Source organism: Astatotilapia calliptera, chromosome 19 (assembly GCF_900246225.1).
Source record: "Astatotilapia calliptera chromosome 19, fAstCal1.2, whole genome shotgun sequence".
Taxonomy (NCBI): Eukaryota; Metazoa; Chordata; class Actinopteri; order Cichliformes; family Cichlidae; genus Astatotilapia; species Astatotilapia calliptera.
This window is the reverse complement of record NC_039320.1, coordinates 22,240,682-22,294,224: the sequence shown is the minus strand read 5'-3', so window position 1 is coordinate 22,294,224 and position 53,543 is coordinate 22,240,682. Positions and strand designations below refer to the sequence as shown.

The 53,543-nt window shown below is 41.0% G+C and overlaps 5 protein-coding genes and 2 non-coding genes across 9 annotated transcripts; 6 read left to right on the top strand and 1 right to left on the bottom strand.

Annotated features, from left to right (window-relative positions):
• Positions 1-2,157: 2,157 nt before the first annotated feature.
• Positions 2,158-4,717, bottom strand: znf593 (zinc finger protein 593). 3 transcript variants are annotated; one of them, XM_026152887.1, is made up of 5 exons: positions 4,654-4,716; positions 3,929-4,028; positions 3,485-3,699; positions 2,988-3,050; positions 2,158-2,892 (listed from the first exon to the last, which is right to left on the bottom strand). In XM_026152887.1, the coding sequence occupies exons 3-5, from the start codon at positions 3,682-3,684 to the stop codon at positions 2,766-2,768; spliced, it is 390 nt and encodes a 129-aa protein (XP_026008672.1). In that variant the 5' UTR covers positions 3,685-3,699; positions 3,929-4,028; positions 4,654-4,716; the 3' UTR covers positions 2,158-2,765. The 3 variants fall into 3 exon arrangements, with proteins under 3 accessions (XP_026008672.1, XP_026008674.1, XP_026008673.1); XM_026152889.1 differs by lacking the exon at positions 3,929-4,028 and having other exon boundaries at positions 4,654-4,717; XM_026152888.1 differs by lacking the exons at positions 3,929-4,028; positions 4,654-4,716 and adding an exon at positions 3,833-3,920.
• On the top strand, positions 4,702-26,839 carry rlf (RLF zinc finger). The gene is made up of 8 exons (XM_026152880.1): positions 4,702-4,940; positions 6,809-6,963; positions 11,248-11,329; positions 12,401-12,536; positions 12,647-12,849; positions 19,327-19,463; positions 19,625-19,766; positions 21,697-26,839. The coding sequence occupies exons 1-8, from the start codon at positions 4,713-4,715 to the stop codon at positions 26,311-26,313; spliced, it is 5,700 nt and encodes a 1,899-aa protein (XP_026008665.1). The 5' UTR covers positions 4,702-4,712; the 3' UTR covers positions 26,314-26,839.
• Positions 26,840-27,802: 963 nt separating this feature from the next.
• zmpste24 (zinc metallopeptidase, STE24 homolog) lies at positions 27,803-32,001 on the top strand. The gene is made up of 9 exons (XM_026152892.1): positions 27,803-28,202; positions 29,272-29,418; positions 29,513-29,716; positions 30,040-30,192; positions 30,350-30,491; positions 30,721-30,896; positions 31,165-31,269; positions 31,383-31,526; positions 31,613-32,001. Exons 1-9 carry the CDS (start codon positions 28,095-28,097, stop codon positions 31,835-31,837), a joined length of 1,404 nt encoding a protein of 467 aa, XP_026008677.1. The 5' UTR covers positions 27,803-28,094; the 3' UTR covers positions 31,838-32,001.
• A 2,484-nt stretch (positions 32,002-34,485) lies between these two features.
• On the top strand, positions 34,486-35,856 carry atp5if1b (ATP synthase inhibitory factor subunit 1b). The gene is made up of 3 exons (XM_026152427.1): positions 34,486-34,644; positions 35,300-35,412; positions 35,511-35,856. The coding sequence occupies exons 1-3, from the start codon at positions 34,501-34,503 to the stop codon at positions 35,650-35,652; spliced, it is 399 nt and encodes a 132-aa protein (XP_026008212.1). The 5' UTR covers positions 34,486-34,500; the 3' UTR covers positions 35,653-35,856.
• Positions 35,857-36,672: 816 nt separating this feature from the next.
• On the top strand, positions 36,673-39,890 carry rpl13a (ribosomal protein L13a). Its single transcript, XM_026152426.1, has 7 exons — positions 36,673-36,751; positions 37,460-37,532; positions 38,520-38,585; positions 38,804-38,905; positions 39,111-39,196; positions 39,394-39,453; positions 39,637-39,890. Exons 1-7 carry the CDS (start codon positions 36,731-36,733, stop codon positions 39,844-39,846), a joined length of 618 nt encoding a protein of 205 aa, XP_026008211.1. The 5' UTR covers positions 36,673-36,730; the 3' UTR covers positions 39,847-39,890.
• On the top strand, positions 38,363-38,445 carry LOC113012782 (small nucleolar RNA Z195/SNORD33/SNORD32 family). The gene has a single exon (XR_003270747.1). It is a non-coding gene; the product is annotated as a small nucleolar RNA Z195/SNORD33/SNORD32 family (small nucleolar RNA).
• Positions 38,628-38,703, top strand: LOC113012783 (small nucleolar RNA Z195/SNORD33/SNORD32 family). Its single transcript, XR_003270748.1, has one exon. It is a non-coding gene; the product is annotated as a small nucleolar RNA Z195/SNORD33/SNORD32 family (small nucleolar RNA).
• Positions 39,891-53,543: the final 13,653 nt, after the last annotated feature.

The following is a 53,543-nucleotide window of genomic DNA, read 5'->3' as shown; positions in this document are numbered from 1 at the left end:
CACTTGGTGTGAGCAGAATCATCTCCAGCTCATCATCTATGTGTACACCATACCTTGGTGTACTCATAGAAAACACCAAACACCACTGCACTCTACAGTAAGGTCCAGAGTTGTCTCCATTTTCTGAAGCAGCTGAGGTCTTTCAATATCTGTCGCGCAATGCTCAGGAGTTTTACAAGTCTGTTGTGGCCAATGCCCTCCGCTACGCTGTTGCATGCTGGGGCAGCAGGTTGAAGGTTGCAGATGGCAACAGGCTCAGTAAACTGATCCACAAGGCCAGTGTTGTGGAGACGGAGCTGGACTCCCTTAGGGTGGTGTTGGAGAAGCGGATGTTGTCCAAGATAAGGACAATGCTGGACAATACCTTTGCACGCACTCCATGACCTGCTGGCCAGTCACAGGAGCACGTTCAGTGAGAGACTGAGATTACCCAAATGCACCACTGAATGACACAGGAAATCATTCCTGCCTGTACCTGTCTCTTTGTACAACTCCTCCATCTAATGCTGATGATAAACTCTGACTTTCGCATCTGGAGCCCAAAGGAGGACTAAAGAGCTACTTGTCTCTCTATGTGTGTCCATTACTCCTGAATGGCCAAGAACCTTACAGCAGTATATTCCAGTATTCTTTCTCTGGAACTTTATTTTGTGGTTTTTCTGTTGTTTTAAAAAGGTACAGATTAAATGTCTTCAGTCTGTGTATCACAGTGTCCCTGAGAAAAATACTGAACCACAAACTGCCCTCAATACACGCACAGGTGTGTGTGACAAGATAAAACCACTGAAGTGCAAATATAAATGTGAACAGGTGAATGTGGGTTTTCATATACAGTCAGGTCAATAAGTATTGGACAGGTCAATATGTTGTTATGGTAGTTTTTCCTCTGTACACCGCCACAATGGATTTTACATCAAGTTAAGCTGTGATTAAAATGCAAACTTCCAGCTTTCATGTGAGGGATTGAACAAAAGTATTGCAGTAAATGCTTAGGAATTATAGCCAACTTTATACAATAATTGGACACCTGATATACCTGATTATTCTATTAAAAATGAATAAAAGACCTGCAGTTTATTCCAATTTTTCAACTTGCATTTGGTAGCTGGTCACTGGATTTCTCGATATGAGGCCCAGAGAAATTATCAGGGAGGCTATGATTAGCTGAAAAGCCAGAACAAACCTATCAGAGTGGGAGCTAAAACTTTAGGGTTGACCAACCTGGTACAGTTCTGCAGGGGGGAAAAAATGCAGTGACCAGCTCAGAAACGCAAAATGCCTGAAAAACCACACAAGACAAATACAGCGGAAGATCGCAGTTACTGCCTTGCTTCAGAATCCCCTTCACGACAGCTATTTAAGTCAAGAGCACTGTTGAGGAGGAAGGAATATCATTATGAAAGTCTACAATCAAAAGATGACTTCATGAATACAGGATTTACAATTAAGTGAAACCCACTGGTTACACTCAAGAACAGGAAGACCAGATTAGGCTGCAAAGGAAAAAAAATTGTCGGAAAGATGAAACCAGTGAGATAAAAGTATGGAGAAAGATCTACACTAAACCACATTATTTTTCAAACATGGTAGAGACAATGTTTCGGCATGGGCATGTATGGCTGACTGTGGAAGTGTCTGCTGATAGAAGTAGCAGAATGAATTGTGAAGTGTACAAGGCTATACTATCCGCTCAGATTCAGCCAAATACTGCAAAACTGATCAAAGCTTCACAGATTCACAGTAAACAGATTCTTGCTCAACGCATACTTCAAAAGCAACCCAAGCGTTTCTCAAGACAAACATATGGGATATTTTTCAATCCGTCACCTGATTTCAACCTAACAGATTAGCTTTTCGGTAATTAAATTCAAAACTGAATGAAGAGACTCACAAACAAACAGCTGAAGGTGGCTACAGCACTGGTAACGCTCATGGACTGTAGATTTCACACAGCCATCGAGTGCCAAGAATTTCCACTGAAGCATTAAAAATACTCCTGATATTTAAAATTATGATAGTTTGCTCAGTTACTACGCCACTGAAAATAGGGGACTACGTGTGAAACCCAGTGCCTCCAACTAAAGCACAAGCACTCCAACTGTGTCATTCCCAATCCTTGTGACCTGTAAAATGAGACATGATGATATGATCTCTGTGCAGTGTTGTCTCAAGATTGTTTAATTAAGAACATTTAGAAGTTTAACGAGGTATAAGTTAGCCTGGTCGCAGACATCTGAATCACTATGCACATCTCCAATTCCCTCCATTTGAAGCAGTAACAAAATAAGGTCTACAGTACACAGCAGAATTACATTTTCTATCAATAGTCAAACTTAGTTAACTGTCCAGTATTTTAAATGAACAACTAGAGTGAAAAATAAATATTACTTTGTGTACAGAAATGCATGTTTTCCTCTATTTCTTTGTCTGGTAAGTTCAGGTACAGCTCTAACTGCACTGCTGTACTCCACATGTGTAATGTGACTTAATCAACTCCACAAAATTTATTATTGTAGAAAACATTCCACCATCCTTTGTATTTACATAGGCAGACAATGCATCTGATTGTAAGGAGAAGTCTTCTGAACTTGGTGATGGAAGTTTAACAACCACGTTTCTCACAGCTGGCTGAAAAACAAACATTATCTGTCACAAAAGGCATTTTCAGATTTGCTACTAAAGTATGTGACAACAATAACTGCAAGCATTAACTGCTAATGCCTCTTTTATGAGTTAATCAGTCTGTGGATTAATGTCAGAGGCTTTCATTCCATGTCCTCCTCTAATGGTTGGGTCTTCACTTCAACAACTTTTGGAGGGATGTATGAGCCCATGCCTGCTGCTCTCTCTGCCTCTTCCTGGGTGTAGGGCTCTTCTCTGAGCTGTTTCAGTCTGGATGGGGAAAAAAGGAGGTAAGCCATGAAACTTACATGGATAGGATTACGAGCTGTAAGTCCAAATATGTGACTGTAGAGTGGTCCGCTTACCGTTTTTTATGCACTTTAGTTTTGAAGTGCTCTTTCAAGGATCTCATATCCACAAAATATCTCCTGCAAAACAAGAAGAGCCATCACATTAAAATAAAATCTATATTTCTTAAAAATTTAACAGATGAACAGCTCACAGCATAAGAGAGTATAAGAAGAGGGCATTTCATTTTAAGGAAGCCATGAGGATCTGGAACCCTGGATTAGGACTGAAATTTGCTCGAATCATTCATCATTGGGTACGCCACCCTTTTCCAGCTGAGACCTGTGGCCTCAGACTTGGACAATACAGAATATTTCTCCATTCCAGCTTTTCATATGGGAAGATTTACTTCTTTTCCTACCCCAATGGGAAAAGTTCGGCAGAACTTAAGGTGAAATATTAAATATCTTACTAAAGGAAATACTGATGAAGACTAAGAGTTTAGTAAGCAGCATATATATCAAGCAAAGTCAGTTAACAGATGGACTGTTACAGTAAACAGAGAAATACCTACGCGCAGTGTAAGCAGTAGTGTTGTGCACATCCGGTTACATCGTAGTCAACCTCCTGATGCAGCAGTTTAGCAGCTGTGTCAGGCTTCATGTCTGAGTGGATCTGATCCAGGTCTTTGGTCCTGCGCTTTGTCTTCCAGGTCTTTGCAATGTTCTTCTTCTTGCCATTGTTGTGGTTTCGGGTTTGTTTGGACTTCCCCATGATAACCAGTTGGTACTGTGTGAAACAAAAGGGTTTTAAACACCCAAAATGAACGCAGACACGTCACAGACTTGTGTCAACATTAAAATCTTTCGATTGTTTCACTGATACTTCCCAGTTAATATTCTTAGAATCTATTTACAAATACCGATCAAAAATATGCGTTCAACGTCTAATCAATCGTTACTGCAGCCGATCTACATCTAATAAGCCGTCGCAGATGTTATTTTCAGACTTTGCTTACCTTTCACACGTGTGACCGAGAGAAATGAAATCTATTTCCGGGTCAATGGAGTAGAACGATACTACGCAGTCACCTCCAGAGGGCGCGAAACTCCCGGTCTCTAACAGTGGGGCGATAATAAAAACACCTTAACTATTTTAATTTAAACGCTAACAAAATTATATTTAATCGTAATTCACTTCAGATTAACATTTATTTTCCTAGAATATCGGATTTTTACTAATAGCGCTAGCTGAGCACTTATTTGGCATGCAGTTTTAGCGAAAAATTGCCACCGAAGTTGAATAAAGTTGAATAATATTTGATCAACCAATTATTACGAATTTTTTTTTTTTTTTTTGGGGGGGGGGGGGGGGTACAGTGCAGTTGATTTTTTTCTGGTCTGATAAACTGTCAGGTGTGCTATGCTCTATGTCACGCTACCTTTTGGTGCTTTGCGTAACTATCAGTGTCAGTGTACCACCCGAGAAAAACTGTAATAAAGGTTATTATTTTCAGACTGAAAAAAATAGAACAGAAAGAGATGGATGTAAGAAAAAGCACACAGAGCTAAAATCAAGCAGAATAACTGAATTACTGTTCGCATAAATTTAGAGAGCAAAGTTTATATTGGATAGAAAATAAAGTATATCGATATTGCGGTTAAAAAGGAATAGCAACAACGGCCTGAATATAATAGTACAAGCCCACTTTGTATTTCTGCTCTTACCACCCCCTCTACTTACTTTTCAGGTGATCTTGGTGTCAGTTCAGCTGATGTATTTAAATATTCCGACAGCATTGAATGGGGTCGTCAGACTGCACTGCATACGCGCTGTGGTGGAGAGTGAAGATGGCGGAGAATAATGTCGAACCAGAGCACGAATGGAGCGACTGGGCCCTGGACACGGCCGAAGATACCCTAGTTGCAATGGAAAACCTGCTGGCCACACTGAGAGCTTTCGAGGACGTCCTCAGGCAACAAGAAATCTCCGTAGCGTCTTCCACGGAGTACTGCGATAACTTCTGTCAGGTAATGTGTACATGCAGCATCGAAGCTACAATTAGCCTATCGTTAGCTCACCGAGGACTGTTTTTTTCCCTCTCGCATCCCGCAAGCAGAATTACCAGCAACGATTGCTGGCCTGTTAGCTAACTGGCCAAGTTTAGGTTAGGATTACACCCAATTGCAGTACGTTTATTTTTGCGCATATTTGCATATGCTTTTGTGTTTTTTGTCATTATTATTATTATTATTATTTTTACACCCAAACAACTCACGGCCGTTGGACTTATTTGCAGCTCAGTGATTTGTTGCTCAATTTGCAGGTTAGAGTCGCCTTACATTCAAAGATCAAAGGTCTTTTAGCTTTGCTTTATTTGGGAAGTGATTATGGTGGCAACGAAGAAAATGTAATACAGATGTTTGTATGAATTTATTGACACAGTTTGCAGATCATGTATTACTGCATGCCTGTGGGGCGGGGCAGCGTCGAGATATGTTTATCATAATATTTTTGTTGTTGGGGGGCGTTTAGCTACTAAGGAGTGTTGCATTTTGACCACTTTCAAGAAAATACGCTTTTCCTGTGCTCTTGAAATGTGACAGTTTCTAAACCTGCGCATCTGTCAGTTACGACAATGGAGATTTTTAGTCTCCCTTAAAGAAATCTTAGATTGGAGTCCAGTTAAAACACAAATCTAGTCATCATGGTAGGGAAATTACTGTGGCTTCCGCTTTCTAAAGGATCTGATTTAACTAAAAACTAGGTATCACTTTCATTTTTGCTGCTTAAGGGACTCTGCAAGTTTTTCAACCATTAGAGAGCTTCCCTTGAAACCTGTTCAGCAGCCTTTGAGAATGGTATAGCAGGAGTAATTCATTAGCTAGTTCACCCTGACAGGTCTGCTTTTGAATATTTCTCAATGATTTCAACAGCTCTAACTTCCCCCTTATAAGTAAGTTGAAAGATTGTATGCGTTCCCATGTTTGGTGTTGGTAACTGTGTAAAATGACACTTGATTTAACACTAAAACTCAATTTCAGTACAGTTTTAACTTCAATCTTCCAGGTTTTCGTAAAACAAAGGCAAAAAGATCTGTGTGACTCCCAATTCCAGTCGGAAATCTCAGGGATGTAATTAGTACACTGATGTAGGTCTTTAGGGCCTAGACTTTATTCCTACCTTCCTTTGAGAGGGTACTGTATATTTAGACAGAGGGGAATTAATGTAGTGCCTCTGTGGGCACGAGAACCACCTAGAAAAGTTCCTTCTATCTGGCAAATGAGACTCCTGGGATGCTGATAGCGCTATGATGATTTAATGTGTATACCCACCAACTACAAGCAGGTGACAGATGGGTGTAGATGTTGACTTCTCTGTTCCTGAAGGACAGCTGATCGCTGAGTATTTGCGCGAAACGAGACCTTCCTCCCTGTTAACAGTAAATGTTGAGTTATATAAAACACCTGTTTCTTGTAGGTAATATTAATTTAATTAATTGAATTTGATTCTGTTTTAAATTGTGTGAAATTATACCAGGTTGAATCATCCCAAGAACTCAAATTTAATGGTCATATACAGTATGAGATCATTATGTATGTGTGATGATCATGTACTGTATGAAGTCTTCCTTCCTTTTTTTGTTTTAAAGCAACAGTTAAGTCCCCTCAGGCCCAATCTGGAGCACAGCAGGCACACACCAGACAGTGTGTCAGCTGGGATCAATCAGGTATAGACAGGCATCTCCCTAAGGTGAAAACCTTTGATCATCCATGGCAAATGCTTCCTCTTCTGGTTGTAGTTTTTGAACATTGCTACTACATATTTCTACTCTACTTTCAAATCTGCTTCATCAACAATTTTTTTCAGTTTCTGATGCCTTTGTGTCTTTTTGCAGGCACTGATGCACTATGCTGGAAGCAGGAATTCCATGGAACATGGGCTGCCTCTTCTGGAGGTCTACTGTCTGTCCATAAACTGCTTTGCTTCAGCTCGATCCCACCTCACGGCAGAGTCTGACAGAGTGGCCCTCGTTTTGAAGCGGCTAGCTTTGTGAGTACTGTAAAATATACTGAATTATGAGAGATAAGCAATTGATTATCTCATGAGAATGTGTACGAGGTGTCATAGGTGTCAAAGTAGTTTGAATGTCTGGTTTATGCATGGGAGCAATTTGAAATCATTTCAATATAACTTGTATAGACAAAGGCTATACGTATTGTGTGCATGTGTAATAGTCATATCACAACAAATGTCATGTCAGGTATATCAAACTCAGTTATTATGCTTTGAAACAAAAGGAATACCAACATGTTTTTTTACTAGTGTAACTTAATGTTTTTGGATACACAGCCTTTTTTTTAATTTTTTTATTTTATTTTAACATTACAAAAATCAACATTCTTGGTAGTGTGTCATACAGGCTCTGAGTGTGCACTGCAAAAGGAAGTGAAAGCACCAAACAGAAAAGAAATGCAGTAGACTAGAGAAGTGACTGAGTCTGATACAAACACCTCCTGCAGGATCAGATTGGGTTATTTTGCATGCGTTCTGTGGGGGTGGGCCACCTGAGACCTGTTCACAGTAACATCCCCCCCTTGTACCTCATTCCCCACAGCGAGAGGGATGGGGCAGGTGGGCCTGTCCTCTCTCTGTCTACTAGTTTCCAGTGAATAGCTCTTCTGAGAGTTTGTGTCTTCAGCCTTCATCTTCTCTGGTTAGACAGGAAGCCTGTTTACTACAGTTCTATTGCAGGGCTCCATCTTTTACCACTTGCAAACGGCTTTACCTGCAGCACCACCGAGAGAGCAGTTTTACACGAACAATATCCTCACTCCTGATCAGAGAAGCAATAATACCAATTCCTCAATCAGCAGGCAAATCATTTGGTCAAAACATATTTTATATTAATAAAATTCAAGAAAGGATTGTTTTACACAGATTATAAAAACACATTTTCCTTTATTTTTTAATTTTTTATATTGTTTTCTCTACAGCTGCACTCCCCTCAGCTTCTTCAATTATTTACAAAGTCCTTAATAGCCTGCTCACTCAACTTTGTCTAATGTAGCTCAAATTCAAGCATTTTCTGTAAACTCAAGTCATTACACCTATACAGCAGGCTTGTGCTGTCTGAAAATGAGATCAAGCGTTGACAATTAAAGACACCAACGCTGATTGTTTCTTTCCTAAGTGGTAATAACTATTAACCAGTGGGAGTGAGTCTAGTCTCCCTCTTTTCCATCTGCCAATCCTCACAAGTACACTTTGCAATCTGACTAAATGCTTTATTCGTGTTCTCCATATGCCTGCCGCTATTCCGAGGCACTGATGATCCTGGCGCATTTTTCCGTTCAGCCTTCTTAACATGTCTTTTTCTGTTGGGTTCAGTTTTATTATTTGTTTCAGTTTCGCTTCCTTTTTTTTCTTTCTTTGCTTTGCTTAATAAATTCAAAGCAGAACATGGAGTTGGGGAGAATGTACAAATGAATTATTCCAGATACGTCATTGGTCTAAGAACATTAAACAAATGTTTTTGCAGTATGTATATCAATGACTGTGTGCGTGTGTTTTTTTTGTTTTTTTTTTCCCCCCATATTTGAATGGGTAACGAAACACCAATAAAGCACTCGTCCTGTAGAGTGAGCAAAGCTTTTATATGCATACAGGAGTCCAGAAAGAGACATAGTACAATAGGTGGCTTTCCTAATATGAAAGACTTTTAGCTTTCTCACAACAGTCCGAGTACAAACAAGAAACTAAATATTATGGAAATCCTCCAACCGATTTGGTGCAATTGCAGCCTGCCTCTGCCCAGGGCATAAAAGTACATTTATACGTTGAAAATGGGAAAACATTGCTGAAATATAGAGGGTAAATTGCCAACACAGGAAATAAGTGGTTTTGTAAATTGATGTAAATGTCACAGCTATGGTTTAAATCTGAGGTATGCAGTGATACTAAGTGTAAAATGTAAGCAGTGGTAACTGTAATAATAACCTCAGCTAATTTTGTTCTTCATTTTGTGCACAGTTATATGCATGCTGTGCTTCCTGGTACTAACTGATGATGATTATTATTATTATTATTATTTATTTTTTTAAAAGGCTATAGCATTATTGGTTTTGTCATTTAAAAATATTAGTTTAAGTAACTGTCATTTGCAAACCAAAACAAAAAGAAATCAAAGCTCACACTGACTGGGATTGAGTGGCTGTTGTTTGGGATTAGATGTGCTTCAAGACGTCCTTGAAGGGGCATTAAAGGTCTCGTACTACAAATGAGTTATCTAAGATATTTTGTGACTTTCTCAACATGAGCTGAACTAGGTCAGAGATTTGTGCCTTTGTGTTCATTGCTAGGACCAGTCATACGTCTTCAGCCAGGAAAGGTTTAGAGGCATGATGCGATCAAAGGTGTAGGGAGTTGTCTCATTACATGTGCACTGAAAATCCACTGTTATCCTGAATAAACTGTATTAGTCATGTGAACGGTATGTTAAACTTCTTCAGCATGCTGATTTGTTTTTAGGTTTAAAAACACTGTTTGAATGCACATTTTGTTTACCTGTTTTTGCTGCAGTTTGCAACATGTGGCCGCTTGCTTGTACACAAACTACACAACAATTTGCAATGCTAGGTTAGTGATGAAGAAAAGCATACATTTCTGGTTAGGAGGGATGCACATACTTGTAAACATAGAATGCTGTTGTTGTTTTGTTTTTTGGGAGTTTTTTTTTTTCTTTTCTTGAGGTAGCTAAAAGAATCTGTGGGCAGTCACAGACTGCCAGTCTACATGTAGAGGGTGTGCTTTGTCAGATGGAGTGGGCTACTCTTGCTTATGTTGTTGTTGGTCTGTTAGCCAGCCATGGAGAAGAGCCAAGTTATAACATACAAAGACCTTAAGTGAAATCAGCCCACTTATTAACTGACACGTAAAGCGCAGTTATGGTGGTTAAAACCAATATGCTATCTGAACAGAAACTCGTATGTGAATGGACACATTTGTATAACCATTATTTGGTAATTAGACAATTTGTGTGCAAATATCTTTACACAAGCCTACAGAATGGTGCTTGAAGAATTAAAAAAAGCTGTGGACGTACGGTCAAACGAGTTGGCCACTGCTGAAAATGTTTTGATGCAACGAAACAAAATAATTGAAGCACCTTCACTTTTCAATATTTGTGTACTATGCAGTTATTGTCACTGACGTCATAGCGAGAAGATTTTGTATCTGGTCAGCTGCAGTGTTTCAGTGTGTTTGCATGTTCTCCATAGGTCCGTGTGGGTTCTCTCTGGATGCTCCAGCTTCCCACCACAATTGTAGTTGTCTGTGGATGTGGGTATAAATGGTTGCCTCTCTCTTTTTGCCAGCAACCGGCTGTCTGTTGAAGGCGCACCCCACTCTAATGTCAGCGGTAATAGGCTTCAGGGGATCCTTGTCCAACAAGGATCCCCTGAAGCCTAAGTTCAAAGCTTGAACTTGAGATGATTATTCATGCTTTTATTTCCTCTCGTTTAGACTACTCTAACGGCCTTTTTACTTGTTTTAACAAATCAGCCTTAAATTGTCTTCAGACTGTGCAGAATGCTGCAGCACGTCTCTTAACAGGCACCAAGAGAAGATCGCATATCACTCCAGTCTTGGCCTCCCTTCACTGGTTGCCTGTAAATTTTAGGTTTCATTTTAAAATTTTAGTTCTAACCTTTAGGGCCCTACATGGTCAGGCTCCTCAATATTTATCTGACCTGCTGAAACCACATGCATCTTCTCGGGCTTTAAGGTCATTAGATCAGAGACTGCTGGTGGTACCGCGCACTCGTTTTAAAACTCGTGGTGATCGGGCCTTTCAGACTGTGGTACCACGGTTGTGGAATTCTCTCCCACTGTCTCTTCGCTGCACGGACTCCATTGATTCTTTTAAGAAACAGCTGAAGACATTTTTATTTAGAAAAGCATTTGATTAATTTCTTATGCTGTTTTTATAGTTTTATTGTTTTACATTGTTTTATTTACTGTTATATTGTTTTTATATTCCCATTTCCTGTGTTGTAAAGCACTTTGTGATTTTTATCTGTGAAAAGCGCTATATAAATAAATTTTACTTACTTACTTACTTATAAGGATATTAATTGGCATGCACACAGATCCATGTGTACAGGAATATTAGTGAATATTAATATTGAATTATTAGGAACACTGCCTTGTAGGGGGGCGGCCATGGTGGCTTGAAGGTTGGATCATACTCTGCACACTCTTCATACTGTCGTTGGCTGTTCTGTTTTGCACTGTTTTATTATAGTGTCATAAAACATCTCCTTGTTTTTACTACAGGAGCTGTTTTGAACTGTTGCTGTCAGTGCCTGAGAATGAAATCCCATATGAAGCCTGGGTTCAGTTCCACCACTCTGTTCAGGTACAGGACCTTCAAAGCATTGTTTGCTGATGGGTGACTGCATAGAGAAAAGTAAATTTGTGTGTGTCTGTGAAGGGGGGGGGTCAAGTTGAGTCTTTGGGCGTTTTCTGTAAAAGCCCTCCTAAAAGTAAACCCAAAGACGAGCTGTTTCAAATTGGTGTGGACAGCATTGTTTTGTTTTTATTTACCCCGTGGTGAGTCTAAAACATCTGTCTTTATAACCTCTCACTCTTCACAGGTTGTCAAATCTGTACTTCAATATGAAACCAATCTAGGTGTGAATATCTTCAGTATCAGGCTTGAAATAGTTAGTTATTTTCTCAAAGGATTTAAAGATACAAGACTTAAAAAGAATAGTGTTTCAATTTTTCTTACATTCAGCAGTTTTGTTTCCAAAGGATGAAGTGAAGCGCTTCCGTCTCATGGGGTGGGTCGCATGGCTGTGGACTTGATTTCTTGTGGCAAATGTGCACTGAAGAGTTGGCAGAATACGTTGCTAAATTGATTCAATATGTTCAAGCTGAGCAAAACTGTGACATACTGAGAAGATTTATGGGAATGTAATAGCTCTGTAGCTGAAGTCTCATATAGGTTTTTAAGTACTCTTACTTTCTTTGATACTAGATTTTGGGCTGCGAAGTCACTATATTAAGTTTAGTTCACCCACATGCTGAATGACATTGATTGATTGATGACATTTCAAAAAGGAGAAAAAAAGTCTTAATTTCTACAGACAGACTTGTCAGCAAAGAAAAAGTAATTCTAAACCAGGCTGTGCTGAGCTGTCACCTGTTTTCCTTTTTAGATGTGAACAGTGACAAACGTTTCGCTTGGTGTAGAGCAGATAATGAAATATCGCTTGTGCTGAATCACAAACTGTGACAGCCTTTTGAGTTGTTCATTTATCATTTTATCACACATCAACAGAGAGAAAGCAGCACTGCTGCCTCCATAAAGGGAACATAGCCCTTAATAATTATATTTTTTGTATTCATGAAAATGAATGTTTATAAAGATGCTGACCGAACAATGTTATTGTATTTAGCGTTACCATTTTTGTGTTGTGTGCAGATTGCCCATGATACCCTGCTACAGTATGGAAGCACAGACCTTCAAGCATTACTCCAAATCACAGGAGAGGGAGGGGCATGGAGCAACCCTGTCCTTACATCTCTCCTCACCGGGCAGCTGACTAACCCAGAAGAAGGTTAGGATCTAATCAACTAGGTTCTTTTTATTTGAAAACTATAGTTACTTAGAACTACGTTGGCTTTTTCTTTATTTGTGACTTGGATTTTGTTTGAATTCTGTCTTTAGTTAATGCATATATCAGCTTGGAGGGCGAGGGCTTCATGGAGATGCGGGTGAAACATCTGGAAAAGATGGGCGAGATTGCCAAAGCTGTGGTTTTGGCCAAAGCTTGCACTGAATGCAGCACCTTTTCTAATCAAGCCACGTTTCGTCAGACATATGTCTCCCTGCTTTGTCACCTGTTGCCCAACGAAGAGGCCATAATGGAGGTATTCCAGCAGTTTCTTTTTGTGAGCTGGGATTGGTTGCTTTGGTGACTTTTGGGTGTTTCAGTAAATTAATTAATGAGTTTCTACATTTATCATTTTCACCAAACCAACGTGAAGAGTATCAAAAATATAAGAAGCGTTCAGTGTGACACAGAATGTGTGCCAGGTGATCACGACTGATGGCCTCCCAAAGCTTTCAGAGGACAGACAAAAGCATCCATTCTTAGTATTCAGTCACACATACACAAGCAATCTGTAACTGATATTAGCTGATAAAGAAAAATGGGGCATATTTGCAAGTCAAATCTTTTTAGAATGAGTGTAAAAAATTTACCTATTCATAAGGGTTTTCTGCACTGACTCCAAAAATAGAGCTTCAAACCCACATGCAAATTGAGCTTTCAGTTTTCTGGCTTTCAGTTGGAGGACTCAGAAAATCCTCCAGCCGATAGAACATTTGGGTGCTTTGTGGCCTAGTTTCAGTTTGGCATTATATTGTATGCTGTAAAAGTGTTTTAGCCTGCTTCTTTGTACATAAATCTAACCCATGTGCACACAGAAGAACCTTAGCATAATAATTATTCTTTGTCAGTTACTATTGATAATTCCTGTACTAAGCAGTAGGGCTGGGCCATATTATACCGTTCACGGTAATACCGGTATAATGTTAGGCAACGATAGGAAAATGAAATATCGCGATAGAATGGGAGTAAAACGCGCATGCGCAGTGCCTTTGTTTTCATACGCACATGGCCGATTGTTGAGTGAAACAGATGAACCAGAATTGGTTTGTAAAAATGGTGCAACTTCCGTGATGTGGAACTGGTTTGGTGTTTGTCCGTCAGATACACAACAAAGCACATTTTTTTGCAGAACATGCAAGCGGCCGTTGTCATTGTCATATTTGTCGGACTAAGATGCTCTTAAATCTGGGAGTAATCTGGGTCCTAAACTCCGTATACTTCAGGTCAAACAACACTGCAGCATCACTTAGAGTTAAAAACTGTCTAAATTCTTTCATCTTTAATAAAACGATCAGCATTGTTGCTTTACCAGGTGTAACTATAAAGTTTAACTTCCAGGCATCCATGAAAACAAAAGTTATTATATTTAACGGAGTTAGAAGTTAGCAGGAAGCTAGCGGAAGTTAGCTCGCTAGTTTCGCTAGTTACCTAAGCATGATATTGCATGTTCTGACTGAGAGATTTCTGAAAAAAATCAAACGTACAGCTCTGCTATCACTTCCAACATAAATGAAGACAGGAAACTAAACAGCAGTGACGTTTGTAGGGTTACTGAAGTTGGGCTAGCTGGTATATAATGATGTGCTACTTGATCGCTAGCGATACAGCTATGTTAGCATAACATAAACAGTGAAGCTGGAGGACGAACACTAACACTTTTCCACTTATAAAAGTTAACGTGAAGGTTCTTCATGGTTAGAGACAAATGCAATCGCATGGCAGGATGCTGTAAACGGACCAAACTTCAGTCAGGAGAACAACTGAGATAATCCATCCACAATACGAGGTTAGTCATTAATATACTGCAACAACATGGGAATAGAACAGCTGCCAGAGAATTCAACATTAATGAATCAATGGTACAGAAGTGGAGGAAGCAAGAAGAATGAGTTTAATAAAGTTTGATTTATCTGACTGCTTTGTTTCGCTTAATGTGCCTTATAATCCCGTGCACCTTATGGTCCGAAAAATGCGTACTGCACACTGCAGTTTAATGTTGCAAAGCACCTATTTTTAACTTCAGTGGATATTATATATGGTTATGCTCAGGATATGTCAGCCCATTTCTACTGGAAATGCCTTTTGGTTAAACTTTCAGCAAGGAATTTGCATTTGCACTGTTACATTTTTATAAAGCTTTAATGTACATAAAAACCAGCTTCTTGTTTAAGTGAAAATAAATGGAAGGTTGTCTTTTTGCGCTAGTAATGTTGTGGAGTTGTATTTTGTCTCGCATCAATTATATCGTCGGTTATATCGTTATCGCAAATTTTCAAATATATATCGTGATAAATATTTTTGGCCATATCGCCCTGCTCTACTAAGCAGTGTTTGGATTTGTTTTACATGCTGTCTCCTTTTATTCTTTTGATTACAGTGTCTCGCCAGTGTTTCAGATAAAAGTGCAGACTAGGTATAGGATTTGCATGATCAGAAAAGAAAGAAGTGTAATTTTATTACACACACAGAGTTGTCAGTATGTTGGGCATTTTTTTTTTTTTTATATTCATACAAAAGCCACACAGCTTTGAACTCGGGATAAAAAAATGATACAAAAATAGTTTTGTTTAATCAAACGGCTCACATTTCCACACATAATGTCTAAGTGAGCGAAGAAAGAGGCTATTATACTTTATAAATATAAAGCTGTGAAGAAAACTTGAGTCAGCGGTGCAGTGATATTTAGATCGAGTGTCCTATTGCATTTTCTGTGTGTGTGAGAGAGTGAAATGGAAAAATGGCCTTTTAAATAAATATAACATAATTTCTCTGCCATGAAGAGAGAACATTCATTATTATAATACAGTGAAGGAAAAAAAAGTTGTTGTTTTGTCAGGAGGAAGTTTTTAGTTTGCTCTCTTATACATTTTATAAATCAGACTAGTATGAGCTCCTCCTTGAATCGCTACCTTATCGTGGTGGAGGGGTTTGTGTGTCACAGGGATCCCAGGGGCTATGTTGTCTGGGGGCTTTTGCCCCCTGGTAGGGTCTCCCATGGCAAATTGGCCCTGGGTGAGGGACCAGACAAAGAGCGATTCATAAGACCCTTATGAAAAGGACACCGAGGGAACAGTTTACCCTGCCCGGGATAGGGTCACCGGGGCCTCGCCCTGGAGCCAGGCCCGGGGAGGGTGCCCGAGGGCGAGCGTCTGGTGGCCGGGCCTTAGTCCATGGGGCCCGGCCGGGCACAGCCCGAAGAGGAGACATGGGCCCATCCTCCCGCAGGCCCACCACCCGCAGGAGGCGCCATAGGGGTCGGGTGCATTGTGTGCCGGGTGGCGGCCAGGAGCAGAGGCCCTGGCGGACTGACCCCCGGCTGCCAAGACTGGCAATAGGGACATGGAATGTCACCTCTCTGGTGGGGAAGGAGCCTGAGTTAGTGCGTGAGGTTGAGAGGTACCGGCTAGATATAGTCGGGCTCACCTCTACACATGGCTTGGGCTCTGGAACCAGTCTCCTGGAGAGGGGCTGGACTCTGTCTCAGTCCGGAGTTGCCCCTGGTGAGAGTGGGGGGGGGGGGTGGGTATCCTAATATCCCCTCGGCTTGCTGCCGGTACGTTGGGGTTTTTCCCGGTGGACGAGAGGGTTTGTTCCCTGCGCCTTAGGGTCAGGGAACGGGTCCTGACTGTCATCTGCGCTTATGCGCCGAGTGGCAGTTCAGAGTACCCAGCCTTCTTAGAGTCCCTGGGGGGGGGGGGGGGGGTGCTGGAGGGTGCTCCACCTGGAGACTCTGTTGTCCTGCTGGGAGACTTCAATGCTCACGTGGGTAACGACAGCGAGACCTGGAGGGGTGTGATTGGGAGGAACGGCCTCCCTGATCTGAACCCGAGCGGTGCTCTGTTATTGGACTTCTGTGCTAATCACAGTTTGGCCATAACGAACACCCTGTTCGAACATAAGAGTGTCCATAAGTGCACGTGGCACCAGGACGCTCTAGGCCGTAGGTCGATGATCGATTTTGTAATCGTATCAGCAGATCTGCGACCATATGTTCTGGACACTCGGGTAAAGAGAGGGGCTGAGCTGTCAACTGATCACCACCTGGTGGTGAGTTGGATCAGGTGGCGGGGGAAGACGCTGGACAGACCTGGTGCACCTAAACGCGTAGTGAGGGTGTGCTGGGAACGTCTAGCAGAGGCCCCAGTCCGCGAGATCTTCAACGCACACCTCCGGCAGAGCTTCAACAGCATTCCGAGGGAGACTGGGGACATTGAGTCCGAATGGACCATGTTCAGCGTCTCCATTGCCGAAGCTGCTGCATTGAGCTGCGGCCGCAAGGTGGTTGGTGCCTGCCGTGGTGGTAATCCCTGAACCAATTGGTGGACACCAGAGGTGAAGGGAGCCACTAGGCTGAAGAAGGAGTCCTATCGGGCTTGGTTAGCCTGTGGGACTCCGGAGGCAGCCGACAGGTATCGACAGGCCAAGCGGAATGCGGCTCGGGCAGTGGCTGAAGCAAAAACTCGGGTGTGGGAGGAGTTCGGAGAGGCCATGGAAAAAGACTTTCGGACTGCCGCGAAGAGATTCTGGCAAACCGTCAGACGTCTCAGGAGGGGAAAGCGGTGCTCTACCTGCACTGTGTATAGTGCTGGCGGAGCGCTGCTGACGTCGACTGAGAAAATTGTCAGGCGGTGGAAGGAATACTTCGAGGACCTCCTTAATCCCACTGAGACGTCTTCCGAGGAGGAAGCAGAGTCTGGGGATGAGGGGAATGACCCGCCAATTTCCGGGGGCGAGGTCACTGAGGCAGTTAAACAACTCCTTGGTGGCAGAGCCCCTGGTGTTGATGAGGTCCGCCCCGAGTTCCTGAAGGCTCTGGACGTTGTAGGGCTGTCCTGGTTGACACGCCTCTGCAATGTTGCGTGGAGATCAGGGCAGTACCTGTGGACTGGCAGACCGGGGTGGTGGTCCCCATCTTTAAGAAAGGGGACCGGAGGGTGTGTTCCAACTACAGGGGGATCACACTCCTCAGCCTCCCTGGGAAAGTCTATGCCAGGGTGCTGGAAAGGAGAGTTCGTCCGTTAGTCGAACCTCGGATACAGGAGGAACAATGCGGTTTTCGTCCTGGTCGCGGAACACTGGACCAGCTCTTTATCCTCTCCAGGATACTTGAGGGTGCATGGGAGTTTGCCCAACCAGTCTACATGTGTTTTGTGGACTTGGAGAAGGCATTCGACCGTGTCCCTCGGGGTGTCCTGTGGGAGGTGTTGCGGGAATATGGGGTGTCTGGCCCATTGCTACGGGCCATTCGATCCCTATACAACCGTTGCAAGAGCTTGGTTCGCATTGCCGGCAATAAGTCGGACTCGTTCCCGGTGGGTGATGGGCTTCGCCAGGGCTGCCCTTTGTCTCCGGTTCTGTTCATAATTTTTATGGACAGGATTTCTAGGCGCAGCCAAGTGGCGGAGGGCTTTCGCTTTGGTGGCCTCAGAATCTCATCTCTGATTTTTGCAGATGATGTGGTTCTGTTGGCTTCATCGGGTGAGGGCCTCCAGCTCGCACTGGAACGGTTCGCAGCCGAGTGTGAAGCAGCGGGAATGAGGATCAGCACCTCCAAATCTGAGGCCATGGTTCTCAGCCGGAAAAGGGTGGAGTGCCCACTCCGGGTCGGGAATGAGTTCCTGCCCCAAGTGGAGGAGTTCAAGTATCTCGGGGTCTTGTTCGCGAGTGATGGGAGAAGGGAGCCGGAGATCGACAGACGGATTGGGGCTGCAGCTGCAGTAATGCGGACGCTGCACCGGTCCGTCGTGGTGAAGAGGGAGCTGAGTGTAAAAGCGAAGCTCTCAATTTACCGGTCGATCTACGTCCCTACCCTCACCTATGGCCACGAGCTGTGGGTAGTGACCGAAAGAACGAGATCGCGGATACAAGCGGCAGAAATGAGCTTCCTCCGAAGGGTGGCTGGCCTCTCCCTTAGAGATAGGGTGAGAAGTTCGGCCATCCGGGAGGGGCTCAGAGTAGAGCAGCTGCTGCTCCACATCGAAAGGAGCCAGCTGAGGTGGTTCGGGCATCTGACAAGGATGCCCCCTGGGCGCCTCCTGGGTGAGGTGTTCCAGGCATGTCCCACCGGGAGGAGGCCCCGGGGCAGACCCAGGACACGCTGGAGAGATTATATCTCTCGGCTGGCCTGGGAACGCCTTGGTATTCCCCCGGATAAGCTGGAGGAGGTGGCTGGGGAGAGGGAGGTCTGGGCCTCTTTGCTTAGGCTGCTGCCCCCGCGACCCGGCCCCGGACAAAGCGGATGAAGATGGATGGATCGATGGACTAGTATGAGAATATTATCCAGATGTTGCATGTGCTTTATCTTTTTTTTTTTTTTTCTTTTTTTTTTGCGCTCCTGCCTCTGTGGCTCAGTTACCCCGCTTTTTCTATATGCCTCCAAGGGCATGCTCACCCCATTAGAGTTTAAGACTATTTTCTGTCCTCATGGGGTCATGAAATTCCTCCAGAAACATTTAAACATTTTAAAATGTTGTACTGCAGCTACAACAGCACTACTTCTTCAAAGGTCTGCATCTTAGAAAACAGCAAATTTTGTATTAAATCATACTGGGAGAACATTTTATCACCATATTCTGGTGGTAGTATATGACTGACATAAAACTAAATATACAAAAAGATACACGTTTATCCATGGATGTTGATTTTTCTGGCATTTGTAACTTTTTGTTGAGTGACTGGAGATGTGTTGCCTCTTTCGTTGTTTGCTGAGCAGCCAACATTATGTTTCCTGTAGATATCGAGACTGGACTGCAAGGACGTACTTGAGATCACGTGTAATTTGGAGACAGAGGGGGAGGAGAATACAGCGTTCATCCTGTGCACAACTTTCTTGACACAGCAGCTACAGCAGCAGAGTCTTTACTGCTCCTGGTGAGTGGGCTCTCTTTAAAGACAAGTTTTCTCTTTTAATTTTCTTTTTTTTAGACTTGATGTAGGAATTTATTTAAAAGAAAGTGATTCTTTGGTAATTTTTGCATTCACAAACAACTATATGTGTAAACTTTTTCTTTCTTTTTTTTTTTAAATTAAAGGGAGTTGATTTTATTGTGGAGTAAGCTTCAGAGGAGGCTTGACCCCTCACCAGTGTCTCTTCTGGAACGATGCCTTCAGCTAGGTGCCATTGCCAAAACAGTCGACCATTTGCTTTACTTGGTCCGTGTGATTCAGACAGAGGTGAGTGTGAAAACCCGTGCTTTACACTTGTGATACTAAAATGGAACAGGTTGTTTGTAGAGCTGGGCGATAGAACGATAACGATATGTATCGCGATATAACTTTTACTCGATAGAGAAATTAAACTATCGCGATAGACTTCGCCGCTCTTGTCCTCTTAAAAAAAAAAAAAAAAAAAAAAAGGTCAGCCAATCCAAATTAAGTAGCGCAGAGCCGAACCAATCACAGCCGCAGCGTCACGTCGCGTGACTTGTTACGTACAGCACAAGTGCCAAGCCGCACGTGTGTTTGTTTGGGAAGCAGCCAGCGGGTAATGGAGGAAATGAGTGTGCCGACTAGAAAAATCAACCGAGCGTGACCGAAGAGAAAACAGATGATGGTTCCAACGCCGGAGAGATTGTCGAACGGAAGAGCCATAGAAGTTCCGTAGTGTGAAGGTATTTCGGCTATTTCAAGTCTGACAAAAAATAGAGTAGCGTGCACTGTAAATTGTGCCGAAAGCAAGTCTGGAAATACAATAAACCGGTGCATGCGTCACACTGCGCCACGTTATTGTTTCGGTGAAATGAATTTCTACAATACTGTTACTGTTAATTCTACTCTCTGCAGTGTTTAAATGCTTACATATACACACAGTTACTGTCCCTCCACACATACGACTCGGTTCTGCTTCTATGCCCCAGCTTTGTTTTCTTTTTCCCACCGAGGCTTCTAGACTTCTGATTGGCCAACATTTCTGCACGGTTAGGAATCTAGCGCCACCTGCTGCTTTGGCATGTTCATAGCAGCGGTTTCCTTCATTTCTGCCTTTATATGTGGACGGGATTATTTTTTAAAACGAAAACGGAAAATCTCCGTTTTCAAAAATACCCGTGTACGTGTGGACGTAGCCTCAGTCTCTGACTGGAAGCGCTAATTCGTCATTCGGCTTTTGTCAGACTAAAGTAACTGTTAAAACTGTTTGAAAAGCTAAGCTATACAACAAGGAGAGATTGAGAATTTCCTTTTAGTTCTCAGTTTATTTGATATTGACAAAAGTTAGTCAGTTTTGTCTGTTCTTCTGTAAAACAAACTAAGATTTATTTTTAGAATTAATATTTTGTTTCTAAGTGGAATTGACAATTTAGTAGTCTGTTTCGTTTGTTCTATTTTGAAACTTAAACGCTTTAGCGGCTGCCTTTTGTGTAGTTTGTAATATTTGCCTTTATTTATCTGAAAAAGTCTCATGTTCCTTAAGTACATCTACCCTGTTGAACTTATTATGGGAAATAAATATTTAAATAAAAACAAGCTGCTGATTATTTCACATTTTACTTGTGAGCAACGGCACATTTAAATCTTACAAATATAGTTATTTGGCTTATATCGTGATATATATCGTTATCGCCTGAAATGAAAAAAACATATCGTGATATGAAAAAATCTCATATCGCCCAGCTCTAGTTGTTTGGCATTATGGGGGCAGGCAGACTATATTTGCATTACTTCTTACTTGGCTGGAGAGTGAAAACAAAGATGTATGAGACAGATTGGATGCCCTGCTCATTGATGCCCTGGCCCAGATCTGGGAGGACAAATTTTAGCCTAATGGACTAGCGTGCCTGTTATTTTTCACTTTGACTTTCAGGGTGTCTTTGAATTCAGCACTTTGTAGGTTTATCATTTTCAGTTTCATCAAATGATGTGGAATCCTTTTGTTCCTGACACAGTAACCAGTCCTTATCAGTGTAGATCAGTATGGATATGAGCCCCCTGCTGCCTTCATTGAAGTTGATGTATTTTCAAAGTGTTCCTTTAATTTAATTTTAATTTAATTTTTTAATTTTTTTAGCAGTGTATTTAGAGGCTTATGTAGCCAGTGTAACAGGGTATTTTTTTGTATTTCCCAGCACTCTATAATGGGAATATAACTCTTCATATCACTTTTTAGGCGGAGGAACCAGGGATACCTGCGTCGGTAGAGCTTTGCGTGAAAGCCCTTCAACTTCCAAAGCAGGATGACTCGGAATCGAAGATCTCTGTCTGTAAGACGGTGTCCTGCCTTCTTCCAGACGACCTTGAGGTTCTGCGTGCCTGCCAACTCACAGAGTTCCTGCTTGGCCCTGCTCAGGAAGCCTTCAGCTGTCTTGAGGAGCTCTACTTGCGCCCAGACCAAAAGTATGACCAGGACAGTGAGGTTATTCCCAACTCACTACGCTGTGAGTTGCTACTAGCACTGAAAGCTTACTGGCCTTTTGACCCCGAATTCTGGGACTGGAAAACTCTAAAATATCACTGCATCTCCCTTCTGGGGCTGAGGCCAGAGTCAGAAGGGGAAGAGGAAGAGGCCGTTGAGAAGGATAAACTGCATGAGCTGCAGGGAGTCACTGTTAAAGTAGAATCGGTGCACCAAAATGGGATAAATGGAGGTCTTGACAGTCATGAACAGCTAGATCAAAAACAGTCTATTAACCAAACAGACATCAAAGGTGATTCTGAGGCAAAAAAACAGAACTTCTGCTGTCACATTTGTAAAAGGTCTATCTCGGACACCCAAGTAATTCACCACTCAAAAAGACATGCAGAGGATAACAACCACCCCTGCCCTATTTGCTTGGAAAAGTTCGAGAGTCGGAAGAAACTCGTTCCTCACATTAAAAAACACATTGAGAGTGAAACACATCTTGTCAAAAATCATGCCAAGACTGAGGAAGTACAGAAAACGATAGAAGAAGATGACGACGTTGAACCGGGTGAGATCACCATCGATCCTTCTCTAATGCTGTATTACAAATCCACCCATGATCCAGATGTCTTGCAGCATATTGTGCAGCAAGCCAAAACAGGGACAGAGAAACATGTGGACAGCGACGAGCATGTAACTTTCGATTACATCGACCAACATTTCAAACTGCAGAACAGGGATGAGTATCCCTGTCCAGGAACTGGATGTACACGAACTTTTAAACATTCCAAGTACTTGTATGTCCACTTAAAGTCGGAGCACAAAGGTGATGAAAACGTGAAATATTTTCACCAGATGAGAGACAAGCGGGAAAAGTGCGTCTTCTGTAGACGTCATTTTGTCTCAGCTTACCATCATCGCAAACATATAAGAGTTCACTATGGTGATCAGCCTTACGCGTGTGTGGTTATAGGCTGTGGTGCGCAGTTTAATACTTCCAATGAACTTGTCACACACAAGCAAACCCATGGCTATCAGCTCAACTACCAGTGTCAGCTCAAAGGCTGTTATGTCACATACTCTGACTTGGGACAGATCTATCACCATGAAGCACAGCATTTCAGAGATGCGGCATTTACCTGCTCTAGTACTGACTGTAGAAAGTATTACTTGTCCAAAAAGGAATTTATAAAGCATCTGTCAACACACAACATCACTTTCTCTGAAGAGGACTTTGAGGCTCAAAGGAAGGCAAAGCGGAAACTTTTTAAGACTGTTACTGATGCAGCCATTCGCCTTACTAAGTCAGTTGAATCTGACACTGTAAATGGAGACGTCCTGAATGCTTCGTCAGTGAGTTGCTCCTCCTCCTTGCAGGAATCTGACGTCAAAGAGCCCAAAGCAACAATGACTTTGGTGGCTGTGTGTTTTGATGGAAGTAAATTCACTTGTGGCTTTGAGAAGTGTGGCATGACGTTTTCCAGAGCCAGAGATGTCCAGAGACATCTTAAATGTGCTCACCCAGAACATCTCAAACTGGAGAACAAAGAACACAAACATGACAATGAGCAGGGATCCAAGTCCAAATGGATAAAGTCTGAAAATCAACCGGAGAATGAAGAAAAGGGACAAAACGACCCAACTCCATTTCAACCTGTGGACACTTGCCAAGAAAAAAAAGCTTCCACTCATCCCAAAAGCAGTGAAACAAACTCTTTAAGCCTTCAAACAAAAAACGATGCTCTCAAAGAGATTCTCATCGGGCTCAGTAGACTGGACCTGAATTCCGACAGTTTGCCAAACGAACCCACTCAGTCCAGCGTGGACTCAAACACGTCTCAAATATCTCTTCATCAGGCAATTATGGCAAAGCCCCCTGTTGTCTTGCTTCAGAAGAGACCACATCTTTCAGAGGAAAAGGTTAAAGTCCTCACTCAACAAGCAACCACTGAGGAAGGTGGTAGTGAATCACTAGCCAGTGCTAAGCCCTATGTTTGTGAGATGAAAAGTTGTGGCTTTAGAACGGCTCAAAGTTACAGCTTACTGCGCCACTATAACACCAGACATGGCCGTACCATTGAACAGGCCAAAAGGTTGACTTCTTTGAAAACCACCTGTTTTAAGCCTTACGTGTGCCACCTTTGTTCCAAGAGCCACAGGGAAAAACACGTGTTGAGGGCCCATTATATTCAGTTCCATAACATGAGTGAGACTTGCGTAGATCAGATTAGTGTAACATCTGTACAGCATGAGGGAAACAAAGTGTCCAAATCTAAAAAAAAACTAACAGCGCCTTTGACAAACCACGGCCTAAAGGTAAAAAAGAAAGAGCTCCCCAAGTTGCAACACCAACAAGAGACCAAAAACTCAACAGCGATAAGTGAAAATGGAAAAGACTTTGATAATCACTCCCCATCTGAAGAGGAAGGGGAAGATGAGGCAAAGGGTAGAGAGGAAGATGAGCAGAGACAGGAAAGTGAAGATAAGACCACACAGCAAGTCAGAACGACAAGACGCTTGGTAGCCAAAAGTAATCTGTGCTATATACTTGATAAGTTCAGTAAACCTTTTCATTGTGTGGCAAAAAATTGCGATGCAGCTTTTTCCACCCAGGGAGGTCTTGTGCGCCACCTCCAGTTAGTACATCATTACAATCGCTCTCAGCTTTTGTTGGAAAAAGATATTGATGTGCACCACAGTCCAGAAGTGAGAAAAGAGCCTGCCAAAAAAAGGCCTCTCCCAAACTCAGATGAACCTCAACCCCAGTTCAAATGTCACTTTGCAAACTGCAATGCTTCCTACCACCTTAAAAGCAGCTTAGTGCGTCACACTCGTGATTACCACTCGCAACCACCTGAGCTATTAAGGTGCAAGTATGACGGCTGCACAAGAGTGTTCAGCCATGACGGTGCGCTTAAAAAGCACACTCTTTATAGTCACTGCGAGTTGTACGACTCGCTGGTGGTACGTCTGCAGAGCACTCACAAGAAGTCTATTACCGGGTGTCAAAAGAAGCTTATAGTCACACCAGAGAGTCCTCAGAAAGAGGAACCTGGTTCACCCACCGCACAGGCTGAGAGTCCAAAGCCTGAAGTGACAGCTACGTCAGAACAACTGGGTGATGAGGGTGCTGCGGAGAAAAAGGTCTCAGGAGAGAAAAAGCGAGCGAAAAGAAATTGTTTCAGCAGTTACGTGTTTAGATCTCACGAAGAAGCACTACAGATGTGCCAGGATCGCTGCTTGCGAGTGGCCTACCCATGCATGGTTCAGGACTGCGATTCTGTCGTCACGTACATGCACAGCTTGAACCGTCACTACCTGAAGGTCCACCACATGCGCCGAGAAGATGTCTTTAAGAATGAAGATAAGCTTGTTTTTACTGCCGAGCAGCTCGAAGAACTCATTCAAAGGAAGTCCGCCAGACCGACTGTTGCAGGCACGTGCGTCCCTAATGGGGTTCTTAAAATGGAGTACCAAGCAGAGTCGGAAAGCGCAGGGGCACAGCCTGCACCCGTGAGTCTTCATTCCATCAAAGGGGACACGCAGGATGAGGACAATCATGATGCACTGAGCTTCCCTGGAGAAGAAGAGCAGGAGCTGCCACCTGTTGAGAGAAATGGTGTCCTCGTTGGTGCAGACGAGGTGCTATATGGTGAGCCGAGCACAGGCGGGCATGCTGAAGACGCTGCTGCAGGAACACCAAGCACTCAGAAACCAGAGGAGAGACTGAGCTTGGATAAAATCAAGCCTCTGCTCCGCCCGGTCACTGTTGATCTCTCACCACCATGTTCACTTCGTTTCACTACTGAAGAGGGCTTCCAAGATGGATCGGGCAACAAAGATGGTAGTAAAACATTAAATGGATCCGTAACGTTGTCCAGTCCTCCCGTTCGCCAGCCCCTGAAAAGGATGAACGAGCTGTCTGAACAGCCTTCAAACGTAAAAGACTCTCAGTCTCGTAGTGCTTCTCCACGGGCTTTTGACATTGCTGGCTATAAGCCTATGGGGTTTGAGTCTTCATTTCTTAAGTTCATACAAGAAACCGCTCCAAAAGACAAAAATACAGGATTAGCAAAACGGCGGGACACTTTCAGACGTAGTTGTTCTGTCAAAGAGAACAACCAGCTAGGAATCTCTCACACCCGCAGCAGACGCACTCATTCCCCACTGCTGAAGCCCCACTCTATGACTGGGGACTTCACGTCAGTCCAAAACTTGAAGTCCATCCTGGACAAAGCCCTGGCTGGGTGTGGGGACCTGGCAATTAAACAGCTTCAGTACCTCAGACCCGTGGTGGTCCTGGGCAGACCCGTGTGCACCACCGCCCTCCCTGACCTCTTCCCAACAGACACCAACAACAGCAAACTGCTTCTTGGAAGTTAGTTTAACCGAGCACCTTTTTAACATGGCTATGGTAAATGACTTTTTAGTTTCACAGCTGTGTATCAGTATTTTTATTTCTCCCAACCATGATGATGCTGTTATGTTTTTGCTATTTTTAAGTTGCCAAACTGAACAGTTGTAGTAATTAGCATAAAATTAAAAAACAAGCTTAAACACTGCACACTAGATCCAGCTGATTGTTTGGGTTTTTTAGACATCTGTAATGAAGCATTCAGATAACACCTATTATGTTAAATCCTGGTCACAAGTGTATATACTGTAGTTCTCTGAGATAAATGTACAGCTTTTCAGATTGTTGGAAATGGTCAGTAGCGAATTGCAAGGCCTTTTCACTTTTGTGAAAATGTGACTGAAAATATTTCCTTACTACAAAGTCCATGAAGGAATACGTTTGGTTATTTTTCACCTCAGTTTATAATAAGTCAGTGTTGGGTTGCAGTGGACAGGTGTTGGCCAACATGTATGTAACACTTTCTAATAAAATAAATGTGGAAATGAATTTACAGTCTTGACTCTCTGGATTGTTTATTAATTTGTTAAATTTCCAAGTAAATTACTAATTTTCTTATTTCTTGGTAAATGTTATTGTCTTCCCTCAGATTAAAACTGTTAACTGAAAAAGTAAGCTTAGCGCTTTACATTATTTTATGGATCAGGCAAAGACGGACATCGTTTATAGTCCCAAACTCCTAAACTCCAAACAGTCCAGCGTTAGCTGTGCAACACTTCTTTGGGCTTAATTTTCAGTGAATTACAGTATTCGCTCATGAGAAGTATTCAGGAGGCCCTGCCGGAAGGTCTGTCAGAATCCAGTTTGCCTGGCACATGTGTGGTTAAAATTTGCAGATGCGACACTGCAAATAAACAGATTCTGTGCACGGGAAGGGTTGGGGGCAGCTGTGTGGTTTTAGTATTTAAAATTTTACATGTCTAAAGTGTTTTTAATTAAAGGTAAATTATTAGTTATTTAAATCCATATTTATATAGATATGAAAAGCCACATTAATATATACTTTATATGTGTGCGTACTTTGTACTGAATAAAATGGGTGTGGTACAGGATCCGACACGTTTCCTGTTGTGTTGAAGTAAAAACCGTTATTTTATCGGTGGTGATTGCATGTAAATAATCAAAATGAACCGAGAAGAGGAATTAAGTAGCAAAAGTCAACATTTCCTGCGCTGCCACGTCTGTTTAGCTATCATGCTCATGGGATAAATGGGGCCGCTACCGCCAGCAATAAACGTGTAGTTCTAGTGCTTTAAAAAAAAAAAGAAGTAATACTCTAAAACCATAAATTATGCTTTATTAGGAGTTTAAATAGTGTGAATATACATTTGCATTCGTAGTTGCATTTTACACGAATATTTGTGTAGAATATTTATTAATGGGGGTTGAAATAAAGGTGTTTTCTCGAAATACAAAAATTTGAACTCTTTAGTGAGTCAGTCAAATTAAGAAAATCCACTGCGGAACCAAGTTATAGAAGACGTTCCTTTGGGTGCCGAATTCGTTGATACGCATAACCAACGGGCTCGGTAGTTGAGATGAATGGAATGATGTTAGTTGTAAAAGCCTAGACTTTTCTTAGGAATGAAAACTGGATGCAAAGATCTAAACTTTAGTCTGTATCTGTCTATTTGACGGAGGGGCATAGTTCCCATAATTCACGGTTAAAGAGCTGTCTGTGAGTGTGTGTAGAGCGGAAGCTAATTAGCTGCTAGCCTGCTTAGCTAACTGCTAGATTAACAGAGCAAAGATGGTTGAAACTATGTTTGACCTGCCGGTGGAAAAGCAGATATTTTACGCTGTCCTAGGGTTTTCATGGACAGTATACCTTTGGGAGGCATATCTTTCTTACAGACAGGTGAGTCAATTGTTTACCAGATTAAATCCCTTTGCTTTATAATAAAAGCAGAGCGTAAATCAACGAACCGCTGACAGTGGTTAAAACGTTTGATTTTAATCTCCCGTGAACTCACTATGAGCTGTGTCTTTCATAAAGTCTGCATTTAATATAGGATATTCTGACAGTTGAATATGTGATGCGACCAAGGGGTCCGTTTAGCAGGGTTAGACTTTTATTGCTATTCAGTATTCTAGGTATTTAGTTTCAAAACACAACAGCGTAAGATTTCTTAATACGAAACCACAAAGCTATGAGTCCATAATCAGCTTGCTGGAAATGTTTACTGGTCTATTTCACGCCCAGACACGTGGATGTGAAATATGAAGCTATTTGAATCCTATTAAAACATTTTTTTATTCACTTCAGTTAAGCCACATTGAAAAGTATCTCACGACAGTGTTGGGATGGGTGTAGTTCCTCTAGGAACAGGAACTGATGTAGCAAATAATACAGAGAACGTCTTTAACCGAGAACATTATCACGTAGTCTTGATATGCTAGTACACACATGGAAAGAGTGCAGAGAGCAAGTTTTATGAGAATATGGACAAGGATTCACACGATTATCAAACACAATTGGCCTTCCTGTAAATCATTAGATTCATGGCAGTAGGCAATGTTTACTTGTTCTGTGAAATTTCTTTAGTTCAAATTTAGTGATTAAGAGCTAAAAGACTTCAAAGTAGATTTTGGTATCCCTAGTATAAAAACCCCCCACACAAATTATTGGCCTCACCCACCAGCTCAAAGGTCGAATTGTTGCAATATCGTTCACACGATTGTATAGTATTGACTCAACAAGTTAAAAAGTTGCTCTTTGAAACACATATTTAAAGGAAAACATCAAATTGGATTAGTATTGATTATATTATGTGATACTTGTCAAGTTTTGAGTTTAACACTTGAAAAATGCACATCTGAAATACATAACTTGGACAGTTACACTGACCGCATTGGATCCCTACATCAGTACCTTGATGATTTTCACTGTTAATGTAACTTTATGCGCACGTCTTCCTACACTGCAGAGGAGGATATATAGAACAACAACCCATGTACCGCAGGAGCTGGGCAAGATCATGGATTCTGAAACATTTGAGAAGTCACGTCTTTACCAGCTGGATAAAAGCAACTTCAGCTTTTGGTCTGGACTCTATTCTGAGACCGAGGGGACGGTAAGATCATTTAACTAAAAGACACTGTTGTTTTAGCCTAGTAACTCATTCTGTATGCCACACATTTAAAATATTGTGCTCAAAACGGTTTCAGCTGATTCTGCTACTGGGTGGAATACCATTTCTGTGGGCTGTCGCTGGTTCTGTGACTGCTCGCTTTGGATTTGGTCCAGAATACGAGATCACCCAGTCCCTCGTGTTTCTGACGCTTGCTACCCTGTTCAGTGCTATAACTGGACTCCCCTGGAGTTTGTACAACACTTTCGTCATTGAGGAGAAGCACGGCTTTAATCAGCAGGTACACTGGCTGGAATGCACTCACTGTTTGTTGCCGAGACTAACTTGAGTTTGATTGGATTGAAGTTACCACAGTTGATGGGCTCCAGAGCTCATATTGAAGCTGTGTCTTTGTTGTTTAATGTCAAAAACACAAACGATTTAAAATGTAATAAGAACTTTGATGGACTGAAGTTTTTGACTGTGAAATTTTGTCTGTTTAAACCCAAAATGAATTCAAAGACCGGAGAATCTGTGAAGAAGTAAAAAGAAATCAGAACTCTAACACACTGTATTAATCTCCTGTTTACTCTGTTCTCTTTTAATGTCTGCTCTTCCTCTCAGACGTTGGGGTTTTTCCTCAAAGATGCCGTGAAGAAGTTTGCTGTCACTCAGTGCATCCTGCTTCCTGTGACCTCCCTGCTGCTGTACATCATAAAGATCGGCGGAGACTACTTCTTCATTTATGCTTGGCTCTTTACCCTGGTCGTTTCTCTGGTTAGTGGCGCATTCGCCTTGCTCTGTGAAAACGTTGAAAATGCATCACTGTGTAATAAGAAAATGGGTTTCTTGTCAGATAACTAGTGAGAAACTCAAAAGAAGTACATAGTTGATACTACACCTGTAATACATCCTGTCATCTCTGTCTTCTAAGGTACTTGTAACCATCTATGCTGATTACATTGCTCCCCTGTTTGACAAATTCACACCATTGCCAGATGGAGAGTTAAAGACAGATATCGAAGCCATGGCCAAGAGCATAAGCTTCCCCCTCACCAAAATTTACGTAGTTGAAGGTATGTCTTGAATGTGTCTTTTTAGTTATCATTCCCACTGTCACAGAGTGCTTGCTCATTGTGGGTCGTTTGTTGGGGATTTCTCTCTGTTGTTCTAGAGTCTTTTCCTTACATTATCAAGCCCCTTATTATTACATTGCAATCATTAGTATGTTGTTTTTTGTTTGTTTTTTTTACATTGTGGAGCGATGGTTGGTTGGAGATCCATGAATTTTTGTCTTGTTTCCAGGTTCTAAACGTTCTTCACACAGCAATGCATACTTCTACGGGTTCTTCAAGAACAAACGCATTGTGCTGTTTGACACACTGCTGGAGGATTACTCGCCGCTCAACAAGGCTGGAGAGTCACAGCCTGAGCAGCCAGAGAGTGATGAGACATCCAGCGAGTCTAAAGCCAAGCCCAAGGTTGCGAAGAATTTCACTTGATTCATAAAAACACTTTTAAAGACAGAGTATTCTTACTTGTCTTGAAACACACTTTGGTTGATTTTTGCTTGATAACAACTGGTCTGAGAGCTTGAAAGATATATATCTTTTTTGTCATTAAGCTCTGTTTTGCTTTTAAAATCCTTTAATAAAGGATTGGGAAAAGCCCAAAGTATTAAATGTATTAATGTTTAGGCTTGATGTTGTTGGAAATTTTAGGTGACTGATTTTGAATCTTCTGTCACAGAACAAAAAACAAGGATGCAACAACCCAGAGATCCTTGCTGTTTTGGGTCATGAGCTTGGCCATTGGAAGCTTGGTCATACCGTCAAGAATATCGTCATTAGTCAGGTGATTTCTCCCAGATGGATGTCTTTTTGTTTTATCCCAAAGCATATAAAAGCCTGATTAGATCATACTACAGACATTCAGAGATTGAACTGAATCTATTTTTATCTCTTCAGATGAATTCCTTCCTGTGCTTCTCCTTATTTGCTGTTCTGATTGGACGTAAGGAGCTGTTTGTAGCTTTTGGCTTCGATGACAGCCAGCCCACATTAATAGGCTTGATGATTATCTTCCAGTTCATCTTTTCTCCTTACAACGAGGTATGTGTGAGATCATGAAAGTTTGAATAATTAAACCCTGTTGTTTTGAGATGTTTAAATATTTCTCTTCTTCCTCGCTTTTGTAGGTTCTGTCTTTCTGTCTGACGGTCCTGAGTCGCAGGTTTGAGTTCCAGGCAGATGCTTTTGCTCGCGGCATGGGCAAAGCCTCAGAGCTTTACTCGGCTCTCATCAAGCTGAACAAAGACAACCTGGGCTTCCCTGTTGCTGATTGGTTGTTTTCCATGTGGCACTATTCCCACCCTCCTCTCCTTGAGCGCCTCAGAGCACTGGGCAACACCAAGCAAGACTGACGGGGCAGGAAGGGGGAGCGGCGACCGCTGCCTCCTCCGAAGGGCCTCCGCAGACCGCTCCTGGCCCTGTGATGCACCCTGGTCTTTTTCCTTCCCTTCTGCCCCCCATTAGCAAATTTTATCTTATTTTATCCTTTTCTTCACTTGCCATACTTTGTTTTGTTTTTTTTTTCTTTGAAAGTTAGTTTTAAACAAAACCAAAACATATCAGCACAAGGCAACCATAAAAAAAATCTAAGCCTGTACTGTTCTTTTTCTTTTATTCAGAAAAACCATTTACACACTTGCTGTGTGTGATAGATCTGGACAACGTGTAAAGAAAAAAGCAATTGTCAGAGCACATATCAGATTTCTCAGATTGCACTCATAGATTTGTTTTTAGAAATCCTTTTATTTTTGTACAATTTATTCAGTACATCATTCTTTTTCCCTTCTAAGTATGAAGCTCAAATGAAATTGACAAGTTATTTGGCTGTTAAATGTTAAGTTGTTTTTTTTAAATTTATATTAATTTAAGATGATTAGTCATACAGTATATTTACTCATTACAATGCTTTTTACAGATGCACGGGCCAGATTGATTTGTACAGCAAGTGCAACATTTATTGTCAAGTTCAAGTGAATATTCATGAGTCTACTAATCAATTCAGTGCTTTTTTAAATTTTTATTTAAAGAGAAACTCTGTAGATTCTTTGTCACAGTGACAAAATACGAGTGCCTCCAATTCTCCTCTTTGTACCCATAATGATCACCTAGTGAACAGAGCGGTGCGAAATGTTTCGTTTGAACATTACATTAGACGTGTTATTTTTGTTTTGTTTTTTACATGCAATGAGGGGCTGCTGTTTTAATTTTCTTAAGCACCTGCTTGTCATGTAGGGTCCAACCATACCTGTACATATGTAACTTTGGTGATTAGAGTAATGATATATGGAGTGAATTGTTGAAAAAAAAATGTTGAATGTGATTTGAATTTTTAAGTTCGTGTAGAGTTTCATAGTTTTTGTTTGGTTTTTCTCTTTGTTTCATGCCAGCGATACCTGGTAAGCAAAGTATTTATAGGGGACTTATGGGAGGGAGATGGCAAGATTTCACCACGTGAGCCAGAGTTTGGTTTGCTCAGAGAGGGGGTGTATGCTTTCTTTGCAGTGTTGAATAAAATCTTCTAAGCATTTATCTTATTTGGGGTGCTTGTTTTACTTAGAAAAAATTTTGCGAAAATCACACAAAAGATAAGATTTACATCCAGTGATGACTTTGGAATATATTTTTAATTTTACATATATATATATGTGTGTGTGTGTGTGTGTGTGTGTGTGTGTGTGTGTGTGTGTGTGTGTGTGTGTGTGTGTGTGTGTGTGTGTGTGTGTGTGTGTATATACACACACAAAATGCTCACTGGACACTTAATTAGGCACAGCCTGGTTGGACCCCTTTTATACCTTCAAAACTGCCTTAATTCATATAGATATATTCTCTGTATGAATTGAGGCATTTTACACCATATCTGTAATGCATAGATTCAACAAAATGCTGGAAACATTCCTGAGATTTTGATAATTATATAATGGCATCACACAGTTCCTGGGCATCCATGAAGCAAATCTCTTGTTCCACCACATCCCAAATATGCTTTATTGGATTGAGACCTGGAGACTCGAGGTCATGTGAGTACAGAGATGTTCTGATCTTTGGCTAGAAGGATGCCAAGAAAATATCCCCTGCACCACCAACACCAGAACCATTAATGCAAGGCAAGACAGATCCATGCTTTCATGCTGTTTTAAAAATTCTGACCCTAACATGAATATGACAGCAAAAGGTAAGTCTTATCAGATCAGGGGAAATTTTTTTTCTTTTTTTTTCCAATTTTGGTGAGCTTCTGAGATTTGTAGCTTCAGTTTCCTTAGCTAACAGGAGTGGCACCTCATGTGATTTTCTGCTGCTGTAGCCCATCTGGTTCATGGTTTGGCATGTACATTCATGTATTTGAATTACTGTTGCCTTCCTACAATCTCTGTAAACTCTAGAGATGGTTGTGTGGGAAATTCCCAATGGATCAGCAGATTTTGAAGTACTTATAAAAACCATGCTATGGTCAAAGTTAATTAAATACCCTTTCTTCCCCATCCTGATGCTCAGCTTAAAAATAAATTGATGTTTTATAAACTTATTTCTTTAGATAAAAAATTACTGTGTACTAAAATATCAATTTAAAAAAAACCCAATTCACAAGTTATTTAATTAAGCTATGTAAAAAAGTAGAAATAACCATTGTTATTGTTGATTTTGTTTTTTTGTTTAAAAAACATTTTAAACCCCTTTTTGTTCACTAGCTGTGAATGTATATAGTATTTAAATTAATTAAAAAATGAATTAAAAAAATCACACATCGTGTTGCGTTATAGGTATGTAGCATAACAAAAATTATAAGGTCAGCTGCTACGTAAAGAGAGGCAATGCGGTGTCCATTTTTAAGACCATACCACTGCGGGAATTAAACACTGTGTTTTTTCTGCACTATGTTATTATTCCATGTTATGTATATGAAATATATTTAGCAGATAAATTGAAATAATACATCATCGTATGAATAGATTTTTTAAATGTATCATTTAATTGAACTAACGTATCTTCTGTTGGCACCCCCGCCTTGGACATAATGGCGCCGTCCTGTGGTGTATTTTTGTGGACAAGGACAAGCTCGACACTACTTGTCAGTGGTGTTTTCATAAACATGGCGAGGTTTTTGAGGCCTAATATCAGGACTTTTGTCACCTCACAGCTGAGAATGTCATCCGACCAGGTAATAAACGTCCTGCAACCGCCTCACTTCATTGCAAATACCGTGTAACCGTTATACAGCGGTGTGACATGTTTAGCCTCATCATTTTTGCTAGCTGAAAACCTTAATGACAGGTTCACCTGCTGTAGCACTGTGGTATTAGCTTTCTAATTGAACATTATTACCTAATAATTATAGGTTATATATGCCAAGGGGGTTAATTTTGTATGCACTGCCACCTGTCAGACTATTCAGAAAAAGAATTTGGTTTTGTGAGCTGCTTTGTCCTCTCAGACGTTTAGGTTTTGCTCAAAAAGCGTTTCTGGTCTGTTCGAGATATCTCCATTATCACCTTGGAAACAAAGAAGCCTTTTAACCCACTCAAAAAATATAAAACCTTGACCTTCAACGTGGGCTTGTTTTCACAGTGTCCAGCAGATTCACCTTAATATCACACAAAGCCCTGATCACTAAAGTTGAGAAAGAAAGTAACTTTAAGAAATGTTTAATTTTAAGCTGCCATCTGTTAAAGAAATGTCTTTATAGAAAATACTCAGAGCTCTATTTTTTATTTATGCATTTATTATTGGGTTTTGGGGTTTGTTTATTTTTTTGCTTGTTGCTGAGTTAATTCACTAAACTTGTTTTTCTCTTAAATACTTCCCCACCCACTCAGCTGGGTGAGCTGGGTAAAGGTGCCGGGAAAGGTGGTGGTGGTGGAGGCTCTATCAGAGAGGCAGGTGGATCCATGGGGAAGAAGCAGGCTGCAGAGGAGGAGATGTACTTCAAGTATGAAATTCAACTTATAGAGACAGTTTTTTGTCCACTTTTTCCACCTCTTCTACATGAAAATAAGCTTGCGTGATATCTGTCTTTCTTCATATAAGGCGCAAGGAGAAGGAGCAGCTGGCAGCACTAAAGCAGCACCATGAGGACGAAATTGATCACCACAAAAAGGAGATTGAACGTCTCCAGCGCGAGATTGACCGCCACAAGGGAAAGATCAGAAAGCTGAAGCATGATGACTGAGTGAAGCCTTTAAAATAAAACAAAAGTTTTGTTTTTTTTCTCCTCACTGTCCAAGACTCATTTAGTAACCACACTAGTTTCTGCGTGCACTGTGTTATGCCAGTCATGAATGTTTGAGTGATGGTACTTATGTAAATTCTTGAAAGGTATTAAAATTGATTAAAAGAAATGAGTACGGGTTCCATGGCATGCTCTCCAAGAACATTTTCCTGTGTGATGTTGTTCATTGGTGTGCCGTATGTCACAGGTACAATGCCAAAGTGAAAAAGACTAAATATAATCTGTGCTTCATGCAACTGTTTTATTTCAGTGAACAGTTTGTGAACTTGTGAGAAACATTGTTTTCAATGAGCAACAATAGGCAGCAAATCAAGTGATAAAATTGACTAAGCTGCAACCAGCACACCTTTAATGTGAGATATAAAAATGGTAAAAAAAAAAGATAATTAAAGTTATCTGGCACCACAAATATGTGACCTGGTCAATATGTGTTTCAAACTGCTCCTTAAAGCCATCTTGATCTGAAGTAGGGTAATATAAATTTAATACTATTAAGATCTTTAAAAGTATTTAACACCTTTATGATTTCTTTTTTCTTTGTTTGCTTTTTGCCTACCTAGCCTACCTAGGATATTCAAATTGATATCATAGGTACATCTACTGAGTTTTCAAGCTTGAAAGGACTTTACCACTTATTTTTTTCTCCCTTCCCCTTTAGAAGTGGACACTGGTGCATTTTGGATCATTGTCCTGTTGCCTAAACTAAGTGTGCTTGAGCTTCAGGGCACAAACTGATGATGGAACATTCTCATTCAGCATTTTCTGGTAGAGAGCAGAATTACAACAAGTTGTCCAGGTCCTGGAGCAGCAAAGCAAAACTGCGATTGCTATATAATTAATATATAATTATATAATACATAATAGTATACATAATTTATAATACTGAACTTAATTCGCCCAACAGTGGCGCTATTTTTTCATAGCCTGTGAGCCACGAGAACGAAGGAAGCTGTCGTCACTTCCGCCCACCCCTGCCTTTTACCACGAGCAACCCCGTTTGTCTTTCTTTTCGCACATCATGGCGGACCGGTTCAATAAGGTGGGAAGCTGCTCTGGAGATATTATATCATTTTTCAGCTCTGTAGGCAAAATAAAACCTTGTGTTTTGCAGTTAAGCGACTGGCGATAACTTGGGACAGCTTTGTGTAGTCGTTGTTTTGCTCAGTGTTTTTTCTGAGACCTATTTTTAGGGAATGTCTGAGGCAGCTCGCTATAGCCGAGTGAGCGTGCCTTCATCATGGCAGCTTCCCTGAGTCAACGCTGTTAGCTTGCGAGGCTAGGTTTAACGTGTGTACTGGATATATGGTCGTATGGGAAACGTACCGGCAAACTTAACTAAATTTAATGGGTGGTATTTCGTTGCTTCTGTGTAGGGAACCTTTCATGACATTTCAACTCAAAAAATACAAGGTTAATCGTCAGCGCGGTTTCGTTTAGATGCTAAGCAAACGTTATGTCTCAACCGGCAAGTCAATAGTGTCCCATGTGCCATTTATCACAGTGACGTGGAGCCAGAAATACAGTTCAGTTCACAGTAAACCCCTTTATTAAACAGTGATGGGGTTAAATGCGTTTTATTACCGTTTAACTTGTATGTTAGTGCAAGGCTGATAATGTGACGATTGTCAAGTAGATAGTAAATGCAAGTTGATTAACATTACTATACAAGATTATAGGGGAATTACTAGGGTGTTTTTCACGGTGAGGATAAAGCATTGATATCCTTTTCCCCCACCTTTTATTTTAGGTTCTGCTGCTTGATGGCAGGGGCCATCTGCTCGGCCGACTTGCTGCTATTGTGGCTAAACAGGTTCTTCTGGGTAAGTTTTCAGAGATTAATAGGAATTTTGGTAATAAACAATATAAATGTTTGATAATAAACAATTTAAGTTAAGTATACACTGTGCGATTTTTGGACTGTCCTAGTCAAGAGGTTCGAATTTAGCTGTTGTATCACACTACATGCATGGACTCCTTGGAGCAATATCCTGACAGTGTCAGAAATTTTGTAGCAGTATCTCATAATGAGACTGCTGCTGTACCTGCTGACCATTCAGTAGGAATGCAGTGCAAACTAACCTGAAATAGCTGAGCCATTGTGGGGTGCTGTTGGAGGTAAACTGTGCAAAATAAGGTGGTTTGGATTGTAACACATAATCTAGTATAGTTTTACACACCTGAACTGTGAACAGTGTCAGTAGTATTGTTTCTGAAAATACTCATGATGTCCACTTGCTCTGGGAATTCTCTAGTTACTGGCTCTTGTTACATAGCATCAGTTAGGAATTATACGGTTATTCGAGAACTAGAAGGATGAGTATTTGATTTCCATTCCAAAAAATTTGATATTTGTGTCCTCATGTGTAGTTCAGGTGGGTAATGTCTTTAAAAAAACACTTGCATTTTGTATGTGAAAAATGACTGTTTGTGCAAAAGTCCTGCAGAGAGCATTGTATGCTCTTTCTACACATGGTCCAGATGCAATCACACAAAACATGCAGACACACAGATGGCTACAAAGACCGACCAATGCTACGATGAAACTTTACCTTTAACTTCCAGACTTGTGTCAGATCCATGTCGCACAGTGTGTTTTGCAGCATGTAAGACTGATGAACAATGTGTTCATAGTTGGCTGCTGTTGTGTCATTCTGTCGATGATGACTGTATTAACTGCCTTGGTTGAGTTTAACGACAATGAGAAAACTCACATGCACTACCATCTGAGACAGGAAACAAACAGTATCTGCACCTGTTTGCTACTCTCTTTAACTGTTGGGATTAACTTTTGGCATTTTGTCTTTTAGGCCACAAAGTGGTGGTGGTGAGATGTGAAGGCATCAACATCTCTGGCAACTTCTACCGTAACAAGCGTAAGTAGGGTTATGTCCTATTTTCAGTCCTTTAAAATGCTTGTTGTCGGTGATGTTTTACTAGTTTGAGTTTCACAGACCATGAGAAAACCTTACATGCACTACCATCTGAGGCATCAGCATTACTTAATAAAGCAATGGTTGCCCCTTGCATGTATCTTGATGTATGTGTAATGTGGCTAATGTATATCTCTTCTGGATCATGTGCCTGTTTGCAGTGAAGTACCTGGCTTTCCTGCGCAAGAGGATGAACACCAACCCCTCTCGTGGTCCGTACCACTTCAGGGCTCCCAGCAAGATCTTCTGGAGGACCGTTAGAGGTGAGGAAGTGACACTACCGGCACATGAAGGGGTGTATTTGCATTCATCTATGATACTTGCTTAGCACAGTAAAGCTGTTTATAGCAAAGCTAATGATCTATTGATGAAGCAGACTTCAGACATCTGACTTTTTTTCAGTTTAGCATATGTTGATGGAAACTGAGGTTGTTTTATTTTTTTAAAGCACAATCTCTCTTTAAACAGGTATGCTGCCTCACAAAACCAAGAGAGGTCAGGCTGCTCTGGAGAGGCTGAAGGTGTTTGATGGTATCCCCCCACCCTATGACAAGGTATGCTGGTAATGTCTTTCCTTAATCTTTACGGCCCCCACAAGTGGCTTTGACTGTGCTGTCTGTGATGCCATACATCTTAACTGCCTTGTCTGAATAGTAACCATGAAAAGAAATGATGTCTGAGACACGCTGCCTATAGCAGTTCAGATGTGCTGTTGTCTTCGTTATCTGATTTTGCTTTATTTGATTTACAGAGGAAGCGCATGGTTGTCCCAGCTGCTCTTAAAGTTGTGCGTCTGAAGCCCTCTCGCAAGGTGAGCCTACAAGGTTGTTTTTTGTTAAGGAAAGAAAATAAAGGGTGACAATAAGGTTACTCCATTTACGATTATTCGGCTGTAAATTTTGAGTTTGGCAGGCACAACCATTTAGTTTGTGTAACATTGTTCTCGTCAGTTTGTGAACTGTTGATTTCATATGGTTTTTCATTTCTCCCTCAGTTCGCCCTCCTTGGGCGTCTGGCACATGAGGTTGGCTGGAAGTACCAGGCTATCACAGCCACTCTGGAGGAGAAGAGAAAGGAGAAGTCTAAGCTCCGCTACACCAAGAAAAAGACACTGATCAATCTGACCAAGCAGGCAGAAAAGAACGTCGAGTCCAAGATTGCAAAATACACAGATGTTCTGAAACAATATGGAGTTATTGTCTGAGCTAAACTCATCTGGCCAATAAAGATGAATACATGTTTATAAAATGTGTCATGACTATTTTATTTCTCATTGAAGTAAACTGCATTTACTACAACATGAATATGTTTAAGACGAAGACACTGCTGTGAGTGCAGCTTCTCTTTAAAAATTGTGTGTAGGCAGTTGTATTAGTAGCTATCACACGAAGGTAGCATTTGTGTATTCATGGTTATATTTACTTGGAATATGAAAAGTATCACTCAGACTTTTGAAAGGGTTTTAAAAAATAAATTTGTCAAGAAGCATCACGAATGTAGATGTTCTTCAAAAACAAGTTTATGGTGCAGAGCTACGTGTAATCTAAGCCAGGAAAAGCACATTGGAGTTGCTTATTTTTCTTACATGATTTTGCATAATGTGTAAAATCAAAACATAATGAAATTTGACATCTGACCCACTAGTTTTTGAATTGTATAACAATTTGGTGCAGCTGTAGAGAAATAAAATTTAAAAAAACTGAGAAAAAATACAATTTATGCATGTGGGAACTTCTCATTGGAACCAAGCTTAACTACCAGCAGAGGGCAGTGTTGAACTGCGACACTTCCAAGCGTTACAGTTAACTAAAACATTTAGCGTTTTAGTTAAAGTAGTGTTCATATAACTGTAATATTGTTAAAGTATTATTCTCTAGAAACCGCTGGATCATTTTTATTTAGGACATAATCATACTGAGACTGGTTTTACTTATTGTTATTTTTTAAAGTAGGCTACAGGTTATCGTGTGCAGCTTAAAATTACACTGAAGATTTGAACTGAAACAACTGAATCTCCTTGAATAGCTGGCTTCTGCTGTCTGCTCTACTTAAGACAGGACCAGCTCTGAGGTTAAAAATAACCAGGTGAGTGTTTTAAAGCATTAAAAATCCCTTGTCCTCTAAAGATTTAATATATAAAAGCAACCCAGTGAAATGAAAGCACCTGTTCAGAGATGGTTGAAAGACACATGTCGACCTGTTTTCTCAGTCATCTGATTAAGTGAATTACTTAATAACCCCATCTTTTGCATGGTGGGATTCTGCAATCATATTTTCAGATTATTTAAGCATTCTGTGCTGACTGTTGATAATAACTTAAATCAGCAAAGGATTTGGCTGCAGGTTCACCCACATTTATAAATTAACCCCCATTTTCCCACTATTGAGGCTTGAAATAAGAGAAAATTTAGAGATTTTTTTTTCCTTACATGGTTTCATCTGAAGGAGTTTTAAACCCAATAAGAAACAAAAGAGAACCAATCTTTCATAAGAAATAAAGGCAATTAATCATCTTCCAGGGTAGCTCAGTCATCAGATTTATATTGGGCTCATTACAGGAGCTCAATCATCATTTATTAATGATAATTTTATGTTCAACTGCTGTCTGAGTGTGGCTATCATCTGCTCTGTGTTTGAATTTGCCCAGTTTTTATGATATTATGTACTAATTCTCTCTCTCTCTCTGCCTGCCTGCCTGCCTGTCTGTCAGTCAGTCAGTCAGTAATGTAGCGAGACAGATAGATATATGTCACATTCACATGAGGGAAAACTGGTTAGGATGTTCAGGAATAACCCAGGAACAAGGCTCAAGGCTCCATAAATGAAACTGCTGGAAGAGCAGTGTCAGTATCCAAAGTGAAGCAAGTTTTACATTACCACAGACTGAGACGATGCCAACTAAGAAAGGGTATCTTTAGATGTGTAAAGGTAAGACTTTCAAACCTAACACTGTACCAACTGTCAAGCATGGTGGTAGCATCATGCCCTGTGGGTCTTTTGCTGCTTAACTATTAGATTGCTGTATTAGCTAGTGGTTTTACACCCTTACAGTAATGGTAGATGTTAGATCTTGTAAGCCCTTTTCTAACGTTGCTGTGTTTATCCGTGAAGTGATCTGACTCAATTCAAAGATTGTACAAAGACTCAATTCTTTGTACAGCTTTGTACAGCTATGATAACACACATCTAGAATTCAATTCATTTGTCTAAAAATAGAGAAAACACATAAAAAAGTTATAAAAAGTTCAATGGCATTTTCACCAATTTGATTCTTTCTCTGGTTTTCTCTCGGTATCGTAAAAATATCAATAATATTGTTATTTTTAATAAAATATGGTGTTGTGACATTCTGTTGTGGTGACTTGGTATATGTTGGTGAACTTAAGTTGCTTTTTTGATGGTGTATGGTTGCCTGTTTTTCTACGTCGCCCTAGCTGCTTTAAACTCACAGTGCATTGTGGGAGTTTTCTTTGACTTCTTTTTAAGTTAATAACCCAGATTCTCAGGTCACCTCTTCTCTTTTTCTGTCTGTGCTCTTTGCACTTTAATCTTATTATAGCACAACGGAACATGTGTGGTGACAAATCTGTTATACTAAAGCAGGACAGTACCATGTACAGTGGGGCAAAAAAGTATTTAGTCAGCCACCGATTGTGCAAGTTCCCCCACTTAAAATGATGACAGAGGTCAGTAATTTGCACCAGAGGTACACTTCAACTGTGAGAGACAGAATGTGAAAAAAAAATCCATGAATTCACATGGTAGGATTTGTAAAGAATTTATTCGTAAATCAGGGTGGAAAATAAGTATTTGGTCACCTCAAACAAGGAAAATCTCTGGCTCTCACAGACCTGTAACGTCTTCTGTAAGAAGCTTTTCTGTCCCCCACTCGTTACCTGTATGAATGGCACCTGTTTGAACTCATCATCTGTATAAAAGACACCTGTCCACAGCCTCAAACAGTCAGACTCCAAACTCCGCCATGGCCAAGACCAAAGAGCTTTCGAAGGACACCAGGAAAAGTATTGTAGACCTGCACCAGACTGGGAAGAGTGAATCTACAATAGGCAAGCAGCTTGGTGTGAAAAAAATCAACTGTGGGAGCAATCATCAGAAAATGGAAGACATACAAGACCACTGATAATCTCCCTCGATCTGGGGCTCCACGCAAGATCTCATCCCGTGGGGTCAAAGTGATCATGAGAACGGTGAGCAAAGATCCCAGAACCACACGGGGGGACCTGGTGAATGACCTGCAGAGAGCTGGGACCAAAGTAACAAAGGTCACCATCAGTAACACACTACAACGGCAGGGAATCAAATCCCGCAGTGCCAGACGTGTTCCGCTGCTGAAGCCAGTGCATGTCCAGGCCCGTCTGAAGTTTGCCAGAGAGCACATGGATGATACAGCAGAGGATTGGGAGAATGTCATGTGGTCAGATGGAACCAAAGTAGGACTTTTTGGTGTAAACTCAACTCGTCGTGTTTGGAGGAAGAAGAATACTGAGTTGCATCCCAAGAACACCATACCTACTGTGAAGCATGGGGGTGGAAACATCATGCTATGGGGCTGTTTTTCTGCCAAGGGGACAGGACGACTGATCCGTGTTAAGGACAGAATGAATGGGGCCATGTATCGTGAGATTTTGAGCCAAAACCTCCTTCCATCAGTGAGAACTTTGAAGATGAAACGAGGCTGGGTCTTCCAACATGACAATGATCCAAAACACACCGCCCGGGCAACAAAGGAGTGGCTCCGTAAGAAGCATTTGAAAGTCCTGGAGTGGCCTAGCCAGTCTCCAGACCTCAACCCCATAGAAAATCTGTGGCGGGAGTTGAAAGTCCGTGTTGCTCGGCGACAGCCCCAAAACATCACTGCTCTCGAGAAGATCTGCATGGAGGAATGGGCCAAAATACCAGCTGCTGTGTGTGCAAACCTGGTAAAGACCTATAGTAAACGTTTGACCTCTGTTATTGCCAACAAAGGTTATGTTACAAAGTATTGAGTTGTATTTTTGTTATTGACCAAATACTTATTTTCCACCCTGATTTACGAATAAATTCTTTACAAATCCTACCATGTGGATTCATGGATTTTTTTTCACATTCTGTCTCTCACAGTTGAAGTGTACCTCTGGTGCAAATTACTGACCTCTGTCATCATTTTAAGTGGGGGAACTTGCACAATCGGTGGCTGACTAAATACTTTTTTGCCCCACTGTAGCTCCCGTCTTACTTCCTCTGGTTAGATTCCCAAGAATATCCTTTAGCAAAAAACCTCTGCATGCACCTGCCTTGGGTTTTTATTCAAGTACTTCGTAGTATGTTAAAATGATTAGTTGTGCATGTTTTGGCAATGCATTCGAGTCTTATAGTATTTCCTGATTTTACATGATTGTGACTGTGCTGAAAATACTGCTTAACCCCCTGATTAAAGTATATAGTCCATGAAGGAAAAGCTGATAACACCATCCTTTCTATGTTGGCCTATCCTGTCTACTTATAGATATCCACATACTAAAAGCACACATGCCTTCTATAAAAGCTCGCCCACTGAGGATCAGGCAGGAGGCCAATCTGCTGCCTGTCTACCTGCGTTAAGGAGGGGTGTTATGTCTCCACCAACAGATGGAGAAATTACTGTGACGGCTCCAAAAATGAGATATTTTGTGATGCTGCCAGCAGCAGATCACTCTCTAATCACACCATCTGAAACAGATTGAAGAGACCATGATTGTCTGAAACTGCTCCTGCAAGCCAAGCCTATTATGGGTTCCAACATTTATAGACAATGCCCTACCCTCATCCCAAAAGAAGGTGCTTCAACTGTGAAGCTACTATAAGGAAAACATACAAAGTTCAGCTTAAATTTAAACTCTCCTCACGTTTTCAGAATAACATGTTTCTGGTTTTGAAACAAAACCTTATTTAAGCTTTAGTTTGACTTCATAAAGAACGTGAGCACTAACTTATTTGACCGGTCTTATTGGAGCAACACACCTGAGAAATCACAACACGGTCACCGTATATTGGTAACGTTTGCCTACGGTGTGCATTAAACTCACACAGTGTGTGAGTAATGAGAGCGATAAAAGACCTTTTCCCACATGCCAGCGTGAGATGATTAGTTTAAGCTTCTATTTGATGTTTTAGTAATGTCTTATTTCTACAGAGTCAGTCTCAAGCTTATACTGCTGAATCCTTTTTCAACCAAAATAGCTTTAAATCAGATTAGCTAAGAGGAGCACGTCTGGGTCACAGTTTGAATAACATATCTACTTTATTCCTGATGAAAACTTCCCATTTTTTTTGTATGTGGATCCACACAGAAGTGCTCCAGAGGGAAGATGTCCTCTTTGAACCATCCGGTGAAAGGTTTTGCCGTCTCTGTTGAGGTCACCCTTGGACAACTTCTTAGTAGTTACTTTAAGAAAAAGATAAAGAGCAAAAGGAAAAGATGGAGTTGTTGTTTGGTGAGATGGTGAAAAACACGGGCCTCGCTGAGAGTGCAAGCATTCAAAAATCAAAAGCTTTCACACATTTCACACATGCTATTTTACTAGAACTGTTCTCTTCAAAATCTATAAACCATATTTACAGCATAAATGCATTCAATAACTACTTCTACTGTTCCCCACAGAAAAAAAGTCCAAGGATTTTCTCCACAGTTCACTGCGCCGTGGGGAAAATACGACACTCACATGTATTATTTTTGCATTTACTCTTGATTAGCAACACATTAAAACACAACTCTTCACAAATAATACAGATAAATCATCAGCCTTCCTTTCGTGCCTTCAGGCTTTAAAAAAAAAAATTATATACACCTTTACTTCTGATTATATGAATGATGATATAATAATAAAAAAATAATTTCCCCATTAAAATAACCTGCAGTGGTTAGGATGGGTTGGTTCTGTATTTAATGTCTCCCTCTGCTTTGTCTCATTTACTTGAAATTTACTGGATTTCTGGAATGAGAGATGATGGCTGAGTTTTTAAAAATTATTTATGTTCATTAATTACTAATTGGGATTTGATCATAAAAGAATTTCCATTTACCAATATATTCAAGAGAGGACAATTATCTCTTATGCAGATAGCTTACACCCATTTAAACTGTAACAGCTGCATGGTGAGGATCAGATTCTCAGATTTTTTACTGTATTTAACATGTTTCAGCTGCTGATACTGAGAGAGAAGCTACCAGAAATGTCAGCAAACACGTCCATCATCTCATGGATTACTGATTACCTGACAGACAGGCTGCATGCAGTATGTGAGACTGGGTGGTGCTTTGTCTGATTTGGTGAAGTGCAGGCGGTCCACAGGGGCCTGTACTGTCTTTCTTCCTGTTCATGTTGTACACCTCAGACTTTCAGTACAACTGCGGGTCATACCACCTACAGAAATACTCTGATGATTTTGCAGTGGCTGGACAGCTTAGTGATGGGCAGGAGGAGTACAGAGCACTAGGGGATGATTTTGTGGAGTGGTCTGAGATGAGATGAGATAGCCTTTATTTGTCAGTTGCAGGTCTTTTGCCAAAACCGAGATGACAGACCTTGCCGGCCGTACATACAATACACAAACATCACATTGGGGAGACAGGTCAGGCTAGGTAGCGAGGAAAAAAACATTGAAATGTGTTACACAAAAGGATAATACAGGAATGCACAGATATCAACACACCGTAGCACAATAAACACAGACAAGCAGCATGGGAAAGTGTTCCAGTGTGTACATCTGATCTGGGACCGCTGCAATCTTCGACTGCGCCTCCAGCTGACTCGATGTCCACATCAGAGGGGAGGTAAGCGTTGGAGGTGCGTCGGTGAGTGCTTATCAGTATCAGTATATGTATGTGTGTGCGTGTCCATAGTTCAGCTGAGACAGTGTCCTTCGCCCTGCCAGGCTAAGTAAACAGTCTTCCAGCCAACCCAGGTGGCCTTGCATGGAATGGGAATGGGAATCCCAGCGGGCAGCCTTGGGGGTGTTTGAACAGCCAGTTCCGCTTTCTTAATTCTCCGATAAGCCAGGGTCAAGCCAGCTCCGATCAGCTTCAGTTTCAGTTTTCAGTTTTATTTGTCATATGCAAGTTAGCACAGGGTCAACATTGCAATGAAATCAGAGATCAGCGAGAACCCTGTTATCATGGTTCCGAATAGGTAGATATCTTCAGCGTCCTCGATCGACAGTGATCTGCTTCTGAATGTGAATAACATCACAGAGAGACTTCAGAGAGAAAAGGACAGCTACATGGCCTATCCTGGGACAGGATGTTGATGTGGTGGATGAGTATAAGTACTTGGGCATCCACACTGACAACAGGCTGAACTGGAAGACCAGCACAGAGACTGTATATAGAAATATTTCTATAAGGAAGCTGAGATCCTTCTATTTGTGCAGCAATACACTGAAAAAAATGATTATCTGGTACTACTTCTTCTTCTTCTTATTGTTACAAAAACGTATTTCCCATTTCATAAAATGTTTTTATTATTTTATCCTATCTCAACAGCTTCTGCTTTTAGCCTGTGTTTTTAGTCAGTATGCATACAGTATATATGCATGCATATACATTTTACAGAAAAAGTGCATATAATGATAGAGCGTGTTTATGACTGCAATATACATAACCACATGCTCTGAACCCACATAAAGGTCATAAACACCTTTCAAAAAAATCCCTTGCAAGATGATGCATGCTCAAGGTGTGCAGCAGCAATACGTTGATATAAACATGAGGTGCAGTAGGCCATGTCAGTGCCTTATTTTTATTCACTGACCTCTGAGTGTAATTGAATGGATTTATAGTGACAGAGGGGCAACTCTGTTCATTCAGTTAGTCATTATATCCATTGGCAGACAAGAGCAGCTGTAAAATTCAGAGACGGCAGTGATCAGAGATTGCTACTGGGTTTGCAGTCACAAGTTGGATTCAGAAATTGAAATCCATGATGAGAAAACGACTAATCACAGAAACCTTTATTTCACTGTATGAAGCACTCCTGACTGATGAGACTGTCCTCCCCCATAGGTCATTAGGGCCTAAAGTTATGCTTTAAAGGTTGATGGCATTACCATGACAACAGAGAGTTGTCATGGTAATGAGAGTGAACCTTTTTAACATCTAGTGTGTAACTTCACCTAAACTATGATCCCAAGTTTGGACTTCAGTATCCTGAACAAAAGTCAAGTGCTACCTGTCTTCTGATGTGGACTGTTTAAAAAATGGGAAGCACTTGCTTACCTTGTTTCACGACGTGATAAGGCTGTATTTTGGAAGACTTGTTTCATCCACTGTGGCAGCAAACACGTATGCACACTTTGCTCAGTGTTCTTAAGCAAAATAAAACCCTTCAGTGGTTGCAGATGGTCGACCCAGTACTTGTTCTTTTTTGTAAACGCACATGCACCAGTGTCTCATGGGAAAGCAGAAAGAAAACAAATCCCTAATTACATAGTGTGTGAGGCGGTGCAACAAACTAAATCAGTTCCTCTTTTATTGCTAAACCCAGATTCTACAGTATTGAATTTGTGTTGGAAAAACTGATCAATAACATGCTAAATCGAATGCCACATGTGAATTAACTATGCTGTTCTGGCTGCAAGGGAAATGGTAGATGGACTAGAGTAAAAAGTATCCACCGCTGGGGTTGGGTGGCTTTGGACGCTGCAGGCAGCATCAGCAAATGTTTTAATCATATATTAGTCTACGGGACTAAAAGCAAAAGAAGTTATGACAGAAAAAACTACGAAAAAACAAAAAAACCCCAAAACTGATCAGTCCTAAGATTGGAGCCTAATATCAAATATCAAAAGCATGATGTCAGAAATCTCATAAAAAAGTGAAAATTATGAAATAAGTCTATCTATCTATAATAATAATGGATTGGATTTATATAGCGCTTTTCAAGGCACCCAAAGCGCTTTACAATGCCACTATTCATTCACACACTGGTGGAGGCAGCTACAGTTGTAGCCACAGTTGCCCTGGGGCAGACTGACAGAAGCGAGGCTGCCATATCGCGCCATCGGCCCCTCTGGCCAACACCAGTAGGCAGTAGGGTAAAGTGTCTTGCCCAAGGACACAACAACCAGGACAGAGAGCCCGGGGATCGAACTGGCAACCTTCTGGTTACAGATACGCTTCCCAACCCCCTGAGCCACGGTCGCTATCTATCTATCTATCTATCTATCTATCTATCTATCTATCTAAATTTCACTTGGTTTGCTATAACTATATTACTGTATTAGTGACACTGTGAAGCTGAAAGTGCTGTATTTTTGTTTCACTTTTATTTCTTTGAACTTAAAATTATAGCAGCTTTAGAGGGAAGAACGAAGAGAATGCCTGCTCACACGAACTTTGTAGTGACCCAAGGTTTCAGCCAACATGATCTCAGGCCACAGTGCAAAAAGGCCAACCTCCATTTTACTCCCACATACTGACAGATCCCTGAACAGAGAGGCACAAATGGTCAGCAGCAAAGCTCCAACTCTGGGTAGTTAAAATGAGAAAAGGTACAAGGAATATCTTTGCCAAGCCAAAAACATAAAAGAACCTAAATGGGGTTGGCATTCTTCCCTCATCGTTTAGCATCACTGATTTTGTTGAGCTTAGGAGTTGCTCTGCAGCTCCGCTGATTATGTAACTTGGCTTTGCAGATAGGGGTAAAGACCTGTAACTGTGCAGGGTTATCAGAGCTGACAGGCAATTTCGGTGTATTGATTGTGATTTTCACATAATTGCAAACACAGAGGAAATATGGCTACCATTAAAGTTAAAAGAGTGTATTCTTTCAGTGGATTTCCTCAAATAAATATCTAAGCGTATGCCGTAAAGCATCGCCATGAATAGGTGATTCTCAGATGAGAAGGCAGTCACCCCGGAGCTACAGTATGTGAAACAAATGCATTTCACATGTAGTTAATGTTTTTGCCAGAGGCATCTGGAAAGCTTTACTTTTGCCTTTCCATTCTTTGTCAGCAGGAGTAGGAATTTCAAACTGGCATTTGAATGAGTATGCAGGTATGTGTTTATCCTGGTGCTCACCAAGACCTCCCAGCAGCACAGCATGTAAGCCAGTAAAGCTCACGATATACCCATGCACCTTCAAGGTGCACACGCACACACGAACCACCTTCACCGATGGAGCTCATCCAGGGCAAATTCCTTCTCCAAAGGAATCAATCGGAATCCTGCACTGTGAGCTGTGAAATTCAAAATTATTTTTGATTTCGCTTGCACAAAATGACCTGTAATAAAGAGCAACACAGAGCAACCTCTGTACAGATCATCATTCATATAGACAGAGGAAAGTGATAAAAGTGAAAAAACTAATTTCAAGTGACTTTCCATGTGCTTTCAGCAAAGATTTATGGGAAATTTCAAACACAAATTTGCTTTTTAATCAACTATTGCAAATTTTTCACTGATTCTGAAGGTAATTGATGCACTGAGAAATGCAAATAAAACAGAATATATTGATTTGCAAATCCCATAAAACCCATATTTTATTCACAATAGGACACTGACAACACATAAAATATTAAGCTCACAAAATGATGATCACATCATCCCAACCTTTTCAGATTTGGATTTGGACATGCACGAATACAAATACAATGTATGGTAGGGAAATGAAACAGAGAATGCTTAAACATGATGGTGGTCATACCTGTCAGCCGTCTGTTATCTACACAGCCAGTTTGTGTGTCAAATCAGTGAGATGTGGACTTTTAATAGCGAGGTCACCTTTAAAAGCTGGAGTTAAAAGACACCATATTTCCCATGTAATTTGCATAACATCCCAAGTGTGTAAAATATATTATCCAAGCTAATGTGCTCTGACTTTAATTGACAATTTATGTCTTGTTAAATTTAATCCAGCTGAAATTGAGACTCACCAGACCATACAATGTTTTTCCAGTCTTCCGTTGTCCAATTTTGGTGATCCTGTGTGAACTGTAGCCTCAGTGTCCTGCTCTGAGATGACAGGAATGGCCCCTGATTTGAGCTACTACACATCCTTGGTTGGAGACAGGTGAGATATTGAAGGCAGTCTGAATGGCACCAACAATCGTGCCGCTTTCAAAGTCTCCTATAACACCATTCTTCCCCATTCTCATGCTCAGTTTGAACGTCACCAGGTTGTCTTGATCATGTCCACCTGCCTAAAAGCATCACGTTGCCCCCATGTCGGTAGCTTGTTAGATATTCATCTTAATGGGCAGTCGAACAGGTGCACCTAACAAACCTTACCTCAATAAAGAAACAAAAGCTTACACATTCCATGCCAACAAAATAAATATAAATATTACTCTTAGATCAGGTGAGAGCTGAGGAATTGCATCGAGTCACAGGAGCCACTTGGCTTTGTCTTTCTCTGCTTCATACATGCACCATTAGAGAAGCTGAAAAAGCCCTAACTGCCTGTTCGACATAACTTTAAAGTTTTTCATTAACAAACTGAATAAAACGGAAAGAGTTTGGCAGCGCTTTTGCAGTTTAATGAGAAAAGTTTAGCTGACTTCAAGCCTGCAGACAAACCGGGTTTTCTCACTGTTTTACTGGTGGAGAATCTCAGAAGACACACACAGGGAGTTAGGAAGAAAGATGTTTGCATACAGAAGCCCCACACAGTGATGAACATCTCTAATGAGGCCTTCAAACTGGGACGTTAAAGAACAGCAGTGTATCCGTGTACTCAGACCAAAGCGCTGCGCTCACCCACATATCCACCTGTGAGCTGGAGAAAATAGTTTAAAAGCAGGTTTTCCAGGATATTTTTCCTCCGTTACAAACAAAAAGGAAAATGATTTCTATAAGAACATCAAGGGAAGAGGGAAGAAAGGCTCCCAGAATCAGGAGTTGCTCATGATAAGCAGTAATGAAACTCACTGAGTTAAACATTTAGTATTGATTTTTTCTCCTGTAACACTGTGTATGGAGACATCTCCAGTCATATTTAAGCCACTCCTTGACAATCATAGATGGTTGTACAAGGGAACAAGCGCCGTCTCTATTCCTATATTGCAATGGAGTCACATGGGACCCTCAGCTTTTTCCATGTTCTCACTACAGAGACATTAATCAATCAACATTAAATGAAATGCTGGCCTTGTATCCATACTGCCGGCAGGCTAACAGAGAGAGCACTGTGGGCTGTCCCTTAAAGAAAGACACTTTTGCTAATACCCACAGTTTCTGAATATCCACCAGATAGTCTTTGTCCAACTATGTGCATGTTTTTCTAAAAATGTAAGCAGAGTTAGATAATCCAGAACAGTAACAGTAGGAGCATTTTCAAATAAGGCATCATTTATTAGTTTTTATAGGTTGTAAAATGGCTTTATTAATGCTATTAAAATATTACTAATGAAAAAGTTATATACACAGGAGTTTCACTGAGTATTCAACCTTTAAATATACAGTAATAAACGTTAATAAAATCTTAAAAAGAATGACTGGAATTCCTGTAGCCTTTCTGCTAAAGTAAGGAGCTAAGAAGACAAAGCATGTGTAAAAGATTTTACATGCCCAGACATCAAGAGTGACTGACTATAAAAAAGCAACATGTCGCAACTTATAATCAACACTCAAGTCGTAAAATGGATTTTCATGTGTCTCAGTGTCACCATGAGTTTGACATTTGTGCTCTCGCGTGACAATTTTAAGCATGGCAGCCACGAAATCTGGTCCCCACCTTCATGTCTTCTGCAGGATGAATTATAATTACTGTGTTGATATGTTAACATGCCAAAATAAAGATGCTGGACATGATAAAGATAATACTTGCTAAACATCAGCATGTCATGTTCAAAGCATCTCTTTGCCTGTAGGTCTCATAGAACCAGCAGAGGGGCTCGTCCTTGTCTTTCTGTTAAAACAGTGGGTGTCTTTGCTATGTGCTATACAGTAGAATAGGAACGCCCTCGCCTGAAGTTTTTAATGATCATTTATATATATATTAATATTTTTTGACAACGCTAATAAAAACTGCTCAGTTACTTCTCTGAAATCTCTGCTCAGTTGGTGGTATTGCATCTATAATAAAACACCATCACAGATAAAATGCTCTGAAGCAAGACACTGAACCCTGAACCGCCTTCAGGGATGCTGCACCGCGGGGCATCCACAGCGCTCTAATCCAGTGTGGAGGGCTTCATTAATTCAAAATCTAAACACTGCAAGTTCATGATGAAATTTTATGGTAACTTTTATACCTCTCATATACAGACATAACATGGCTTCTCTAAATTCCAATAATACTTTTCCTTTCTTGTTCATCCTTTCATGCGGCTCGCTGGGCTGTTCTGCTGGCTTCAAGGATCATTAAAACTCCTCAGTGCTGTTTTTCTAGTGAAGAATTGTAGGCACACATTTGTAGGAAAGACTGACAGCAAATCCAGAAAAACAAAGAGTGGTAAAATGCTTATTTGGAGGTAAATAGTACTATCTGAGTGAGAAGGTTAACTTGTTTCCTGTCCCTATTTAAACTGCCCGACAATATTTGCCTTTTTCCCGATTTTACAAGATTTTCACTTTGTAGTCCAAAATTCCTCCTCAATGACACGAGAGACAAAATGATTAATTCATATTGCTGTTAAAGGTGGTGATACAAACTACTGAATCGTGGGGTGTACTTGGTTTTTCACAGGACAGATTCTTAATTTTGGCTGTTGCTAAATAAATAATGAGGCGTGTAATCTGTTTTCCTTCACCTGAGGTTGTACTTAAATGATTTTAGATAACGTTAAGGATCAGGAGATTTTTGTATTGCGTCCTGACATGAAAAACCTTACAGTTAAAAGAGTGTGTGTTGCACCTCTGGGAATGGGAGAGTATAACTTCAGTTAAGAACAACACAGCGACTGTTCTGCTCCCAAGGCAGT

Coding starts and splice junctions, on each gene's coding strand:
- atp5if1b (XM_026152427.1), top strand. CDS start 34,501: ATGGCGCCGTCCTGTGGTGTATTTTTGTGGACAAGGACAAGCTCGACA. Junction 34,645..35,299: donor TGAGAATGTCATCCGACCAG/GTAATAAACGTC, acceptor CCACCCACTCAG/CTGGGTGAGCTGGGTAAAGG. Junction 35,413..35,510: donor GAGGAGGAGATGTACTTCAA/GTATGAAATTCA, acceptor TCTTCATATAAG/GCGCAAGGAGAAGGAGCAGC.
- rpl13a (XM_026152426.1), top strand. CDS start 36,731: ATGGCGGACCGGTTCAATAAG. Junction 36,752..37,459: donor TGGCGGACCGGTTCAATAAG/GTGGGAAGCTGC, acceptor CTTTTATTTTAG/GTTCTGCTGCTTGATGGCAG. Junction 37,533..38,519: donor GGCTAAACAGGTTCTTCTGG/GTAAGTTTTCAG, acceptor TTTGTCTTTTAG/GCCACAAAGTGGTGGTGGTG.
- rlf (XM_026152880.1), top strand. CDS start 4,713: ATGGGGTCGTCAGACTGCACTGCATACGCGCTGTGGTGGAGAGTGAAG. Junction 4,941..6,808: donor ACTGCGATAACTTCTGTCAG/GTAATGTGTACA, acceptor GTCTTTTTGCAG/GCACTGATGCACTATGCTGG. Junction 11,330..12,400: donor AGTTCCACCACTCTGTTCAG/GTACAGGACCTT, acceptor TGTTGTGTGCAG/ATTGCCCATGATACCCTGCT.
- zmpste24 (XM_026152892.1), top strand. CDS start 28,095: ATGGTTGAAACTATGTTTGACCTGCCGGTGGAAAAGCAGATATTTTAC. Junction 29,717..30,039: donor AGCACGGCTTTAATCAGCAG/GTACACTGGCTG, acceptor TCTTCCTCTCAG/ACGTTGGGGTTTTTCCTCAA. Junction 30,492..30,720: donor CAAAATTTACGTAGTTGAAG/GTATGTCTTGAA, acceptor TCTTGTTTCCAG/GTTCTAAACGTTCTTCACAC.
- znf593 (XM_026152889.1), bottom strand. CDS start 3,684: ATGGGGAAGTCCAAACAAACCCGAAACCACAACAATGGCAAGAAGAAG. Junction 3,051..3,484: donor CACTACTGCTTACACTGCGC/GTAGGTATTTCT, acceptor CTTGTTTTGCAG/GAGATATTTTGTGGATATGA. Junction 2,893..2,987: donor ACTAAAGTGCATAAAAAACG/GTAAGCGGACCA, acceptor TTCCCCATCCAG/ACTGAAACAGCTCAGAGAAG.